Source organism: Rosa chinensis, chromosome 2, assembly GCF_002994745.2.
Source record: "Rosa chinensis cultivar Old Blush chromosome 2, RchiOBHm-V2, whole genome shotgun sequence".
Taxonomy (NCBI): domain Eukaryota; kingdom Viridiplantae; phylum Streptophyta; class Magnoliopsida; order Rosales; family Rosaceae; genus Rosa; species Rosa chinensis.
This window is the reverse complement of record NC_037089.1, coordinates 62,323,997-62,396,085: the sequence shown is the minus strand read 5'-3', so window position 1 is coordinate 62,396,085 and position 72,089 is coordinate 62,323,997. Positions and strand designations below refer to the sequence as shown.

At 37.6% G+C, this 72,089-nt stretch overlaps 3 protein-coding genes and 3 long non-coding RNA genes across 7 annotated transcripts in view; 4 read left to right on the top strand and 2 right to left on the bottom strand.

The window, feature by feature from the left end:
• Positions 1–7,800, bottom strand: part of LOC112186811 — a 9,116-nt gene extending 1,316 nt beyond the window's left edge. Inside the window, exons 1-8 of one of the 2 annotated variants that reach the window (XM_024325336.2) lie at positions 7,404–7,800; positions 6,619–6,674; positions 5,613–5,946; positions 3,082–3,214; positions 2,013–2,575; positions 1,259–1,601; positions 716–980; positions 429–521 (exon numbers count right to left, since the gene is read on the bottom strand). In XM_024325336.2, coding sequence (XP_024181104.1) covers positions 429–521; positions 716–980; positions 1,259–1,601; positions 2,013–2,575; positions 3,082–3,214; positions 5,613–5,946; positions 6,619–6,674; positions 7,404–7,584 — 1,968 coding nt within the window. In that variant the 5' untranslated portion in view covers positions 7,585–7,800. The remainder of the gene's footprint in view (positions 1–428; positions 522–715; positions 981–1,258; positions 1,602–2,012; positions 2,576–3,081; positions 3,215–5,612; positions 5,947–6,618; positions 6,675–7,403) is intronic. The other variant, XM_024325338.2, reaches the window with a different exon arrangement.
• Positions 7,801–11,087: 3,287 nt separating this feature from the next.
• Positions 11,088–14,747, bottom strand: LOC112188122 (protein Brevis radix-like 2). Its single transcript, XM_024327170.2, has 5 exons — positions 14,196–14,747; positions 13,724–14,100; positions 12,251–12,386; positions 11,596–11,981; positions 11,088–11,479 (listed from the first exon to the last, which is right to left on the bottom strand). The coding sequence occupies exons 1-5, from the start codon at positions 14,319–14,321 to the stop codon at positions 11,401–11,403; spliced, it is 1,104 nt and encodes a 367-aa protein (XP_024182938.1). The 5' UTR covers positions 14,322–14,747; the 3' UTR covers positions 11,088–11,400.
• A 16,652-nt stretch (positions 14,748–31,399) lies between these two features.
• On the top strand, positions 31,400–32,668 carry LOC121051134. Its single transcript, XR_005805236.1, has 3 exons — positions 31,400–31,812; positions 31,891–32,160; positions 32,634–32,668. It is a non-coding gene; the product is annotated as an uncharacterized LOC121051134 (long non-coding RNA).
• Positions 32,669–42,300: 9,632 nt separating this feature from the next.
• LOC112186180 lies at positions 42,301–44,583 on the top strand. Its single transcript, XR_005807250.1, has 6 exons — positions 42,301–42,549; positions 42,734–42,779; positions 43,325–43,506; positions 43,631–43,823; positions 44,119–44,204; positions 44,402–44,583. It is a non-coding gene; the product is annotated as an uncharacterized LOC112186180 (long non-coding RNA).
• A 615-nt stretch (positions 44,584–45,198) lies between these two features.
• On the top strand, positions 45,199–48,984 carry LOC112186182. The gene is made up of 3 exons (XR_002930672.2): positions 45,199–45,949; positions 46,065–46,119; positions 48,606–48,984. It is a non-coding gene; the product is annotated as an uncharacterized LOC112186182 (long non-coding RNA).
• A 1,324-nt stretch (positions 48,985–50,308) lies between these two features.
• LOC112184718 (disease resistance protein RPV1-like) lies at positions 50,309–55,366 on the top strand. The gene is made up of 6 exons (XM_024322954.2): positions 50,309–50,405; positions 50,505–51,062; positions 51,205–52,309; positions 52,504–52,800; positions 52,897–54,213; positions 54,326–55,366. The coding sequence occupies exons 2-6, from the start codon at positions 50,581–50,583 to the stop codon at positions 55,016–55,018; spliced, it is 3,894 nt and encodes a 1,297-aa protein (XP_024178722.1). The 5' UTR covers positions 50,309–50,405; positions 50,505–50,580; the 3' UTR covers positions 55,019–55,366.
• The last annotated feature ends 16,723 nt before the right edge of the window (positions 55,367–72,089 follow it).

The following is a 72,089-nucleotide window of genomic DNA, read 5'->3' as shown; positions in this document are numbered from 1 at the left end:
TATCAAAGCAAAAACTATTAACCTGAATGATGTATAAATCTTAATAAGCTAAATTTGTTTGTATCCCAAAACTACAGGATATGGACAAGGGAAACCTAACCTTCCCTTCAGAAATGATTTAAAACAACCAGTAATACAAGATTTTTATTACACGTGCCCTAAAATATATCAATAGATTGAGATGTAATCTCAAAGGATGTATAAAAAAGAACAGTAATGATTCAAACAATAGGTTCATTACGAAGTAGTGATTCAAACAACAGGGTTCGTTATGTAGGATGTGTATAAGTGAAATGTGTAAGACCTTCCCAAGGACTCAAATCACAAAGGTATCAGGCATCAGTGCTAACATATTCAGAGGCATTTCTAAAACCCGTAAGCAACACTGTTACATACAGATCATAATAATTTAACCACTCAAAACATACCTCCTGAGGAGATTGTAGACCCTGTCCGCAAACACTTTCATCCATACTGGGTCTGTAATAAGGTATATCATAACCAGTCTGAGGATCAAATGCCTGCTTGCAAACAGGAAAAGTGTCAGAAGAGACAATCACTAGGCCATATAATGATAGCACACAATAAGACAAGAAAAGATATCAAACGTCATTGCTGGGTAGTGAAATTGCAAAGGTTAAACTCATCATATAGGTACACACACCAACTTGGCAAATGGGACAATTGATTGAGGTGCAAAGGATCTGGAACTCACCGTAAAACCTTGTAACTCTGGTGGATCTTGGTTCTGCGAATCTGAAGGTGCAAAGGATGGACTGTTGTCTCGAACCAAACCAATATCTGCATAATTGTCCAAACTCTGAGGACTTGAGGTCTCTTTTTTCTCAGGCAAATGCTCAGGCACTGCAGACGGTGCCGAAAAATCAGATCCAGAATTTCTAACTTGGTCATCTAATAAATCTACTGGCTTCGTGCCGGAAGCCTCATCACTGCGCGACTCGGGAGCTGATGTTGACAAACTGCAAGAGAGATTCATACATAAGCCGAACCGAATTAGCCACATACAGCAATACAGCATTTTATGGATATTAACAAAAATTTCTTAAAACTACATATGTACACGTTTTATGCACTTGTTTTTTTTTTTTTTTTGGAAAGGTTTTATGCACTTGTTTCATTGTAGTAGAACAACCGAAAAGCCTGAATGTCCAAATGAATCTTCATATATCAGATTTACCAAACTCATCTCACCAAATTTGAACAATTACTTACTATAGTTAAAAAGAATAACACATACCTTGCTGGAGGTTCCCTGTTCAACTCCTCCGCAGCTCCAGCTTGAAATCCATTAACTGTGTTTCCTGTTGAATCAAACTCTGTTCCCAAGCTTCCAAAGGTTAGCCGAAAACGGTCACTCTCAGGGACTCTAATATTTTGCGCTATCACAACATTACAGTTCTCATATATATTTACTCGGGCAAGCTTATCTTGCAACTTAGCCGCTTCTGACTCTGAGACCTTTGAATCATCAGAAAGAGGAGAAGCAGATTTTGTTGGTGTTCCAATGACTCCAGGACTATTAGGGCTTGGCTTCTGACTTGATTTAGGTTTCCACTCCTTGTTAGGCTGGGAAGCTGCATCTGGAAACATGATTAATACTCTAGCAGACTTTTAGAAAAAAGAATGTCTCCGGAAGGGAATACCAACTTCTCAATCTAAACATAAAAATGTATTTTGGATAAGAAAAACAAAAGAGATAACAAAATAGAACGGATTCCTTTTTCAAAAAAATAAAACACTACTTCAATGGTAATACGATAATTTTTAGCAGGGAAATAATAAAATTCCGCACTGTTTCAGCTTTGCCAGAGGTAGATGATGATTTCCCACCTCCAAATTTTTTTTTTAAATCAGTTACATCGGGAAAGGCAGAAGCTTCTGCTTTGTTCCAACATACTTTGTTATTAAATTTCTCATGCAAGAACATATTCATTTTTATGAGGATCTCCATTAGCATTTAGATCATTCTTAAAGCAAGTGGAGTAGTATACCTTTCTGATGACCCACAGGTTGTTGATGCGCCCTGACACTGTGCTGATTACTTACGAAAGATCTGCTGACCGGCATCACAGATTCAGAAGTTTGGCTGAGTTGATCAGGTTTAGAGATACCAGTGAAAGATCTAAATGATTCTGCAGAGCCCTCTTTTCCCAAAAGTGTATTAGAGAAAGAACTACTTGGTACAGCTGACTTGGAGTTGTCAGAAGACTGTTTCCGAACTCCAACCACCCCAACTTCGCGCTTAATTGCACCAACAGAAGCAGATGGTCTAGAATCAGGAGACGGCACATGAACAGGATCTGTGGACGAGGAATACACCCCAATAACAGAAGTGCTTGATGCAGAATGTGGTTGGGAGTTGTTTGGTTTCCCTGCCTGTACCCGTGAAACTGAATTTGGAAGAGCAACTCGCTTCTCCACTAATGTCTCCTTTCTAATCATACCAGATGAATTAGCAACGTTCGTTCTAATTCGAGAATCAGTTTGCCCATTCAATGCTTGTGAGGAATGCTGTCTATTAGATGGCTTTTGACTGCTTGAATTTCCTGTTTGGCTGAAAGCAGAGTAAAACAAACAACATAAATGCTACATTGATCGAACAGTTTGCACATGGTGCATAATAAATATGCAGCAAAGATTATATTATATCAATATTATCTAATTAATTGATGAAACAAAACTCAGTTTCCTTACTTTGCCTATCCAATCCCATAGGTCACTTTATCCTCGAGTTTAAGAAAGAAAAAATAATCACAACCCATCACATCTGTTTATACCAAAATCCTAAAAGGCCGACCTTCAATGGGTCAAAAAACACCATTACTCAGAATGCTGCAAGTTAGCAAAACCTCCTCTCCTTGAAATTTCACCTTTTGTTTTGTATAACTATTATATGGCAAACAAATTCAATTAATGATTGCACTAACTTTTAATCCAGCAAATAAAGACAATTGTTCATAATCTAGGATATGTTCTGGCAAAGTAATAGGCATATAATGAAAACTAAATATAAGGACGCTCCTTAAAGGAACACAAGACTACAACAATAGGAAAACATACCCCTTCTCAGAAACATTTGAAATCACTTGCTCATTCGTAGATGTAGTACATTGAGGTGAAGCAGGCTTAATTTCTCCATCCATATTTTGGTTAGCTCTGTTGTCTCTCACAACACGAAACTCTCTGCTGATTCCTGTAAATAAGATTCAATAATCAGCTAGTAATTCAAAGAAACATGAAGTAAAACAGCCGAATGTCCACAACAACTTCAAACGTTTTTTGGAAACACCAAATGTAAAAGGAACTCTAAATGAAAATACCATAGTACAAATGGAAGTACAAAGTTACCAATAGATATGATCACACCCTGTTCAGAATTGTTTTTTAACAGGAAGCTTGTGCTTTCGACTTCAAGGAGGCCAAAAACATATGTGCATACTTTTTGCCAGGAACTTGTAAGCTTAGATGCTTTTAAAGTTATTCGAGAGTTTTTTTTTTTTCAGAAGCTATTGATGCTTTTGCTTTTATTGCACAATAATCCTCTCTACTATAGTAATCATCTATTGTTTTCTAATTCCCTCCCTCCATTTGGTAATTTTCAACTTTCACAACACTTCACAAGTTTATAGCAAACACTCTGACCAGTACATCTTTTCATTTTCAGTATATGGGATATTAACAAAACAGTAGTACAACCAATTTTTTTTTCATGGACTTTTTTACCAATCCTTTTAACCAAAAGAAGCCTTAGTTGAATCAGAAGAATTTAACAAACCCAGTCTAGGTCAACAGTGAAAAGATAAAGTGGCTTTAATCTTGGCCCCCAAACCAAAACTATCTTTATCTTCCCCCTGCCTTTCTCCACTACTACTGATCCCATCTGCGTCATTCCCCACAAACCAATTTGTATTTCAAGCCATCTTTTTTTTTTTCCTTAAAGACAAAACACTTCTGCTGGCAACCTTTTTTTGGGATGCAGCAATGGTTAGAAAGTTGGAGCACATATAATGCCTATCAGAACCAGTACTGTAGACTCCTCATACTAGTCACCCTTTAGTGTACATGGAGAAGGTGTGGTCCTTGCTCTCTTGCTGCCACGTGCTACTCTCTCCCCCATTTCCATTCTTTACATCATACACTACAACCCTCTGTGCTACCCAAATTCAGCTGGGTGGCTAATTAATCTCGCCACCAACAGAGGTGAAGTATTAACCAAGACGCACTCTTCTCTCCCACCTTATTGGTTGCAGGTGGATTGAAACCAGACCATGCAATCCAAGATCTAAATAAATTTGAAAAATATACTGTTCTACTACTAGTTTCCATATATCCTCAACGCATCACCTAATTTCTTTGCTTGGGCTACTGCAAATTGAAAAGGTATCCAATGATTGCCATCCAACTACCATAACTGAAACATTCCATTTATAACCGGACTCTATTTCGAGAGGAATAGTCAATGAGGGTTTCAAGAGAGCACCTACAGTAATTACACATTTTCAACAGATAAATTCTTCTTGTTTCAGAAGAGATGAAGAATAATCTTGTTCAGTACCCAAAAGAACATCCAAAATTTGTAAAATAAAATATGCCACCTCTTCCTCCCACCACCATGCAATCCCATCTGTCACTTTCTATAGATGTTTTCCTCTCTCGAGGTTTGGAAGATTCAATCAAGCTGCAGCCATAGTATAGGACATCTAATGAATGCTCTATTTTCAAGCTGTGACCACCTACTGTTGTTACATGAGACAGCACAATTGTTTTATATTTTCTAGTATTCTACTTTGTTTTCATCATGATATCACAGCATAAGTTTCTCTGACATTGTGGTATTTCATAGGAGCACCGACCAGAACTTCATAGATTAGTTTTGCGGCCTCTCAGTTTCTAACCATTACCTCCTACAGCACTATGATGTCATCTCTATGCCCATAACTATTTAACTTCACTACTTGGAGATAAGACTGTTTTGTTCCAAGTACTTTCCAACCCAGATTGTTGAATGATTTACTTGGAACCTTTCTAATCCTGCTATCCACCACCACATCATTCAAACATCTACCTTCATCGAAAAAATTCACAATCCACTCTCAATGATCTTAGCTGCTCCTTGTAATCCTTGACACTTGCAACATGAACCTATACATTCCATCTTCAATTTTTGTGGAAAACCCTTTATCCTTGTCTGTGGTTCTACCCTCCTTATACCAGGGTAATATAAGAAGCATAAAAATAGGTGAATAGACCCTGGAGTTTCCTAATTTAGATACAGATCAAGCTATGTTTTCATACAACAACCATGTACCATGCTGAATGCATTCATATTTCATTACCCACTTCTTCATAAGACACAAAAGTATGTTCTTATAAAATAAGCAAACCTAAACTTAAAGTTGCCTAGCAATCCACTAAAAACAAAACATCCATATAAAGTCAATTAGCAACTCAAGAAACAACTATAAGTTCGTGAAATTTTGAAACAAAAGATAGACAGTATATAGATATAGATATATGCATAAAATGAATGTATCAAAAGAAAAAAAAATTAAGAACAACTCTATAATGAAATCAGGGGAAAAATGAATTACCAGGTAAACCCCTGCGCACATAACCTCCTCTTCTAACATTACGATCAGAAAATGAATTATGTCTTGGTCCTTGACCTGCACTCTCAAAATGTCTTCTTGGCTCAACATTTCGATCAGAAAATGAATTAGATTTTAGTCCTTGACCTGCACTGTCAAAATGTCTTCTAGGCTCGACATTACGATCAGAAATTGTATTTGATCTAGGTCCTTGACCTGCACTCTCAAAATGTCTTTTAGGCTCCACAATACGATCTGAAATTGTATTTGATCTTGGTCCTTGACCAGCACTCTCAAAATGTCTTCTTGGCTCGGTAGGAACCTTTTGCCCGATACTCTAAAGGCATCAATACACTAAATCAGTTAAAAGGTTTACATTGATAAAAATATACTAATCTTAATTACAAATAGACACCTAACGAATCCTACATCACCATAAGTTTCTCCCAAATAATGAAACAAAAGGGATTTGTGAAGCATTTACAGTGTAGGCAACAGTTGAGTAAAGTGAAGTAATAGTTTCAGTTGGGAGAAGTAACAAATTGCTTGGAAAATTGAAATGATATAGATTACTCTGGAATCCATAAAATTGATTTCCAAATACTAATCCCACCCTGATATAATAATCAGTTGATTTCACTCACACAACCCCCCCCCCCCCCCCCAAAAAAAAGGACAAGTTTGAGTCATTATTTGAGCTAGATTAGACATTACTATGAGCTATGAGGGGTGATCATATACTACAAAACAGATCATTTTAGTAACATCATGTGGTATCAGTTTCCTGGGGATCAGTTTGGTGAGAAAACAGTCCAATTCAATGATATGAGACACAAAATAAGATAGAAAACTCGTCTTAAAGGTAGAATATAGTTAGGTGTCTAAAATGCATCACACGCCCTTATTTTGGAAAGAGTTAATATCTCCATAAACAAAAAGAATTATGTACAACATCTACTGTTCATTATCTGACATATGAACAGTAATGTAGAGCCAAACCAAAATATACCTTAGGTGACGCGTCCTTCTTTTTGTCTCTTTTTCTCTTCACCTCATGAAATGGGTCTGAGTAAAAACAAGTAAGAAGAATAATAGTAAGAAAACTGCACAGAAATATTGTTCATAAAATAAGCTTTACACAACCCGAACGTTTTACACAATCAATAATGAAGCTGTATGAACAGGTGTATGAATTAGAGCAACAATATCGTTTAGTACAAAGCATATACGCATGTATGAACATACAGCTTATAAAGAAACTTCTAACGAAAGGAGATAGACAAGGTGCAGAAGTACGGACACCAACTAAAAATTTCAGTTAAGCTATCTATAGAATCAAAAATTTCACCAAGCCATTTCCCACGCTAGATAACATTGGTCACACCATAGAAATTCACTAAAAATGCACTCATCATTTTTTTCCTGCACAATCAGAGTCAACATATATCGAAGGACACAAACGCCTAGGCAACCAAAACAATTAAAAACTCAAAATTGGTCACAATTTGAACTCCATGTCCACTAAATTCCACCAAAACAACCGACCAACCGAGTTCAAGACGGAACCTTTACACCGGAATACCCTCCTTAACACAACCAGTGACTTCCACATTCCACAAACCAACTCCGAAACTCAATAACCAACTCATAAAACCAAAACCTATCAGTCTATTCCAACATGAACCCACAATCAAGCACTTACAACAAACTCCGCAAGCAAAATGGTGCCCTCAGTAGGAACAATACCCACCTCAAGATGACCAAAACAAACAAAACCCATGAACAAAAGCTGACCTTGGTTGAGTAATTTCTGGGCAGTTTCATTAGGATCCATATCGGTCTCTTTGAGAGCCCAATAGATATCAATATCAGAGTGATTGCCCACTATTTCTTTGATGGATTGGATGGTTTTCCTCACTCCGGCGGAGATTATCTGAGTCCCACCACCACCTTCGATTCGCGACCCAGAGACCATCGCTAACTTATTCTGTCCCCGAAATTAAAAATTGAAAAAGAAGAAGAAGAAGGAAACCCCAATATTATGTAATAGATATATATTTTATATAGGTCGGAAGCAAAACCCTAATGTAGCAGAGGGCGGGTGAGAGCGAGGAGGGGCTAGGGTTTTGGGTGCATTTAGAATGAGAGAGGCGAAAGAGAGAGAGGGGTTTTGAAAACGTTTTACCACTCAAAGACTTTCGCTGCTCTTGAAATTTTAATTATTGGAGATTTTTTTTGTTTTTTTTGCCCCTCATCATTGGGGTAAATTACGGGACCGCACATTGTAGGGTTTTGGGATTTAAATGCTGATTACCAAATTTACCTCTTTCCAGTCTGTCGTTTTACGGTTGGATTTAGCTTCCAACGTGCTGAAGGCAAGAAGGGTATCATAGTCATTGCAACAGGAATTGATATTAACCTTTTTAGTGAATTATGACCATCGATTTATAATGAGTGTAATTATACATAATGCCATAACCGTCAAAAACGAGATAGAATTATTTATAAGTGATTTTTATATAAGTGAATATAATGAAGAAAAAAAACGTAATTTGTGAGTGACCATCGATTCATAATGAGTGAAATTACATATAATGACATAACCGTTATAAACGCAAATAAATAATAACTACATAATTGATTTCATATTCACTCATATAAAGAAAAAATAATAACTACATAATTGATTTCATATTCACTCATATAAAGAAAAAAATAAATACGTAATATTAAAACTCATAACTCAAAATGTGTCATTTATCCTCTCTTTTTTTTCTTTTTTTTTGTTGGAAGAAATGCGTCAAATGTAAATGTATAACGGACCTAACTCCAAAGCACGGCCCAAACTATCAAGACAACACACATCTCATATCAAAACCGAGCACCTACCCGGCCATGTCCCAAATCCAAATCCAATGCAAAACAATTCACGTACTTTCAGGTTTAGCGAACGACAACTATTGGCCAGACACCATTGTAGCACTCCAATTCACATTCAACCCTCGATGAACATCCGAATTAGTCAAGACTCAGAAGCCCGTCAACCCCAACAAGACTCACCGCACCGATTTCACTTCAATACAAGGCAAGCGCGTTTGGATCTACGATTGCCGCATGCAGTGACACCTCCAAATAAGAACAAGCAAGCCACGGCCAAGCACTGCAAAGGAGCACCAGTGACGATCCTACATGCCTTGGTTCTCAACCATTAACTAAACTAGAAGGGTTAGCCGCCTTCTACTCTACTTGAAACTCTAGTAAAGTTTTTTAAACTTGTAAATAATGAACGTTTACATCATTCTATTTTGTCAATGTTTGGCTATTATATTAATAGCAATTTATTTTCTACCTTCCTAAGAAAACATGCATTAAAATTCATATTCACTTTGTCAACTACATTAACAACACTAAATCGACTTCGAGTTTGCTCCAAAAAACTCGGACGGTGCCTAGGGGTTTTTTTTTTTTTTTTTTTTTCCAGATTTCCTTCTCATCCGGCTACACTTGTTGGTGGTGGTTCGCCATGCCGAATGGGCTGCTGCCAGGCGGGTCTTGAAAGCAATGGTCGGGTAGTCTTCTGAATGGGGGTGGCTCGAGCCTTGGGAAAGGGGCCCGGGCTGATCGGTTTTGTGCAGGTTTTGGTGGGTTGTCGGAGCTTCCAGAATCGCTTGGCGGCGGGGCTTTGTCAGAAGCTCTCCAAAACATGTGATGGTGGCGTGGCTATGGCGGTTTCTGGGTGATCGGAGTGGCAACGTAGCTTTGGTGGTTTGGGAGGATCGTTGAAGGGGTGGTGCCATGGTGGATCTAGAACGATCGTGGTAGCGGCGTGGCTAGGTGGTTTTGCATGATCTAGTGGGGGTCGCGGTCACTACTGGTCTGGCGATGATTGACGACGCTGGAGGAGGAAGTTTGGTGGTTGGCATGGGTCAACCTCTTTGTTGGACCTTAGGATGGATTCATTCTCTTAGGGCTACCCTCTTGGGCCTTATTTTGGGCTAGTTTTGACCTAGATCCTATTTACTTTGGTTAGTCTTCAATAATTCCCTACTTTCAGGGATAGTCTAGGCACCTTTGTGCATCTAGTTTTAGTATTTGGTCTTGGTCTTGTTGACTTAATTCTCAGTGTCTCTGGTTGTACACCAATTAAGGTCTCTAGGTGACTAGATTTGCTGGTTAAGAGTTAGGTTGGGAGGGCCGAACCCTTCTAGCGCCTCCATCGTAGTACCAAAGGGAGATCCCGTTATGTCTAGGTATTTGATTGTACAATAAGTAGCTCTATTTTTATATACCACTGTGGGTACTCCACTATCTTCTTGTCTGTCTAGATGGTAGCGGAAGAATATGTAACGGCCTATTCTAACTTGTAATGAATATATTTTAGCCCTTGAGCTGTTCAAAAAAAAAAAAAAACACTACATTAACAACACTCCATTGAAATATTGAACTCCTTTAGAGCAACTTTAATAGAGATTTCAAAATTCATGTGCCAAAGTAGAATTTATTATCCAAGTAGCAATTTGTCTTTAAGCAAATCTTAATTGACAACGTCAACAATGTGTTTGCAAACCCTTGGCGCATCAAACTTTTTGTTTAGGATATCAAATGTATGGCAAATCAGTTTTAAGATATGGAATTCAAACACATATGGCGATAAGCAAATTTTGTAGTTGATGCACTAGCAAATTTAGGACATTCAATTAGGATTGCAAGTTGGAATCATATTTGACCGAAAGAATTTTGATCTTCATGGTTTAGATTATATTAGGGGGTTTTCTTTGTAAACTTTCTTTTATTCAATCGAAGAAAAAAAAAATAGTATCAACTCCAACCCATATATCTTTTTGCAAGCTTCAATCCAAGAGCGAGAAGAGAAAAAGAAATACCAAGAAAGCATATGAGTTTCATCTGCCATATACACATCAGCAATAACAATTCACTAGAGTAAAATTTTCTATCAAAACTATTTTCATCTGCCATATACACATCAGCAATGATTCAACTAGAGTGAAATTTCCTATCAAAACAATTTAAAATAAAATACCTGACAAATAGCATATAGGTTGTAGTTGCTCTTGTGACCTCATTGTCATATTTTTAATTTCGAAAATCCAAAAAAATTAAATAGATGGTAGGAGCAAGAGGCCACGTGTCATTTTGGTGGGGGGGGGGGGATGAAAAAAAAAAGGAATAAATTCAACATGTCAATTGGACCAGGCCTATGAAAGACTAACTGAAGACCAATTATATTTCCAACCTTATACTAAATGTAGGCCCAGGTCAAATTCCCCAAAATCCAACAGGCCCAATGATAAAGGAAGAAACTTTTTGCCTCGGGTGGAGAATGAGCAAGCAAAAGCCGAATAAGGTCAAACAAAATGGGATAGCATGTTGGTCAGACTCATCAGAGCATAAAATTGGAGAATCGTTTACTGGCAGCAGGGACATTGCATTTCAAATGGAAAAACTGAGAGCAAGTCGCTCTATGAGTAATATGAAAAGTATATATCATTAAAATGAAATTTTTCATTCTGGTGAGAAAACATTTCTCATCAGATCCATTGTCCACACCCATTCACCAAATTCCCAAGAAACTAACATTTAGCGAAAAATTAAAAAAGAAACCCATAATTCACAAAGATATAGACCAAAGTAAATAACCGGGACATAATTGCTACATGAAAGCTTTTCTGATGAGATTTGAGCCTAAGAACATACAGCTGCTTTAAATGTCATTTTCAAGAGGAATGCAATTGCCATGCACCGCCATGTCAAAGATGTGCTAACTTCTAAGTCATAAGTACTGCTCCTGAATCCTGGCCCTATTCTCTTCCCACCACAATCTCGCATGCATTTCACCAAACTTTTCTCGGCTGCATGATAACAGAACGCAATTACTTAACATCCACAATAATAAAGTAAATTTTTTTATTTCCATCCTCTAACCTAAACACAATTACTTAACATCCACAATAATAAAGCTAAGTACCTGAACCGGACACGTCTGAGCTCCCGACCACCACCTGGCAATGCTCTGATAGTGATGTACACTCCTGGTTCATCCTGCTCAACCCATTCAGTCTCCATATCGCTGGCATTGCTAATTGAAACCTCTGAGCGATCTGCCTCTGAACTACTCCTTATAGAACCATCTATTGATGACGACTCAGTTTTGACTCCACTTATGCTGGAAAGTTTAGGAGTTGAAGCTAAACCACTGGTGTCACAGTAGTGACGGGATTGCATTGGATGGTGATCAAGTGAATCTGATGAAGAGTACCCCACGCCCATTGGCCGGTGGAAGTTGCGGGGCAGGCGTTCTTTGCCCATTGGGGGAGTCACGGGACTTTCCCTAGAAGATTCAACCTTTGAACTCTGAAAAAGAGGGGGAAAGAAGTATTTTAAACAATGCAAAATAATTCCAGTTGAGCCACTTATATATTTGTATAAACCCATCCATCCAATTGTTCAACAAAGCTTATGGTGTTAAGGCAAGAAAAAAAATTTATGAATAAAGTATCAGAGAGAAGAGGGAGGTAGGGGAGGTCGCCATCATAGAAACAAGAATGAATACTTGCGAAAAGAAACTAGTTTGACCAAAACCTAACCTTGCATCAAGAAGAAACTTTACACTATAAGCTCACCTCATCTTCATCTCTAGGTGGGGTTGGAAGTGGGACTTCTTGGTGATTGAACCTTTGCACATTGTATAATTCCATGACCTTGTCATAATTCTCTGCCCACCACCTCTGAGCTTGCCATTTGTTAAACAGTTCCCGGCTGGTCAAATTACAAACCAATGATTAGCAGGTTTATAAGAAATTACGAGAACATGTCTAACAAAAAGATAAACAACTAAACATAATTCCTGCGGATTCTAGTGCAGCATCTAGCAATTACTTATTCAGGCTTCGGAGTGAGATTACAGGACAAATCAAAATTAATTCAAGCAAACAGAACTGATGCCATTTCTGGCAAATAAGGACCAAGTTCTGCCAATTACGACTGGAACTAAGACTGCTAATACTTTTGACCCATAATTAGATGACCGACAAAAGAAGAAAAGTTAAAAGTTACAACTTACAAGTTACAACCAAAAACTACCAGAATTCTCACTCATGACAACCAGTTAAATAGCATGATCAAAACATAAAGTTTTAACAGTGGAATCTGTGCATGATACGAAGTTGCAATGCAATAGACATCTAGGTTGTTTTATATGTTCTTAAAAACTGCTCCCCACATTATGCTACCTTTAGAATGACTGGAAAAAACCAAAGCACCCACCACTGGCACTAAATATTATACAAACACCGTCCCCTGTAGCATGGATGCCAAAAATATCAGAGCTTAATGAATTCAACTATTAATTTATCAAATTCTTGGAGATGGGGGTCTTATTTTCTTCTATACTGTTTTTGAGTTCTAAACAGAGATGTATGGAAATGGAACAAAGCTAAGCCTCACCCAAATTTAAGGTCCAGAGAGAGGGAGTTACAAATTTAAGGGTCAAATAATAGTGTCTTTCTCCTTGACACCACATCCAAGACCTGACTAGACTTGGGAATGATCAAGAGAATGAACTAAGTGGCCTCGTATCTGTGTCGACGTACAGCTAAGTCATCAAACACTGGTAGATGAATGAAGCAGAGAGAGGAGATGATTATCTCCAGGTCAGTGTTCATAGGGTGGGCTAACGAAAAAGTTAGGTCTTACAAACATGGTAAATTGTAATGACCCCAAAATTAGATTAAAAAAAAAATCTTTCACTCATTGACAGCTTTAGCTTTTGAAAAGTATTAGCCCGAAATTAAAGTGAGAAGTAGCAATTTACATGACAACTACACTTAATTCCAACTACAAAGGACAATGTCACAAAAGTTCAACCCCAATCAACATCCCCACACTAAAAACAAGTAATCACACTCAAAAGGAATCAGAAGCTATACTTCCAGATCAAGAACAACAGCACAAGTCCAACACGCAAAGGACAAAACAACACAGGGAATCAGATATCACTACCACCACATCACAATTCCAAACCATGTCATCATCATCACGCAATTCACACTCCACCATCACATCCAACTCGAAAAACAAAGCGAAAAAAAGCCTACCTGAATCGAATGCGCTTCAGATCATTTCCTCCTTGGGGCAGAGAAACAAAAGTGATGAGCACACCCGGCTCCACTTGCGCTTCCCATTCCTTTGGCTCATCATCCTCCATCAACACCACAGACTCAGTCCTCCCACTCACCGACGCCGGCGTCCCTTCGCCGCTCGAAAGCGCCTTCAGCCTGCTCTCCATCTCCTTCCCCCACAGCCTCGGCGTCGAATTCGAGCTCCCGGTTCTCCGGTACGAGCAGTGGAACTTCGCCGACTCCGACGCCGTATCGGAATCCGCACAGTTCCGGTTCCGGTGATCCCCGCACGGCCTCGAACACGGCTTGCAGTTCTTGTAGGCTCCCGAGGCCTTCAATGCCATGTCCTTGATCTGAAAACGAACACAAACTCTCAATCAACTCCATCGTTTTGCTCAACAACACTGAGCACACACCACAAACTATAGAGAATCAATTCGGATTTTACCTGAGCGGTGAGAGCCTTGAGAGCTTGCTTCGTCCTCGGAGTGGCGACAACGCCGTCGTCGTCATCCTGGTGCGGTAGAGATCCATTGTTGAGCTGCTTGGAGGAGCAGGAAATACACGTCAGCATCTCGGAATCGGAATTGAATCTAGGATTTAGCCAGAGTCACAGCCGGAGCTAATAAGCTGAAGATCTCATTCTCGGTGAAGAATTTGATCTCAAACAAACCAACCTCCACATAGTGAGTGAAAGAGAGAGAGTGGCCTCGGTATTGTATAGTAGTGGGCTATGGAGACTGGTGCGTTACACTCATAGTCTTCTCACAGTGACAGATAAGCGGAGAGAGCCGGGGGGAGGGGTGGGTTCAGGTGACCGTTAAAGAATGAAAGACGACAAGGGGTGGCGATTTGTGAGGGCCTCTGTTTTGGTTTTGGATCGGAATGACTTGGAAAACTTATACCACCTCGAGATAAAATAGAAAGGAATTGACTCTTTGAGTATCTGTCACTCTCTCTCTCTTTTTGTTGCTTCCTGGGGACATTGAGATTTGGGCAAAAGGGATGGTGGGAGGAGGTTAGCAATAAATGACGGATATTAATACTTGCTTATTATTTGTAATTATTCGCAGTATTTGCCCGTTAATTTTTGGTGGTTGTCGAATTTTCAGACCTTGAGCCTCAAAATGTCCATTTTGGTCCTTCAACTTTGTGGCGTTTGTGTGTCTCTCTATGCTTGAAAAGTTGAAATGAATGTTATCGAAAAATGATATTAATGGTTACCGATGATTGTTCAGTGATAATAAATTCTAACTTTTTATATGTATAACCGTAAAATAAATTTGATAAATTATGGAAAATATTTTATTAGTTGATAAATTACGACATAAAAGCTGTTACAAAGTTAAGCAACGACAAATATTTACTTTTGATAAAATCTTTTGAACAGATCTTTCAGTTGCGATTTTATGTTGATGACGACAACTATTTATTTTTATCAAGATTAAATCATTATTGAATTAGATCGTTTGTTGAGTTGGATTGTACGTACGATTCTTTGTCTTCTTTCTGTCTACTTTTCTTTGTAACTCTCTTTTGGCTTAGGAAACTCATTAGAGCAACTAAATATCCTCTTGAGATCCTTGAACTATGTGGTGTTTCACGGTGTTTGTGTGGATGTATATAAACATCATCCTAAGATGATCAAAATAAGTAGCTTGCACAAAGATAACATGATTTCTTATGCCTGAAATGAATATTATTAAAGAATGATATTAACATTGAATGTTCAACGATAACAAATCTTAATTTTTTAACTGCATAATTGTAAAATGAGTTTGATAAATCCGAGGAGATATTTTATTAGTCGATAAATTATGTCAGTTACAATATAAAATTTGCCACAACATTTAGTAACGATAAGTTCTTATTTTTTTGATAAAATATTTAAATGGATGATCACGATTTTAACTGAAGTTTGAGGAAACTCATTAGAGCAACTAAATACCCTTTTGCGATGCTAACTGAAGTTTTTGTTGGTCACCAAAATGCAATGCATTATAAGTCCAACAACTAAACTGCAAAACTCACACAAATTTCAGTGACCAAAACGCAATATATAAAAGTTTAATAAATAAAACGGAAACGAAACCAGAATTTGGGGGAGGGTTTTGAGTGCAATTAAGCCGATTTATTAGGTCATTAATGAGTATGTTTGGGCGTGGTACCCTTTGTGCGTGTGGGTGGGGCCCATAAAGAGGGTGGCTGTGCGCGCGGGCGGTGTGTGTGTGTGTCAATTTGTCGTTTTGGTCTCTGCGTCATGCGTGCACTGCGCCACCCTACTATTCCTCAATCCTAATTGCTTTGCCTTTTTTTTACTATACGGGGGTGAAAAGAGAGAGAGTTAAAAAACATATAAAAAGGTTGAAACAAGACGCTAGTGCTTTTTACTGCTCGACTGCCCTGACCAATCATCCATCATCTGCCACTGTAACTCTTCTGCTTCCGGTCTTTTGTCTCCGCTACAAGCTCTAGTTGCCGACAAGTTTTACTTTTCATGTCTGGGAAAGAAACAGTCTCCGGGTGAATTGCATTTTTATATGTTTTCAGAAAATAAGAAATTTGGATTGAGGAGTAAATTTGTATCGAGAAAATTATATACATTTTTGGTCTTTTTCCTTTTTAGTGTGAAAGATTATAGTTCTCTTGAGATTTTCATTCTTGTGTTGTGTAATACTGAGAATGTATTCTAAAAATTTGTAATCAATGCATATAACAGACAAGGAAAAATAAATCCCTACATTTATGAGAGGATTCACTTTAATATGTTGGAAACAAAAAAATCTTATTACTTATGCTTAACAAAGATAGGAAAGAAAAATCTCTTGGGGTTAGTTGGAGAGGGGGAAATAGGAATTGAGTCATGATTTGGCTAAATCAGGAATTCGATTCCCTTCAATGTAAATATAAAAATTAAAAACATATAGGAAAGAAAATTGAATTTCTTTTTCTTGATTCCTAAATTTAAAGGCGGAGACGAAAATGAATTTGAATTTGTGTTGGTGAGTATTTAATGTTCATCATGTATGTAGAAGAGAATATCCATTGCAATAATGTAGCAAACATTGAATCACAGCTCCAAATTCTAAATGTGGACTATGTCAAGTGTGGTAACACTTTCTTGATTTAGAATAGACATTGTCAAAAATAGAAGGAAATAGTAGGAAAAAAGGTTGCCTTTATGACATTTTAGAGGGAAAATGCTTCTGCTTTCACCTATGAATATCAATCATGGAAAATGATATTTCGTATAATATAGTCATGTGCATAAAACCCATATCTCTATCGGGTCATATTTTGGAAATTCCTTATATAAAAGTGAATGATTGAATATGTTTAGCATATCTTTTTGTCAAAATATTACATGACAGTTGTGGTATAAGCCACAACTTGATGTTACACTGTCACATCAAACATCACATAATTTTAGATATATATTCAAATGTGAAAATAAATGGGATTTCTAACTTCTCTTTCTCACGATAGTCTAAATGAGTAAATAATAATTTCAAAATTATACAAAAATAGAAAAATGTGACATGGTGCCATTCATGAATACTTGAGTTGAAGATGGAAGTAATGAATTCCACGAGAACAAAATGATGGCATTCATTCTCAATTTCCTTGACCAAAAATTTGAAAATCATGACCTTTATCCATGCCACATGGAAGATGAACCAAATGGTGGGAAGTTATAATAGTGTAGGAGCCCCCATCACATACCCTAATCATTTATATTGTCGGTCATTGTTGTATTGACTATAGCCTTACCAATTTTTGGTCGATCAATTTGATCATACAGTGTAGTGGTTCTTAACAACTATATTTAAAGCTTGTGATATTAGAAAGATGCTACGCTGTGATTGGAACTTGGAATTATTATTTTTTGGGCATGATCATGGAACACGTACAATATCAGGCAAACATGTTTCGTAGTGTAGACACTTTGTGGAACTAGGATGGTGCAGCTCGCTCGACGCAATTTTGTTGCGTCAAAACATTCATGCGCTTGTGTACATGATCAGTGGCATTGTTTAATTGTGATTGACTTGTGAGTTCGGCTCCATAAAAAAGTTGAGATCATGAGAAACACGATGAGTGAAGCCAATTGAATTAGTGGCATGTCGAGTCATCATTGGGGTAGGAGTGAAATATTTTGATCATTTTTAAATTTTTAAAGAAAAAAAAATAGTGGCATGTCGAATTTAATTCAAATGATTGATAAATGAATAACATTAGATAAAATCTGTAGAAGACATTGACAAAGAAAATAATTAAATGGAAAATCTTTCAAGTTTTCAAATAAGAGCCCCAAAACAATATTTTCTACTTCATGACGTTATTCAACCAACTTTTTTTTTTTTTTTAAATATGTCAAATTTATTATAAATTCAGCGAGCGTATACATAACATTCCTTTTGGTTCAAGACGCCTCTCTGTGCCTTGGTTTGGTTTGGTTTCGACAATTTCTTTGAGGCTACTTGTTTGGCAATGCTTTCGTGTAGGTGGTGGCAACTTGCCTTGATGGTGTGTGGTCTCTCTTTATAGACTTAGATCGAGAGTCGATCTCTCAGCTCCTAAACCACCACTAGTATTGTTGGCAAGCCTTTTTCATTGTTGGTTTTGCATGTCAAAATGGATCCCACTAAGAAAAAGAAGTATCGGTTATCACTGCATTCCAACCTTCTTAAAATCCACAACCGCATCCTTAATTAATACCAAGATAAGTGACAACTGACAAGCAAACCGCTATCTCTTTAAGCATTTTAAATAATTGAAAATCATAAAGAAATTCTAGAAATCCAAACTCTAATTTTCTCTCAACTCTAGTTAGATTTTGTTGTCTCTTTTGTTTTAGATTTGCTCCAAAAGATTGTCTTTTTATTATAAGAAACGATCAATCCTCACAAAAGCCACACATCTTAGATTTGGAAAAGAAAGAAAGAAAGAAAAAAAACTAAAAAGAAAAAGAGAAAAAAAAGAAGAGAATCTGGCACCAAGAAAAATGCATGGAGATCACGCGTGGATCTCAAACAGTGGGCCCCACAATTTCGTCAGAGATTTTGAAGCAAAACACACACACAGAGAGAGCCAGCGCCCATCTTCCGAGGCAAAGGCCCCCCCTTCCCCCCTGCCTCTCTGATCGGCTGATCCGCCTTCTCTACTCCCACACGCTTTTTGACAGACGCTTCAGCGTACGTGCACGCACCCTGTCAATATTACCCCAGGGTGTGTCATGTGTGTAGCAATTTGGCCAGCAAACTTTGTTTTTTTGTTTCTTTCTTTTTTTTTTGGTCATTTTGTCCCTTTTTTTTTTTTGCGATTACAAATAATTTTCTACTTGAAGTCATGATCAAATCCATGTCGCGTTTGCTGGATGTATGTTGCTGATGATTATAAAATTTATGCTGAAATTAGGGGTTAACTTAGACCCGGTTGTTTGCGAAGTTCAGCACTTTCATTTAGAATTTTATAGTCAAATTTAACTCAATCGATCACAAGTTAGATTTTTAAATAAATAGATCGACTTCACTTATTGGTTTATGGTTCAAGTTTGATTTTGGACTTTAACAAAAGTTAAAATACCATACCGAATAAGTTAATTAGAACTTATGAATAAAGTTAGGCATTACTCTAAGACATAAAATTTGGATCTAAAATACCCTAAAAAGTAATTTTTATGCTTTCATTGGTCTCAAGTTGTTTGAAGCGATACATTGATTTTGCTTGTGTACAATATTTTCTTAAGGCTTGAATCATTTTGTGGGTTGAGTTGATTGAGAATACGACATAAAGTCTCATATACTCTAAAAAGTAATTTTAAACCTTGATTGATCTCAAATTGTTTGAACTGATACATAGATTCTGCTTGGGTACATTGTTTTCTTAAGGCTTAAGATTTTTTTTTTTTTTTTGAGAATGAAAGAAACATTTTATTTCATAAAGTACGATTACAAATGGGAACACCCGGTGGTGGACATAAATTCCCCACTCTCCTCCCTAAGAACAACCTCAGTTACGGGTCCGTCATCCACAATGACATCCATGAGCCAAAAGAGCCCAACCCCTAACCATCCTAATCGCCCATCAACTCGGGCTACAACATAAAACCACTTCCGAGAGTCACGATTAAACCTTGAAGCCAACATTACAAACAACCACTTCCCCTTCATCAACACCGTGTCCCAAAACAACCAGACCACGTGCAAGAGCAAGTGACATCCACATTGACAACAAAATAACATCGAGAGTAAAACATATAGTCCCCGGAAATAACGCCATATCCACAGCACTTCAGCCCTGTTAACCCAAGAAACAAAGCACATCCTCACAGCCAACCTCAAGAAGAAAGTGACTCCCTTCAACACCATGACCCAAAACCGCCAGATCATGTGCAGGAGCTTCTCCCCATTACTTTGACCACAAAAAAATGAATTGAACTCCTGAGAAAAACAAGACACCCCTACCATACCAAGACTCCAGAACCCTAGCTCGAAAGAGTAGGGACTTATTAAACTATGCCAAAAACCTAAATCAAAACAACTCACCACAAAAACAACGGAAAGAAAACAACGAGAAACTAAATAATTAAACATTAGAGACCACCAGCAAATCCCCAAAGCAAAAGCCCGGCCCAACCACCACTCCCCCCATGGACCCAGCAGCCGCCTTACACCACCACACAGCCGCGCTGCATCCAAACCTTGCTGCACCGCCGCGCCACAACGCAGATCCACCCCACGCCCAGCAGATGTATGAAATCGAAGGCCCAGCCGCTGCCCAGATCCCAGATGCAGCGATGACGCCATCACCCGTCGCCGGCAAACCCCACCCCAGCGCTGCTCCACTCTTACCCTCATTCCTGATCCCAGAAGAACAGATCGAGATCGATCCGTCCGCTTCGAGATCCCGCCACCATCCTCCAACCCTGGACCAAACTGCTGCCACAGAAACATGCTACTAGCCCGAATCACCATCCCCTCCCGGGCCGGAACGCAGCGGCAGCAACGCCGGAGACGTTCGGCCGGGAGAGATCGCTCGACTCTACCGTGTTTTTTCTCCGCGCGTAGGGTTTAGAGAGTAAGGCTTAAGATTTGGGTTGAGTTGATTTGAGAAATACATAAAAGTATTCTTATGTCTAGTTGGCTTGTTTTGTTGTTAGTTATCATATATAGTGAGAGCTGTGGGGGGTGGATCAAAACCCTAACCCCGAACTCAACTCGAATTGGAGCTTGATTGAGTTTGTAGTTCTAGAATGGCGGCAGATTCCTTAATTTTTGACAAGGTGCTCTAGAGTGGGCCAAAAATATATATAAATCATGCACATAGCTTCATAGATTAGCTTTAGATCGATAATTACTCATTAATTTATTCTAAACCAGCAGACATTTGTAGAGTAGATCAAGTAAAGAACCCTATGACAATTGAGTGCCTATAAAGCTCCCTTATTGTGTTATGCTTTTCTTTAAGGTGACAACAACCAATTGTGTTTCTTTCCTATGTGGAAAGTCCCACATTGTTTCTTCACAAAAGATGTTAAGACTCAAAGCAAGCTAGTACTATAATATGGGGAGAGTAAAGCAGTTTCTTTTCCAACTAAGCCTAAATATAGACTATTTTGCTGTACCTTTCTGTCTCCTTGCAAACCAAGCATGGGATTGTTTGTGCTCGTGGGAGATTAACTGCTTTTGCTTCCTTCTGCTTTCTGTAAGTAACATTTCATTTGCATATTTATAAGTCAAAAACATATTGTATTAGGATTATATGCTTTGCTTGCGTCTAATTAGATGGAACAAAGCCCAGTACTTGTAGTAGTACTAGCACCAACTCTAGATTCCTAAAAAGCACAGGAACTAGCGCACTTTCTGCTTTTGCATCCACAAACCTTTGTTATTGTTTTAGCTTAAAGCAGGGGCAAAGCAGAGGCTTTGTATTTGGGTTAATAATGCAGAAGATATAGTACTTTAAAAAGTGCTTTGTGTGTTTCATTTATGGTTTGGGCCAAACATACTTGTTAAGCTACATATAAGTAGACCTGTAAATGGATCGGATTTTGATCTGGACCCGCTCCAGATTCGTAGCTATTAAACGGGTTTGGATCGAACATTTTGATCCGTTGATCCGTTAATGATCCAAATCCGTTAACCCGTTTAATAAACGGATCGGATTTGGATTTAGGTCGATCCGATCCGTTAATGATCCGACCTGTTTTATTAATAAAAAAATATTATTTTTTATTAATATGTTATTATTTTTTAAAAATATAAAATATTAAAGATTTCTAATAATACTTTTTTGCAGAAATCTAAGAGGCAGTCTTCGTAATTTTATTTTTGATAATGTAATTTTATTTTCGGTGATACTCTTCATGTAGATCATGTTATTTTAATATTTTATTAATATCTTATGAGATATTATGATATAAATTTAATATTACTATTTAAAATTTAAAAATATTTGAAATTATAAACGGATCGGATTAACAGATCGGGTGTCCGTTAATCCGACGGATACGGATTTGGATCAAGGTATCAATGATCCGCCGGGTTAACGGAGCGGGTTTGGATCGAATTTTTTTTTTAGTAAACGGATTTGGATTTAGGTCGATCCGATCCAAACCCAGTCCATTTACAGGCCTACATATAAGCATGTTGTTACGACAAATTTGTGGTTATGGCTTATGGAGGAGTTTAATTAATTGCTAAGATCACAGTGAGAATAGAGAAGCTCTTTCAACAGTAATTTGTGTTTCCTTTTTCTGTTTGATTTCGGTTTACTTGTTCTTGTTAACTTAGGAAATCGCTTAACTAGGGGTTTGAATAAAGGCCTTCTGTAGTTGTATTTTGGATATATTAATCAGTCTTCTAATCCAATTTGAAATTAATCTCATTCTGGTTTGTTCTTCCATATATACCAGGTGTGGTTTTGACTACTATGGTCTACTACCTTACTAATTATCTCTGATCATGAGTAATTTCAATTACATCCCTGAAGAAATTGTGACCGATATCCTACAGAGACTATCCTCAAAATCCCTTATTCGGTTTAGGTGTGTATGCAAGTCATGGCGAGATTTGATTCGGAGCTCAAGTTTTGCTTGGTCACATCTTAATAGGAATGTAGCGAGACGCTCCAATAGATATCTGTATGCTTACCACCAGTCCTCAATAGATGAACCAGAACATTGGCAGTACTCACTTTTCTCTACTGAAGCATTTGAGCCGTGCTTGAATTTAAGACATCCCTTACGGACCAGAGAAAAATTGAGAATATATGGTTCAAGCAATGGCCTTGTGTGTATCTCTGATGAAAAACTTCATCCAAATAGTCGTATATGCATATGGAATCCATCTATTCGGAAGTCTAGGACTCTTCCGAATATTGAGACGCATTTGTCTGATATAAGTACTACCCATCTCTCATTTGGATTCCATCCAGAGCTTGATGATTACATAGTTGTGAGGATTGTCCATCCTTATATGGGGAGTCCTGGAGTTGAGGTTTATACCCTTGGTACAAACTCTTGGAAGAGCATTCGGGTAACCCCTAGCCTCCTTGGTTAAACTTCAATCGCATTTACTCCACAGCTGCATTTTTAAAGGGAACAGCATATTGGACTGCTAAGACAGGTTCAGAATATAAGATTGTAGCATTTGATGCGGGAAGTGAAGAATTTCAAGAACTGATTGTGCCAAAGAAAAATTCCTTCACGGCGCTGCTAGTGTGCGAGGAATCACTTTGCCTCTTTCAATACGAGTGGGAATGGCTGGAATGGTCAGGAGAATGGACCATTGACTCATGGATAATGAAAGAGCAGTCTTTGAACAAGGTGGATTCTAGTTCACTCGAGAAAAGCGGATGCTATTTTCCACTCAGCTCTAGCATAGATAATGAACTAGTGAACTACTCATTGCATATATGGATATAGATATTAGAGATGAACATCGAGTGGTGGTTGCCGAAATGGCTTTATATAACATTGAATCCAAGCAATTAAACAGAACTGGAATTAGGTTGAAGCGGCTACGTGACAGGGGCTTTGATGGCGGTGCTTACATTGAAAGTCTGGTTTTGCTCAGTGATTAAGCAGAGGTCGAGAAACAATTTCAAAGATTATGCATAAGTGCATAAACTGATCGATTACAGTTTGCTCCTTAAAGTAACTTAGAATGGGTAGTTTAATTGAATGGATTCATGACCAGTAGGATTTAGAAAAGTGATGTTGGTCAATTTGAATATTATTCATGTTATGGGAAATCTTGTTCTATATTTTTCTCTTTCACACTTCGGTTTCGACTGTGTTGCCCTTAATATTGTTGCATGTACACTTGGTACTTTAGAGAAGGGGGTATTTTCTGTCTTTTGCCAGCTCTCGGATTTGAGATTTCTTCGATTCCAGTTCGGCAACTTTGGAGCTATTCCAGGTGAAATCTCTATCATTCACTTCCGATCTCTTTGTATTCTGCAGTTTAGGGTTAGGGTTGTGTTTATGAATACGATTTTGATATTCCTGAGTTTAAGCATCTAATTTTTCCGATCCTCCCTCTATCTCTAACCTCTAACGAATCCAATTTAAAATTCATCTCATTCTGGTTCACACTCGCATATAGGGGTGAGTTCGGTTTGATTCGGTTCGGTTTTGAGCCCAAACCGAGAATCGAACCGAACTTGGACTTCGGTTTGGTTTGGTTCGGTTTTGCGTTTTTGAGAAGTTGAAACCGAAAATCGAACCGAACAGTTCGGCAGAGTTTGATTTTTTTTTTTTTAAGTAAAACAGATTTTTATCATTTCTACTTCTATCTCTTTGGTATTTTAACTCGGGATGTTTTTTTTTTTGTTTCTTCAAACCTATAATAGTAATTCATAACAATGAGTTTACAAGATCAATAATGCATGCTTTATACTTCAATATACAATAATCTATATTTCATAGTCCATATCCATATTTCATAATTCAAACTTCAAAGCTTTAAAATAAAGAATTTAATCCAAAATTTATAGTCCATCAACAATATAGTGATATAGTACGTCCATCAACTTATGAAAATAGTCAAAAACTATAAAGTCCAAAGTTCATAAAGTCCATCAACTTATGAAAATAGTCAAAAACTATAAAGTCCAAAGTTCATAAAGCCCATCAACATATGAAATGGTCAAAAAATATAGAGTTCAAAGTTTATAAAGTCCATCAACTCATCAACACTAACCTCACAAAATAAAATTGTTTAGGTTCACTAAAAGAGAATGAACAAACATCAACATATATATGAAGGAGGGCATGAACTCAAGCTCGGAAATATGAAGTCTTCAACTTTGGAGGTAACATACGACTCTAACTACTCCCTATTGAAGCTTCACATGGTATCTTAAGCAATTCTACATTGGCATAAGAGAATAATAAAAAGAAAAATATTAGAAAAGAATCACATATAATCATATATAACATAAAAACTATCACTTCATTAACCCAAAAAACATTACATAGGAAAACAGAAACAATTACATTTTTTCGCTTCTTTACACAACTCCATCTCCTCAATGGTAGGCACATGATGTAAATACACATTTTCACTCCTAAGCCAATTTTGGCTATATATCAAGGCCTCCACTATTCTAGGACTTAGGAAGCTACGACATGGATCAATAACCCTCCCACTCGTGCTAAAAGAAGACTCCGAAGCTATGGTTGACACTGAAATAGCTAGAATCTCCTTTGCAACGCCGGCCAATGTGGGATATTTACACACTCCATTCACCCTCCACCAATTCAACAAGTCAAAGTCTTCACCATCACCTTTAATAGGATCTCCAAGATATCTATCCACATCATTGTTGATGATCTCGGCTTTCTTTGCTCTTCTCCTTTGCTCCTTCTCTTTCAACCTCCTTTCTAACTCCGTACAACCTTTACTTGAAGAAGACACCCTTTCACTTGATGCTTGAGTACTACAAACCTCACTAACACCACTTCCCCTTCCCTTTTCTTCATTCACCTTGTAAAGGTCATACAAGAGATCTTCACACTCTTTGTGTTAGCTTCCATCTTTTCATCCATCTCCTCATCAAGAATCTCAAAATAATCAACAATTTTTTGAAGCTTATGACGTGGGTCAAGAACAATACCAATGAACAAATAAGGATTCAACTTTTCAAAGCTACCTCAATACTTGTTAAACTTGTCTTGCATGGGTGATGAAATCTCCAACAAGCACAGGTTAGATCGTTCTTGCAAGACACCATAAATATTAAATAAATCACCAAAGGTGTTATGAATAGTAGGAGAAGTAGAACAACACACCTTTAAAAGTGACTTCATAAAACGGTTTCAAGAAATCTGCAAACTGCTCCCTATACTCCCAATTAACACTTGCCGGTGGCCCCCGGTGGCCCCCAGTGGCCCTTCTTTTGGCTTTTTATTTGTGTCACCTTGGAGCAAGGTTCTAAAAATTGCTAGGCGCTAGTTGGGCGGTGGCCAGAGGACTAGCGTCCAGGCGCCTAGGCGGTTTTACTTTTTTTAATTTATTTTTATAACATATGAAATATAAATAAGAGTTTATATAGACTTAAAAAATATATAAAGGCTTGTTATAATTTTTAAATAAGAATATAAGAGCAAGCCTAAGCCCATGAATCCATCATCCAAAATAAATCAAGCCGTCCCTTGTTCTACTTTCTCTCTCTCTAAACCTCTATATTCAGAAACTCAGCCGCTCTCTCTCTCGCTTTCTCTCTGCAACTCCCTAACTCTCTCTCATCTCTCTTGAGCAGTCTGCTTCGGATTTAGAAGAAAAAAGATCAATGTCTCGTACTATTCACAAGTTTACCGGAGGCAAGCCTCCAAGGAAGCAATTATTTGACGCTGGAGGTAGATTGGTTGAATACGGAGCTCTTGATTTTGGGATCAAAACGACGGAGTCAAAGTGGTCAGATGCAGAAGAGGAGGAGGAGAGGGAAATTGAGTAGAGTTCAGATTGGGTAAAGAAGTAGAGGTCCGACGTTTGGGGAGAGCAGGGATTGCGGGTTATTTTTTCAGTTTGGGGATCGAATGGGTTTAGGTTTGGCTGATGTCCGGCAAAAAAAAAAAAAAAAAAAAAAAGGAGGCGGACGCCTAAGCGCCTAAAACCCATCCACCTAAGGCCTCCGATTATACATTAATCTCCTCGGTCTGCTACCGTCCAGCGCCTAGGCAGATTGGGTGGCCGTTTTTTAGAACACTGCCTTGCAGCCATGCCCAAAAATTATCGGCATCATCTTTTGTCATTCTATCAAAGGCTTTTTGGAGTTTCAAAGCCCATTCCAACATCAAGAATGCGGAATTCCACTTAGTATGGACATCCAAAATTACAAGCCCTTTGCACTCTAGTTTCACCATTTCAATACACTCTTTTAAAAAAATCATGTCTTTGAGGGAATGACCTAACATATCTCACTACATTTTGAATGACCTTAATGGTCATCCTCATTACACCCAACCCGTCATTTACAATCAAGTTTAAAATATGGGCTACACACCTCACATGCAAATTCTTCCCTTTATGCAAAAGTGCATTAGGGACCCGCCAATCACCTATCCTTTTCTTCAACTCCCTCAATGCAACATCATTTGACGAAACATTATCAACGTTAATGGTGAGAATCTTCTATATACCCCACTCCAACAAACAATCCTCCAAAAACTTAGCTATAGACTCTCCCCTATGATTTGGACTGGCACAAAAATTAAGAATTCTCTTATGCAAAACCTAATTGTCATCAACAAAATGTGCAGTGAGAACCATGTAATTAATGTTTTGAATAGAAGTCTATGTATCGGTTGTAAGACACAACCTATATCTACTCAATTGATCCATCAATTTTTTCCTTTCCCCCCAATAAAGCTTAAGCACATCATTTGCTATTGTCTTACGAGAATGAATTCTCCAATAAGGAAGTGTAGTACCCCGAAAATTGGTTATTTTTTTCCGAAATCTAATTTATGGTTATTGGACGGTTTCGTGGCTCGTAGACGGAGCGGAAGTGTTTCGGACGAATTGGGGGGGGGGGGGGGGGTGCAAAGGTTGACTATTTATACTTTGGGTTTCTCCGAAAACTTCTTTCACAAAAGTCGTAGAGCGAGTCGATACGAGTTCGTAGACATGCGGAACGAGGAAATCTGAGTTCGTATGAAGAAGTTATGGTCGTCGAAAAAAGTTTCCGTTTTGGTATATATGAGATTTTTCCGGAAAAATATCAGAAAAATCAGATTTTCCTTTTTGGAAACCTTTTCTCTCTCTTCTCTCCCGAGTCCGATTTTCCTCTCCACTTTGCCGGCGTCGTTCTTCCTCTTCCGGCCACCATAGGACACGATTCCAAGTGGGCTTTCTTCACCTCAACCTCCCTTACACGTCTGTGGTAATCATCGAGCGTGGGACGAGCTGTGGTGGGCGATGCAAGGCCGAGAAGAAGCTGCGTCGGGGATGAAATGGCCTTCTTCGGAACTGGAGATTTCGGTCACCTTTGCCGGTGATTCTTAAGGGCTTTTGGAGCTCAGAGGATGTAGATGCTTTCCACAAGGTGGCTTGCATAGATTCAAAGTGTGGAGGTTGAATTTTGGATTTGAAATTCTAGGGTTTCAATTGGCCCATTTGTTCTAAGGTAAAATTTGATCGATTGGTATAAAATCTGACTTTAGTGTAGTTATGAAAGTTGTAATTGGAGTTGAGATGAGGAATTTTGGTGTTGGAAGTTTTGCCAAATTCCGACTTTGGGCCGGTGACGGTGCCACCACTGTGGTGGTGTTTTCTGGCTGTTTCTGTTTCTAAGTTCGATCTACTCGTCGATACGAGCATTTCAATATATAATACGTAATTTTTGGAGATCGTATGAGCATGTTAGAGTTTTTGTGATTTCGATAGTTCGATAATTCGATTCTTGAGGATCCGACTATCCAATCGACTTGTGGTTTTGTCACATCGATCGTAGAAGCATTCCAGAGACTTTGGGTGGTCTCGGATGAGAATTCGCCTCGATTGGTGTACTTTCAGGGTTGTGTTCGATTGGGGATTCGAACTCTAATCACTTGATGATTCGTGTACTGATTTGAGACCATTGGTGATTAGGTGCTTCTCAAGGTGATTTGGATGAGTTGTAGGTGTGAGTGTTAGTTCGGTTTTGTATAGAAGATGCATGCAGTAGGATTTCAAGATGAGTAATCTCATAATGTTCATTTACAAACATGTTTACCTTATCGTTTTGTTAGTTATTTAGTTAACTACAAACTATAGTTGGTATTAGTAGCATTCCTGAGTGAATGTCTACGTATATATATATTTACGTGAAATATATATGTGTAGGTGGATTTGTGTGATAAAACAATAATTGTGGGTGAGTTCATTTTATTGTTTTGGGGTTTGACTTTTCTTGAAACAATATTTTGTGGTTGATTTCTATTGTTTTGAAAAGTGTTGTGTATTGTGGAACATTTTAGTTCACGGGTGGTTTAATTAAGTGTGGGTCTTGTATCAGGAGTAATTGATAGGGACCAATTACGGGGAATCTTTTATTTTAGATTCAAGTAACATTTTGGGTTCAGTGCGACTCCTTTAATGTTTTGGTATTTATACCGTGGATCCAAAGACTTACGATTTGAGGATCGTGGATCACGAAATGTGATCGTGGGTGGGAAAATCGGGTCTTCACACCTTTGGTCGGGTTAGTGGATATGATTAGTTAGAGCTCTAGTCTGTCCGCCGTGATTTTGTGTGGGTTTATCCCGTGATTTAGGTGATTTTGTGTGGGTTTATCCCGTGATTTGTTTCTTGATTGAAACGTGTGGGTTTATCCCATGATTTACGTGATTTGTGTGAGTTGTTTCCTTGATTGAAACATGTGGGTTTATCCTGTGATTTACATGATATGTGTGAGTTGTTTCCTTGATTGAAATGTGTGGGTTTATCCCGTGATTTGCGTGAGTTGTTTCCTTGATTGAAACGTGTGGGTTTATCCCGTGATTTTGTATGAGTTGTTTTGAGTTACTCATACGAGCTTTCATAAGCCTACCGGGTTTGTTGTATGGCAACCTGGTGCACTATTCAATGGTGTAGGAATTAATCCTGCCGGTTAGGATAATCGTGGCTGAAATTGAGGTAGCGTGTTAGCAGCTCTACGGTAGGAAACCAATTTTGTGACTTCACCGTTATTAAGACTTCCGCTTGTAGTAAGCTTTGAGGAGCATTTACTTATTATTTCGTTGTGGAAATTTAATTTGTAAACTCGTGTAATATATAACTCTACGTAGCGAGTATATATTGATTTTGTGGGTTCAGGGCATCAATATGTACTTAGGTTAAAAAGGAAAAGTTTTACAGGTATTTTGTATTGATGGCTGAATCATCACGCATGTATAATTATGAGATTATATATATATATCGATTTTTATTTATGTTAAAAATCGGGCGCGTGACAGGAAGAACTCTACCCTTAAAACGCCTAAACCCCTCTCCCTCCACATGAGAAAATGGTAATTCATGTAAAATAATGTACTCCACACATAACAAGGATAGCTCATCTTGAGTGCATTCTACAGCACACAACTCACTAGTTAGTTTTTTAAAAGAGAAAATCTTTTTCCTTTTTGCTTTCATCATCTCAATATTCGGGGAATACTTTGGACACTTTTCTACATGATTTATAAGGGAGGTTGTACCATTCTTCCAAGGATCAACATAGAATTGTTTTCCGCAATAATTGCATGCACCCTTAATTCTACCCTCCACCACCTTCCTATTATAGTGATTCCAAATATCTTACCTTTCTTTCCATTTCAATCCCTCAAGGATGCTTGACTTCCTATTTCTTCTTCTAGAGTTATAGCATTACTTCTTTCATCAACCGGTATTGGTGTTGCGATTCACCAATACTAGTGTTGATCTGCAGTTTATAGAATTTGATTGTTAGACTATATCAAGATTGCAAAGCAGAAAACAGAAACAGATTACATAAAGCATTACATATTGCAGTAACAGTTTATAGAAAGCTGTACATATTGCAGAAATAGTTTACAGAAAGCTGCACATATTGCAAAAACAGAAACCAAAACAGATTGCAAAACCAGAAACAAATTGTGTTTACATAATGCAGACACTGTTTACATAATGCAGAAACTGTTTACATAATGGAGAAACTATTTACATAATGCAGAAACTGTTTACAATGCAGCAAAACATGCACCAAACCAGCAACATGTGCAAAATGTGCAGCAAATGCATTGCTTGAGCAATAAACAGATAAATGGAACACACTTACTTAGTTACTTACAACAACGTTTAACAATAAAAAAAAAAAGGAGTCACTTCAAGTTCAAACTTCAAAGTGCAGCGGTTATACACACTTATTTAGTTACTTATAGCAAGTCAATAACATTTAACAATGTAATACCCCGAAAAATCCAAATTAAATTCCGTAGATTTTTATATTTTATTTCTCGGTATTAGGAGCGAGTACGAAGCTTGGAGAAGTTGTGGAATTAGTTCGAACGATTTTATTTTCGAAATCGAACGTTATTTAGGGGGTCTCAAAAAGTGACTTTTTATGCGTACCGAATTTGGGAAAATTTCCTTCATGAAAGTTGTAGAGCTCGTCGATACGATCGCGTGCATATGTGGAACGCAATATTCGGAGTTCGTATGAATAAGTTATGAATATTTGAAAATTGGGATTTTTCTATAAATAGGGGAAAATTTTCTGATTTTTCATTAAGGACGAAGAAGATCAAATTTTGCTGAATAGTCCCCCTCCGGTTCTCTCTCTCTCTCGCTCGAAACCCTCCCCATGCCTGCAGACCCGTCGACCCGACCCGGCCCCAGCGTCGCAGTCGCTGCTTCTCCGGCCACGACCCGGACCTCACCGGACTCGCCGTACTCCGTAGAGCCTCCCTCTGGTGTCATCTTGCTCCGCCGCTGCTCCGAAAGCTGGATCGAAGGAGCCACAGTTCCGTCGGTGACCCGACCGGAAAACCCATTTTCCGGCATCCCCTCGGCCGATCCTTCCCATTTTCGTGATCTCCTCCTCCCCCTGATCATCCCCATGTAAGTCTTTCATCACGATTTTGTGTGTAGAACGCTAGATCAAGGTTTGACTTTTTCGACGTCCCTGATTTGATCTAGGATCTGATCGTGCGTCCGAGATTTAATCCAACTTCAAAGCTTGATCTAGGACGATCTAGGCCGAACCGGACTTAGCTCCAGGTATGAAAGTTGATCTCCCTTTCATTTTGAAGAAGTTTGTAGTTGACGACTTTTGCATCGGAGGTGGTTGACCGCCGCGTTGACCACCCACTGACCACCGCTTGTGGCGGCGCGTCGGACCATATTTTGAGTTTATATTATCTGGACGATGATCTACGCATCCATACGAGCGTTTTGATATATTACAAGGTTATTTTAGAAAAAGTGGATAAATAGTGGATTTACGTTTTAACGTTTTTACGTTTTATCTTCGGTTTACGATCTGTGAAGATCAGACCATCGGTTTTACTTCAAATTTTAATATGTTGATCGTATGACTGTCCCGGTGACTTTGTGAGGTCACGGGCGAAGATCCGACCGTTGGATCTTCGTATAATTGTGAAATAGTGATTCGGAAGGCGATTCGTGAGAATCCGACCGTCGGATTTTCATGAAATTTTGTGGAGATGTTTATAAGGACGATTCAGGAAGATCCGACCGTTGGATCTTCGTGATAATTTTGGAGGATGATCCTATGGGCGATCCGTGAGGATCCGACTGTTGGATCGTCTTTATTTTAGAATCCGACCGTTGGATCGTCTTTATTTTAGAATCTGACCGTTGGATCGTCGTTTAAGTTTATTTCGTGTTTCATTTACTAAGCAGAGACCATACTTGATTAGGTACTTGACGGTTTGAGTTGACGAGCGTTTGGAATATCGTTATAATTGACTTTTTAGAAGACGCAGCTGGATTAGAGGTGAGTAAACCTCACGTGGTTCATATTACGAACCGAATAAATTTAATTACTTTATTTTTGTCGTAACTGTGTGAAAATATTTATGGAATAAATATTTGTTTTAAATCATATGGACTTGATCAACTACGGTCCATAGGTAAGTAAAATGATTTTTATTATACAAATGAATTTCACGGTTTTTATGCTTGAACTATAGTTGGTATTAGTGGTCATTCCTGAGCGGATGATTACGTATATATATTTACGTGAAATATATATGTTAATTGGCGTGTGATTGGTATGATGAAATGATTGAGAATTGATTTGGATATTATTCAAGCTATTAATCTCCCATTTAATTGTTGAATAATGAAATGTTGATCATGTGATGTGAAAGCTATTTTATATGGCCAATTGTGAATATGTGGAAATTATTTTAAGAAGTAAAGATTTGTCTTGAAATAATATGTCTCTTTATATGGGTGTTCATATACATTTTTACGATCTAAAATTTATGAAGATTGTATGTGGAGAAATTGATTATGACTGAAAAATATAATTATGAAGCCGGGTGATTACAACAACCCCGTGCTTAAGTGAATTACTGGTAAAACTGTTTTGGTGTTATGAGGAGTTAAGCTGTGGGCTTTAGTCCCTTCAGATAGTGCACTATTATACTCTTAGGAAGGGTGGTACTTTGAGTATACATACTTTGGAGGGTGTCCTTGGTATGCTGCGGCTTACCCATGCTTTGGTATTATGGACCCTAGCATGTGGATTCCCGTGCTTTGGTATTATGGACCCTAGCACGCGGATTTATGATTTGATACCAGTCAACCTGGTTTTCCCGTGTTATACTCTTAGGATGGGTGGTACTTTGAGTATACATACCTTGGAGGGTGTCCTTGGTATGCTGCGGTTTTCCCGTGTTTTGGTATTATGGACCCTAACACGTGGATTTATGATTTGTTACCAGTTAATCCGAAAATTCACTAAAAAGAGAAATGTACTTATGTGAAATTGATCAAATATCTATTCATGATATATGTTGAATATGTGAAGGTGTTATGTGAAATTGATCAAATATCTATCCATGATATATTTGAAATATGTGAAGGTGTTATGTGAAATTGATCAAATATCTATTCATGATATATTTTGAATATGTGAAGGTGTTAGTGAAAAGAAAATCAAGCATGTGTTACTTTAATGTTATTTCACATATTAATGATGCAATATTTGTTGATTGAGTTTTAAAAGAGAGTATCGAAAAATACCTACTTTTATGTTTATGTGATTTTTGGAGTTACCTTGTGAGTGTGTTGATTGTTTACTTGAGTTATAATAATTGTAATTAAATAAATCAACAGTTCTTTCTTGTTTACTCACGAGCTTTGCAAAAAGCTTACCGGGTTTGGTGTTGTTGCAATCCCGGTACACTATTCAAATTGTGTAGCGGGTAATCTCACAGGTCAGGAGAATCAGGGCAGTGATCGTGCGGTTTAGAGTATTAGTATTGGATTTATAGCATTTGTTTTGTGAGGAGAATTATACCCATTTGAGTTTTACAATTTGATTTGGTGAGAGTGTGCTGTAATAAGTAGCTTGAGGATTTGGTTTATGTAATATCAAGAGGTGTAAATAGTGATTGTTCCTGAGAGAAAAATTCAGAACGTTATTTGTATTGTTATTAGTCATGTTCCGGATTTGAATCCTTATTTCAAAATTCGGGGTGTGACAAACAATCCAATTAACAATCCCAAAAAAAAAAAAAAAGGGAGTCACTTCAAGTTCAAACTTCAATTTGCAGCCCCTAAACCCTATTATACGAACAAGGCAACAAATTATGTAGCACATATATACTAGATTACTAGCAACCCTTTAGGACAGAAGCACATACCTGAGATGATGAAGTCGATTTCGGATGAGCACCCGAACTAGTAGCAGTTGATTTAGATTGCCTCTTCATTTTCTAGATATGCAAATTACTCGTATTCAAATCAGTAAACAGAAATGTGACTATAGAGGTCAGGAACAAATAAAGTGACTTGTTATTCCAAAAGCTAACCAAATCTAGAACTACTTGGTCATAACAAATAACATTAACTTTAAATAGACCCATATATTTTGAAGATGGACAAGTTCTACGTTTGTTAGTGTCAAGAAACTCGCTTGACTTCAAGACTTCTATTTGATATTTTTTATAACTGATTGTTCTCATTTTTGTATAAAGATATCAAACGCTTACTATATTTGGTTACTGAATTTTGAAATGGTAACCTCCTAAACTCATTATAGCTCTTATGCTCGGTTAGACAGGGGATTTAACTTTAGGTCACCCTAAAAGTCTATTTCATTATCATAATCTTCGTCTAACAATAGTCTCAGCCAGCAAACTGTTATAGCAGGGATACCCCAATTAAGTAAAGTTTGGATTCATCTAATCTAGTAGCTTTTGAATAGCAATACCCCAGCCTAGGTTCCGAAACTTCAATCATAACCTGATAGCGCTAAAATGCAAGCGCGCAATTTAACCCTGCAAAATGTAGTTGTCAGTATAGCATAAGTAGGGATCGTTCTAGCCGGGGATTGATGGTACACTTGTAATTGCAAAAATAAATTAATAAAAGTAAAAACTATTATTTACAAAAAGAACATATACAAATAACGAAATAGAGGGGGGGGGGTTTAAGAATTAGAGTTTTGAAAATTAAACTAAACAAAATAAAGAAAATGTAAAAACATATGTACAAGAATGAAATGTAAGAAACAAAAATCAAAACCAATTCCATATGGTTAAACTCAATTCAAATCCTATAATTGATCATCTAAGTCATGAGAAAGAAATTGATCATGTGAAACATTCGACGCAAATGATTTCCCATATTTTACTTTCCTTTACTAATTAACCTAAGTGAAAGCACCTAAATCAATCCTATTAAACATGCAATCAATCCTAGATCAATTTTTTATAACTGATTGGTCTCATTTTTGTATAAAGATATCAAACGCTTACTATATTTGGTTACTGAATTTTGAAATGGTAACCTCCTAAACTCATTATAGCTCTTATGCTCGGTTAGACAGGGGATTTAACTTTAGGTCACCCTAAAAGTCTATTTCATTATCATAATCTTCGTCTAACAATAGTCTCAGAAAGTTAGCTAATCAAAACATGTTCAACGCAAGAAGCATAGAGAAATGTTATCAACTTAAGTGCACAACTTAGTATGAATAAGTTCACCTATTTGCAATCCTCTTCAATTGAATTCGACTTTGTCCAAAGCCTTTACTACTTGTGATTTAGGTTCACAAAATTATTAGGTGAATCGTTTACCTAAATCTAGCACCAATTACATGCAAATCCTATAAGTGCCGACCCAAATAAGATAAACATATAAAATTTTTCTATCAAGCAAATTCAATCGAACAAACTCATATAAGCAACTTAGAATCACAATTATAGAATTCTAAAACTTTATTTAAACATAGAAATTGGGCTTAAACTTTGCCCTAAACGTTATTGTTAACTAGAAACAAATTCCTACGAAATCAAACAAGGAAATCAAAAGATTACAAGGAAAAAGAATGAATTACACCGTGAGGGGAGATGGAGATGGAGAGCTTGAACGTTGGAATCTTGAATCTTGGAAGCAAGTCTTCAAGGTGGATGATGGAGGCTAGGCTCTTCACAGCTCCTTCTTCTTCCTTTCCTTGCTTGAAGACGCAGAACTTGCAACTAGAGAATGGAGAGAGAGGGAGGGCTTATGACGTTATGGAGAATTTTCTGAATGAGAATGTGTGGTCAAAACATCTAGCATAGGGGGACGGCCAAGCTTCATGATTCTTCTTTTAATTTCCCAAGGAATTAATCTGATAATGCCACACAGCTTCGACCAATCACGTAGCGCCATGTCAGCTCTGTTGTGTCATCCAACCAATCAAAAAGCTCCAAAATAAATCCCTAATATATTGTTGCTGAATTTTCAAGGATTATTTCTGATTTTATTCATAAATTTCGACCAAATGTCTAGGCATGAAGCTAGACAATGTATCTGGACGCATTTTGGACATTTTCTCCCTTAAATCTCTCCATGGCTTTATCCTTAATGTCATCCCCTTGATTTTCTCTTGATTTTCACGTTAATACTGCAGATTTTAATTCCTTAATTTCGGCCAACATATCTTGAGGGAATTGAGGAACGAATCTGGACTTGTTTTGAGCCTTATCTTGTTGCACACACTTCACCCTTCCTTGAAATTCTCTTTTGATATTCTCCAACGTAATCTTTTTGATCATCCTTTGATTTTCACGTTGTCTTTGTGATCTTCTCTTGATAATTCACGGCAATTAAGGATTTATTCTCCAAAAATCCCTCTTTGACATCCACAAAACCCTAAATCCAATGGGCTTCCTCCATTGCCGAAAATCCAAATTAATCCATAAGATTCTTGGGCCTCCATGTGTCATCTTCAAGCCATAAGGTCTCCTAGTGCCTCCAGGACTCTTCTCCCAACGTCCTCTAGCTTCTCTTTCTCTTTTTGAGCTCATTTCAGCTTGTTTGCTCCATTGGATCTGAAAATAGAAACCATTACTAAAAATAGAAACTTCCTAAAAATATGAACTTTCCTAAACAAGAAGGATTCATTTAAGGAAATAACTAAATAAATATGAGGAAATAACAATTAAAACGTCGCATTAAAATGCTCCTATCAAATTCCCCCACACTTAGCTTTTGCTAGTCCCTTAGCAAAATCACAACAAAGACACAAATTTAACGAAAACAAAAAGAAAGACTCTACACATACAATGACTCTATTGCCCTTCAACATTTTGTATCAGACATCTCTTACTTTCACAACATCAAGATTAGCACTCAACCAAGAATCAATATTTAGGCATTCGAGAGTTAATTAAAACACATAATCCACATATACACAAGTAGGACTTGGTTGTAACAATGGTGAAGGGATGGAGCTCAGCATGTTTTATACAAGTATGATTCATAAGCTCACAAGGTATATCCACTCTTTCCTCTCTCAGATTTATGACAATGCTTAAAAGCTTATAATCACTCAATTATATGTGAGAGAAAATATTTTGAGGCAATCAAATAGCTCACATGAAAGATATCAATTACTTTCACAAATGGACCCAAGTCATAGGTTCAACTCTTATAACACATCAATGTCAAGATATATATATTGCCTTTCTGTTACATAAGTTACAGAGTTTAAATGTCATTCCTATTTTGACGTTTTGATTCTTCCTAATCAATGTCATAATATTCCTTTGGGTTACATAAGTTACATAGCTTAATTGCTATTTTTAACTTGTCATCGCATTGATTATTCCTTATATATATATATATATATATATATATATATATATAATCCCTAGCTTTGCAGATAAAAACAACAACAAAAATTCAATCTCCTTAATTACATTTCCGAGCTCAAAGTATTCATGTATTTCCTTTAATTTATCTATTCCATTAAAAGAAAGTTTCAAGCTGTTCGATACGATCCGAGTATTGTGAGTGTACACCTACAAAGATCGAGGTTGTTGTACCCTGGAGGGTAGGGCGTCACAAACTTGCTACACCGAGACATTGTCTCCGAGGGGCAAAATCTACTCTTAAGGGCAGTGTTTACACGCCTCATTGGTAGTTTAATGTATCTAACAAATTGTACAAGACCAATTATATCTTATGCAGTTGGAAGATTGAGTAGATACACTCAAAGTCCAAACAAGGACCACTGGAATGCTATCTCAAGAGTACTAAAATATTTGAAAGGTACTCTTAATTATGAATTAAGATATGGTGGATTTCCTGCTGTATTAGAGGGGTACTGTGATGCCGTTTGGATCTCAGATTCAGATGAAACAAAATCCACTAGTGGGTATATATTTACTCTTAGTGGAGGTGCAGTGTCTTGGAAATCCTCCAAACAAACAGTCATAACTCGGTCCACTATGGAATCTGAGTTTGTTGCCTTAGAGAAGGCGAGTTCAGAGGCTGAGTGGCTTAGAAACCTCTTGGCAGATATCCCATTATGGAAGAGACCAACTCCATCTGTGTCCATGCATTGTGATAGCCAAGCGGCTATAGCTAGAGCTAAAAATAAAACATATAATGGGAAAAATAGGTATATACGCCTAAGACATAATATTGTGAACCAATTGCTTGAGAATGGAGTCATATCCATTGACTATGTAAAATCAGAGTTGAATTTAGCGGATCCTCTAACAAAACCACTAGTCCGAAAACTAGTGAGTGATGCATCGAGGGGGATGGGGCTTATGTCTATAGACAAAGGTCAAGAGTGATGGTAACCCAACCTATGTGATTGGAGATCCCATGAAGTAGGTTCATATGGGTAAGAACAAGTCACTTGTGATCAGTGGTGCACTATCAAATAAAACTATTGATAGTCCTTCCCTATGGTGTAAATAGATAGTGCTTGAACTGCAATTTGTAAGGTTGAACAAATGTTCTTAATGAGTTCCATAACCCAAACATTTGGGTGGTGTGTTTATTTGCAGTACACACTTGATGGATTCACCTATATGGATGTAGAAGTGGGGCCGCTTCCTATGAGAGAAAGGCATACTCTCTAGAGCATTCATGAATATCCAGGTAGGGCTCATGACCTATTCACGCCAACCCGCTTCGAACAACTTGATCCGAGAGTTAATGTGGATGGTTAGTTGAGTGATTCACAATTAGAAATTTTGGTTCATAGAAAATTTTATTTTCACCAAGGTTTCGTGGGTTATGACTAATTTGTCCTATGGCTGGTTTATAGTTCAAAAGACACCAGTTTCTGATGCATTGATTCTCACTTTCTTTTGGTATCCCTTATCTTACAAATTTACACTTTCCTTGAAATTTTGGTATCCGAGAGTTAATGTGGATGGTTAGTTGACTGATTCACAATTAGAAATTTTGGTTCATAGAAAATTTTATTTTCACTAAGGTTTCGTGGGTCATGACTAATTTGTCCTATGGCTGGTTCATAGTCCAAAAGACACCAGTTCTGATGCATTGTTTCTCACTTTCTTTTGGTATCCCTTATCTTACAAATTTACACTTTCCTTGAAATTTTGGTATTTTGAAATAGTGGGGGATTGTTGGAATTTACTTAGAATATTTCAAAATACCAGCTATATTTGAAACCTCCATTGGACCTTTAATTGCAGATGGCAATAGTCATTCACTATGTTTGATTGTGATTGACACAAAGATTTCATCAGTTTACTCATATATCATTCATTTGTTCAAAGTATGCAATTATGGTGGTTATTTATTTGCTTTCTTCCGTTTTAGTTTACTCACCGATGTTAAGATATATATTGCCTTTCTGTTACATAAGTTACAGAGTCTAAATGTCATTCCTATCTTGACGTTTTGATTCTTCATAATCAATGTCATAATATTCCTTTCGGTTACATAAGTTACATAGCTTAATTGCTATTTTTAAATTGTCATTGCATTGATCATTCCTGCCATATATATAATCTCTAGCTTTCCAGATCAAAACTCATAACAAAACTCAATCCTGTGTTTCCTTTCCGAGCTCAAATTTCTCATGTGTTTTCTTTAACCAAAAGAAAGTGTTCAAGTTGTTCGATACGATCCAAGTATTGTGAGTGTACACCTACAAGGATCGAGGTTGTTGTACCTTGGAGGGTAGGTCGTCAACACTTGCTATACCGAGATATAATCTCTGAAGGACGGACATCTACTCTTAAAGACAGTGTACCACTTGCCTCAACCTACAAGTTCTTACTGAAAGCATCATCCATCTCCAGAAATTCCAACAAGAATAATTTCTCCTCAACCGAATGAGAGGGTTTTAGAGGGTAAGTCTTTCTAGTGCATGCAAGTCATCACTATGCCCAAAAAGCTATCAGACAACAGAGTTCAGACGACAGAATGGTCAATTTCTGTCGTCTGAGTGTTTCAGACTAAACTCAGACGACACATAAATTAAATGTGTTGTCTGAATACAATGAGAAACCATGCTTGTTTCATTTTGAAGATATGGTCAGACTCAGACGACACTTAAATGTCGTCTGAAAAGATGAAATTTTTCTTAGCAGAAAGTTTAGATTTCCCTCCAACAAGATTAAGTCTTTTCCCTCCCAAATACCCAAACCCTATCGGTGACTAGTCAATGGAAAACTATTCAGACAACAGAGCCAAGAAATTCTGTTGTTTGAATAAGGTGAGTTTGATTTTTTTTATTTTAAGTCTCTTTTGACATAGCACAAAACCTAGCTTCGTGTTTTTCATTCCCACAAACATTATCTCTGTCTAAAACTCTCTTAGCAACCAGAAACTCGAAGCTCACAGCATCTGGAGGAAAACTTAGCCATCTATACCTCTCAAAAATTGGCCATCTCTCAAATCTAAGAATCCTTACCCAAAACGCGAAGAGAGGTGAGAGAACCCTATTTTCTGGGTTGCAAGTCAAAACGCGAAACACTCTGTCACTCTCTCTTCTGGGTTTTGTCGCTCCGTCGCTCTCTCTCTCTTTTCTACACTCTCCGTCGGCCAGTCGCTCTCTCACTATTCGACAGGCTCTTTCTAGATCAGTCAATTGACTCAATTCTCAGTCTCTCTCCAGCCAGCTCTTTAGCTCTCTAGCTCGGAGGTAAACTCGATTCTCAGTCTTTCTGGGTTTTACTCTCAATCGAATTTATGGGTTTTAGTCTCACAATCTCACAATTTCTGGGTTCACACTTTTCAGGGCTTTCTAGGTTTGATTTTGGGCTGGATTTCTGGGTTTGATTTTGGGTTGGGTTTCTGGGTTCAAGGCTTCAAGGCTTCAAGCTCGGTGATTCTTCAACCTCGAAGCTTGGTGATTCTTCATTCTTCAAGCTTGATTTCTGGGTTTAAGTGGTGATTCTTCAAGCTCGATTTCTGGGTTTTGGATTCGGTGTTTCTGCAAGCTCGGTGAGTCTTGTTAAGTTGTTGGGCATTGAGTGATTTCACTGATTTGAGTCATAATTGAAGTGATTCTGGCCTTCTGCAAGCTCGGTGAATGTTATAAACTTAATTGAATTGTAGTTGTGTATCTCATAGTCAAGCTTTGGATTTTGGACTGTGGTGTTCTGATTCATGATTGTTGGAGCTGTTTTGGACTTTGCTTACTGCATTGTTTTGAGATGATGATATTTGTCCTCTGTATCTATTTTGGATGGGAATTGAATTAGTTGATTAATTGAATTGCATCTGTTTTGGCCTCTGTGAATGGGAATTGTATCAATTGATTCATCTATTTTGCATGATTAGTGATTGATTACTGCCTATGCTCAGTTTTTAATTATGATCTATTATGGACTTTTTGAGTTTTTGGTAATTCATTTAAGTTTTGAATTAGGCTCAGTTTTGGTAAACTGAATTGCATATATAGAAATGGTCAAATGGCTGATTTAGATATATGTTATAGCATTCCAGTTTGGTACGGCAATCACAAATGAGACCTAAATTATTTGTATATGCTCTGGATGTCTGTTACTTTTTGTGATACAAGCTTTCTGTTAAGGGTTTAGTCTTTTTCTATAGTTGTAGCCTACTTTGACAGTCGAAGTTTTGGTCATTTTCAAACGTGATAGTTGGGTCTCAAAAACATTGTGTTCTAAGTGCTTTTATTTGGGATAGAAAGGTCATTGGGATGTCAAGCAAGGAATAAACTAATTTTTTTTCTTGGTTAAATCGATCAAGGGTTGGCATTTGAGCTTTGTAGTTTTTTTATTTGGACATGAAAATATGATCTATGCTTTTTTGCTTGACAGTGTTTTGATTTGGGAGGCAAGGGGACGAATCTGGGTAGTTGGTACGTCAGATAATGTGTGTGTATTTTTCTGAAAAGCATGATTTTCTAAATTGTTGATATGCCTGTAGGTGAACTTATAGGGGGCAAATTTGTTCATAATTTTATCTGCTTGCTACTATGATTTGTCATTAAATTCGGAACAAGAGATTGCCAACTTGACTTAGCCCACTGATTTTTATTTGAATGTTAATAATCTAGGTGGAGAGAGATTCCTCCTGAGATCGAAAGATGGGCAGCTTGGAAGGTTAGCACTGTTTCTTTCAGCAAGATTTTTTTTTTTTTTCTTTTCTGGTGATGATTTTGATTTCTGTACGCATTTGATTAGTTTGTTGTTGATTGTCTAGAATGACCCTATGAGCATTTTTATTTAGTTCATAAGCTTTTGTTGTGAAAAGATTTGAACTTTGTTAGACAAAAAGAAAGACTATGGGATAGTTTCAGAACAATTGAGTTTGCTTTGTTTGGACAATAGGACCTTTGTTTTTTTTTTTGCCCTTCCCGCTTTAATAGTTTGGGTGATGAAAGATTTGGACATTGTCTGTGTGGGGGTGTATCTAAGTTTGTTTTTACTCTATTTACTTCTTATGAAGTTTGTTTCCAATACTCACAATAGTCAAAAAATGTTTACCAAGACTATTTGCTTTTGATTTTTGTACGCAGATGATTGTAAATTGATTTTATTTTCCTCGACAAAACAATGTATTATTAGCATTTTTTTTTTGTTCTTGAATTTTGTCAAGTTAGGATTAACATATAGTATGCTGACCTTTTTGTTTTGGTTTTGAATAGGGAGTAGTTTAGAGAAAAGTATAGGAACATTGCAACAACATTGGTCGCTGCTGTAAGTGAATCTCATTTCCCATATCTACATGCTCAATTCTTCTTGCTATGATCTTTTTTATCAAACTTTGAATGATTTTAATTGGTATATACTTTCTTTTACGGTATTGACTGGGTTGGTAAAGCTGGTGGTGAGAAATGGAAATCGTCGTCTCTGATGCGAGTTTTTAGGCTTTTCTTTTTGTTAATAATTTGTTAATCGCTGGAATATTCTGGAATAGTTTTTTGATTGTTGCCTTTTGGGTTAAAATACAGGAAAAGCACCCTTCCAGGCCAAGGTAGAGAAGAGGAAGGTTGAATACAACAAGAATATGGATGTTTACAACTGGTAAAGTACAGGAACATGTTATGGCAGAGAACATGTTTACAGCAACATGTAAACAACAACGCATTGTTTCCCTCTCAGGTCATAATAATTCAACCAGGACTGGCTTGACAGTATGAAAAGGTATGTTACATGGATAGAGTTAATTCCCCTCCTGATTCCATTCAACACATTCATTACTCGACATTGACATCTTAATGCATGGTTCGTTAGAATTATTTCCTTTATTTCTATTACGTAGTTTGATTGTATAAATATTATAATCTACAGATGGAGAAGTATAAAGCAAACCAAAATTTATATCATTCAGGTCAGAAAATATCAGAAGAGACAAAGAAAATCTTGCTATAATGACCAATTCTGTTTTAGTTTAGTTACTCTTGATTTTTTTATTCCTTCCTTGGATCTTGATCTGCAGGTGTGGTCCTTGGAATGTCATAGCTCCAAACTATGAAGAATTGTCAAGCTTGGAACATCATAGCATCATAGCTTCAAAATCTGCAGGTGTGCTATTTGTCTACTACATTCTACTAAACAATCTGATATTCTTGAATTAGTTAATTTAATTTATTCCTTTTTTCACACTTTATATACTCATTCACTATGCAATGAACCATCTATTGCATATCAAAATTCATTATCATATCTGCTATTTATAATCATATTATTCTCATTTTACATGAACCTAATTGGACAAACAGTTGGAATGCGTTCAAGCCACATCTAGCCATCAAGTTGAAGTTGCTTTTCTGAAGGAACAATTACTTTTTCATCAGCTACATGTATTCAAGCCAACATCCATCAAAAACTTCCCACACACCAAGTTTGATTTAAACTTATTGATTCTGGTCGACAAAATTTGGTTGAAGTCCCAAATTTCTCCACTGCGTGAGCATCAGTTGTTTCAATCATATGTAATAAATTCTTTTTCCCATTGCATACTTCTAATTCTTTATTCATTGATAACTCTGAATCCCGCAGCAAAGCGCGGACAAAATTTCTAGTTTATACTAAATGGGTTGATGGTGAGGATAAGATTTCCCTTGCCTAATATGTTTGGATTTTTAATGCTTATTATAACTATACTAGCTGCAGTCCATTCCTTTGCTGCGATCAAAATAACTTGTTTGTGATCAAAATTCAAAAGCTTACAGAAAGATTCCATTAAAGTATGTTGGTTCAGTTCTAAGGGATTTAAATTGATGAGAAAATTTCATCTTCTAAAGGAGAGGATCACGGAATGGAAAAAGAAGTATTTTGGGGTGGAAATGGAAAAGGAAGTGGAGGAGAAAATCAAGGAGATGAATTTGTGTCTTCATGAGGATTGGGTTTTATTTTTGCTCTTCGTCTTCAATTTGTGTCTCAATCTATATGGGTTGGGTTTTATCAAATTCGATTTTGTTCTTTACATATGACTAATTTGGGGTTTTGGTGATGCAGGGGTTTACGATTTTCATATTGGGTTTGTCTTGAAGAAGGAGAAGGTACCTTTATATATTCAGCACAAGTAACAAGCAACAAGAAATCTCATCACTTTTGTTCTTGCTTTTTTCCATTTTTTGCTGATACTCAGTAATCCAGGGTTTTTCCACCTATACTGATTTGAAGTGCAATTTTGTTTTCATTCAAGACCTTGGTTCACAAAAAAAAAAAAACCTTTACTTTTCTAAGATCTTTGTTATTTGTGACTATATAGATTAGATTGCAGCAGAAAATAATTAGAATGCCACAAAAAGAGCTAATCAATTGATACTCCTCGAGCATAGCTTAAAGTATTGGGTGCATTTTAGTTTAGTTTTGTGTATGATCAGCATGATGCCACTGCAAGTAAGGGTATGATCATATTTGAATTGTGTGTTTGCTTTTGTAAAAATTTTGGTACTACTAGATTTGTTATTCTCTATTGCACATAACTTTTAATACCATTCTATAGTTGTCACTATACTGTAAAAGTATGATAGCTGAATTGGTTTCAAAGTATTATTTCTTTTATAACATATTAAGCACCTGTTTCCTCTTCCTCTTTTTTTTTTGTTTTTTTTTTTTGCTTTCTCTAATAACTACTTACTTGCATTATTATTCATTATTGACAGGTGATACCCACAATGGCAATCGTTTGAATACGAGATATCCAGCCTTTACAGACTGACCTACAAATCAAAGGGCGAGTCTGCAAGGTGTGGAGAGTGAAGAAATACAGACCCGTTCCTAGAAACAATGGTCTTCAGTTTGTTTTAGTTAATGAGAAGGTAATAGCTACCATTCCCTTCACAATCTAATTATAGCAGCAACTCATTATCATACCTCAACAATTATCATCATTCAGCTAACAGATACTTTTTATGTCCCATTTCTCTTACACAGAACGAGGGAATCCAAGGATCTTTTCTAGAAGCATACTACACCACAATAAGGACTGGTATAATAATCTGAAGTTTACCTTATCTATTCGAAATGAGATGGTACTTACTGTTTCAATCGGTTTCTAATATAACTTTTACTTGCCCAAGTTATTTCAGGTAATTGATAATAACTTTTACTTGGTGAAATTAAAAGCATGCCTCCAGAGTTTTTGTTGTATCTTTAGGATTATTTGTGATAAATAAAGACAACAATGTATAAAGTGCTTAAAGCTGTTGACTATGAGTATGCATATAAACTTTGTTAATTTTCGCTTCTTTTACTTGCTACCTATTTACCAATTTCTTTCTCTCTCGTTCTGTTGGTATCATATGCCAAAGCTATTCATGTGTTATTTGATGTGCAGATGTTTGAGTTCTATACTTCTGTATATATGTTTTTTTTTGGGTCCAGGGCATAAATGAAATAAATCTAAGAGAAGATTTGCATTTGTTGCTTTAAAGCGGTTTCCCTTAACATGATCTCTCCTTGAAAAGAGAAGAACATAGTGAAACTAATCCATATTAATAGTCTGTGAACTCTATGTAGCATGTTTCAATGAAATGATCATTTTGATTAAACATTAAAACTAATATACATTAATAGTCTCTTTGAATCTGCACTACTGGTTACTAATATATATAAATATCAACTCCTTCCAATTCTGATTAATGTTGTGAAACATATCCATTCACATTAATTTGTATTTTTTTTTTGGACTAATTTCACTTTGCCTCCTCCAACTTTGGGTCGAAAATCATGTTAGTCCCTGATCTTTTTTTTTAATCAAGTATACCCCTGCACTTCCGAAATTCATCTTCCGTGCCCAATCCGTCTAAATGTGTCGTCAAATGGTGATGTGGCACAGACTGGCTGACACATTTTTTGAGTCCGGACCCACATAAATGGTTAAATTCCCTAAATAACCTTTGGTCTTAATTCACCCAAAAAAAAAAATCACAATCTTCATCTTCTTTCCAACCCGATCACCTAAACCCATCTCCATCTTAACACATTCTTTCTAACTTCTTCAAATAATCTTCCTTCAGCTGATGTTCCATTACATTTGACTTGCACATTAGCAGTCTCATATTTCTCCTTTGCTTCCTTCTCTGCTTTCAATTTTGCTTCTTCCTCAGCCTTCACCTTTGCCTCCTCCTTCGCAGCCTCGAGTGCTTCAATCAAGTTCTTCAATCACTAAATACCCAGATCGAATCTCCAAGACCTTCCCCGTGAAACTGAAGCAAAAACCCAAGCCTCGCACCCCAGAGCATACTCCCAAAGCTCTCGCTTCAAGAAGGCAGTGGCGGCGGCGGCGACCCCGCTCGCCGTGTTCTCGGCGATTCGATCAATTCGGCGATGCTTGCTGTTATGGAGGAGCTCCGATTGCGGTTTCGAAAGGGCTTGGCTGTTGTGGCTTGCTGTCTCTGCACCGGCGGAGGTTGTGGTGCCTGCCAATTGTAGCCGTCGCTGCCTCGCAAGATGAATCGGTAAAGCTCCAATTTTTGGTTTTGATTGGGATATTTGCTTTATCTGGATTGTGAAAATCCATTAACTAGCAATATCTGGGCTTAATGAGATGGAGCTTATGGATGAGATTCAGAAGAAGGATGGCGTCGAGGATGGTGGTGGTGGTGGAGAAGTCAGATTCTGTTGTGGTGGTGGAAGTAGCTATTTCCAACATCTTACCAAAGAAGTGATGAAACAAGAAACGGAAGTAGCTACCAGATTGGTTGCTCGTAAGGAGGAATGCGAGAGGTATGGTACTATGGTTAGTTTAATCTCACATTTCTTGTCAAAGTTTTTATCTTTCCTTATTATTCATACATGGGTTTATCTGAAATTCTTTTTTGTTTGAGTTCTCAGTAAAGTTTATAGATTTCCATATGCTTCTGGTATTTCTGTGTTAGAATGTTGAAGGATGTTAAGGAGAAGTTGGAAAAGGATGAAACAAGTGAAATGGCAGAGACTTCATTTTGGGATGACTGGTAGTTCTTTACTCTATGTCAATTTTCTTCTTTCTGGTAACCATCTCAAAAACAAAAAGAAGATCAGAAGGGATTAGAACACAATAACGAATTGGTTGAGAAATATTTGAGAGAAGTTAGATGTGGGTGTCCAAATCAATTCTGGTTTTGACTCGTTGGAGACCAGGGAGCGTGATGGTGGTGGAGGTGAGTCGCGGTGGTGCTTAGAGAAGTGTGGTGGAGGAGCAGCTCGAGCTCTCATACAGAAACCCAGAAGCAAAAATGGATTGATTTCATCAGGAAGGGTGGCAATGCCCATTTTGCCCTTCTTGTGGATTGAAAGACTGAAAAGTGGGTCTGCCTGTCGGTGCCACATCACCATTTGACGGCTCATTTAGACGGATTGGATACAGAAGATGAATTTTGGAAGTACAGGGGTATACTTGATTAAAAAAAAAGATCAGGGACTAACATGATTTTTGACCCAAAGTTGGAGGAGGCAAAGTGAAATTAGTCCTTTTTTTTTTAATACTTGCAGTGGGAAAGGAAAGCAAATCACTTCTACACACAAAAAGACATTGATCAGGTCCGGGCCGAGTGGGCAAAGTATGTCAGCCAATTTCAACAAAGCTAGTGTATTGAGAAGATTCTAATTTTGGACATGCATCATCTATAACCCATATTAACTAGTTATGCAGTTGGTCTGAGTATCTATTTTTGGCCTGCAAGTACAGTTTATGATCAGTAGTATGAGATATCAATGTTTTTTGGGTTACATTTGTTTATCATGCCAACTGCTATGGGTTATTGAAGTGATGTTTATTAAGTTTAGCTCCATGATGGATGTATGTATAGCTGCAGGAACAGATTGATCAAATATTAGTATTTTTGTGAATGGATTTCATATTTGATGAATGCATTGTGTTGTTCCCAAATTTACATTATTATGGCACAACAGGGATACGAGTATGACATATGGAATAGAAAGCAACAACAAAATAATGTTGTTGGACGCGTCAAAGAACAACAGAAACAAGAAAAAATGTGTTCATATTTGGACACTCAAACAACAGATAATTGTCGTCTTCATGTCAAAACAAAGACAGAGTCGAAAATGAAACAACATTTAACTGTCGCTCAAATTAGCTTCAAGCAACAAATAATTGTCTTGTCTGTGCTCTTCAATCTTCAGTTAACTGTTGTAGAGTATAAACCACAACAATAGATAAATGTAACCTTAACAACTTTTAAACCACACTTAATTGTAATTCCAAGTTATATGCCACAACATATAACTATTACTATAAGTTAATAAAAACCACAGACAACTGTTATTTATATTCCCTTTAAACGTCATTTACCTGTCATCTGTGACTAAAATCAAACGGTAAATAAATGTAGTATTAACTAAGTTCAATGTACACTTATCTGTGACTATAATGCATATAAAACAACATATAAATGTTATCGTAGGCGACTAAAGACGATAGATAATTGTATTCTAAACTGAATAAGAATGACAGTTAACTGTTATTGAACTGGAATAAAACAACACTTAACTGTTATTATAAGTCAATTCAGACCACAGAAATTATAAGGAACTGTTATTTGTTTTTAGTTCACACGACATTTATCTGTCGTTTGAATTTACTAGCCTCATGTCTCGATTTCATCAGACAACAGAAGACCTAACAAATTTCTGTCGTCTGATAAATAAGACGACAGAGGAAATCTGTCGTCTGATGCCCCAAGAGACGGCACCGTACTAGACAACAGAAATTTTTTTAATTAGACGACAGATCTCCTCTGTCGTCTGATTGCTTTTCTGGCATAGTGCATGGAGAGATTTGATTGGCAGCTCGAGTTTTTTTAAAACACATCGTGATGGGAATGTAACTACACGTTCTAATAGTTATAATAATAGCCTACCACCAATCGTCCAAAGAAGAACCAGAACTTGGCCAGTACTCTCTTTTATCTTATGAAACATTTGAGCTGTGCATGAAAGTTGACTTAACTAGCTATTAACTAATTAATAAATATCAACCAGTTCGCATTTGTTCCAGTGAATTGTTTTGTATGATACCGATCACTTAATTTTGTATTGCATTATTGAACATATATTAGTTGTTTGTGTATGTTTCCTCTCAATCTCCTTCGTTTGAATTGTTCAAAGACATTTTAAATAAGTGCCTGGAACTAATTCCCATAAATTTCCTAGCAATTTCTGCTGCTGTTAGCCTGCCACCAACTATTCTTGTCCCAAAAATTTCTGAAGATCAGCATTATCTCTCTGTTTTCTTTCCTCTCCCACAGTTTGATGCATTTTGTTTCAGAAGTAAGTTTCTATAAACTTTTATTTATCAAGTATATATGTGTATATGCTTCTAAGTTCTAACCACTCAACCTTGTATGGGATTTCTTTTTCCTATTTCAGAATCTAGGATTGTCAAGCTTTGGTCCCAAGGCAGGGTTTCCATGCTCTGAGTTTTGGACTGGCACATTTCTGTAATATGGCCTCCTCTTCTGCTTCTTCTTCCTCTGACATCCCCCCAAAAGAGAAGTATGATGTCTTTCTCAGCTTCAGAGGCACCGATACCCGCAAGACTTTTACCAGCCATCTCTACAAGGCTTTGGATGAGAAGAAGATTGATACCTACATAGATTACAATCTTGAGCGGGGAGATGAAATCGCACCTGCCCTTTTAAAAGCAATCGAGGGATCAATGATTTCCGTGATCGTTTTCTCGGAAAACTATGCTTCTTCTCGATGGTGCTTGGACGAACTTGTGCATATACTGGAATGCAGGGAAAAGTATGGACAACATGTGATACCCATCTTTTACAAAACAGTTGTATCAGATATACGACACCAGAGCGGAAGTTATGAACTTGAAGAACGTTTCAAGGATAGAACAGAGTCTGAGCGTCTTAAATGGAAGGTTGCTTTGACAAAAGCAGCTAATCTTTCTGGGTTTGAATCAACTTCAACCAGGTAACTCTTGCCTCTGCAACTTGTATACTAATTTCTACTTGTCCTGATTAATCAATTATAATTTTGATCAATTGAAAAAAGAGACTAATTAATCCCTTGTATAAGCAACTATTAATTATTTGTCTTTGGTCATATGTGCTAGGGATGATTCCGATTTGATTCAGCAAGTTGTCCAGTTTATTTTGACGAATTTGAGTTATGAGTCCTCAAGTTATGAATTAGATGGCTTCGTTGGAGTTGGAAGTCGAGTTCAGCAAATTGAATCATTACTATGTATCGTTCCTGGAGATGATCGTGTTCGCTCCGTGGTTATTTGGGGTATGGGAGGTATCGGCAAGACCACCCTTGCTGATGCTGTTTTTCACCGTCTCTCTTCACAATTCGATGCTTGCTGCTTTCTTGCAGATGTTAGAGAAGGTTCTGGGACCCATAAAGGACTAAAAGACTTGCGAAACAAGCTTCTTCGTGAATTATTAGGGGACACAACTCTTGATATCCAGAACAAAACTATAGACCGTTCTACGGCAGTGAAACTTAGCCGTAGAAAAGTCTTCATTGTTCTTGATGATGTTGACAGGTCAAGCCAATTAGAGATGTTAGCTGGACGTGATGTTACGTTTGGCCCAGGAAGTAGAATCATAATAACAACTAGAGATATGCAGCGAGTTAGAGAGATAGAAGTACTGAGGAAAGGAGGTAACCATGATGTTAAGATCTATGAGGTTGAGAAATTAAATGATGATGAAGCTCGTCAGCTCTTCAATTTGAATGCCTCCACTGGTATCTATTCTGAAGTAGATTCTACGAATTTGTTAACAATCATGGTAGCTTATGCTGCAGGCATCCCCTTGGCCCTTAAAATTTGGAGTTCCTTATCCCATAAACTTTCATGGGACAAGATGACAAAGTTTCTCAACGAAGACATGGGGAGCATTTATAGAGTGAGTTATGATGTCTTGAGAAAAAATGAGAAGGAAATATTTCTTGACATTGCTTGTTTCCACAAAGGGAAGAAAATAAATGATGTAAGAGGACATTTAAATTGCCGTAGTTTATCTGTGAATAGCGGAATTGATGATCTTATTGGTAGGTCTCTCATAGAACTAAGAGATAATTATCTATGGATGCATGATGTGATACAAGAAATGGGCCGGGAAATTGTCAACGAAAAATGTCCTGAAGAGCCTGGAAACCGCACTAGGTTGTACACTTCTAAGGACATCTGTCATGTATTGCAAAATGATACGGTAAGAACTTAAATGCATCAACTTTGTTTTGAAATTTGTATGATCTTTAATGTTTGATATGTAAAATGAAATTTGCCCTTCAATCAATAACACGTATGTACAGCTTTCGGGTACAAGGCTAGTTATTGCAATATTCTTTTGAAAATTCTCTGTGTTATATGCTCTTTTGAAAATTCTCTGTATTATATGCTCAGGGAACTGCAACAATTGAAACCATGTCCAGGCACCGCTATGACATTATGTTTGCTAGGATAAACTTGACCCCTCAAGTCTTTGGAAGGATGTATAATCTAACATTCCTAAACCTTGATGGGTTTGGCTTCGAATTGGAACTTCCTGAAGGCGGTCTCGCGTCTCTTCCTAATGTCCTTAGATATCTGTCCTGGCCGTATTATCCTTTGGGAACTTTGCCATCAAAGTTTTCTCCAAGCTGTCTTGTTGAGCTTCATATGCCCCGTAGCCAGCTCCAGACACTTTGGAATAAAGACCAGGTATGGTTAAATTAGTTCTTTCATGTTGTAAATGTTGGAGTAATTAAGTCATATATTCAGGCCAAGTTATTCTCTCCATTTCCTTTTGTTTTACAGAACCCTGGGCACCTAAAAAAGATCGATCTTAGCTACTCAACGAAGCTGGTTGATGTTCCATACCTCACAGCGTGTCTTGAGAGTATAAATCTTCAAGGATGTGAAAGTTTGGTTCAAGTTCCAAATCTCTCAGAGAGTCTAAATATTGTGAGTATAAACCTTCAAGAGTGCAAGAAGTTGGTTGAAGTTCCTTCGTATTTTGAAAATCTTTACAAGCTTACTGTTCTGAATCTGTGGGGGTGCCGGCTTCTAAAATGTATTCCAGAGATGCCAAGCAACATGGAATTCTTACTTATAGGTGGTCAGATATCAATGCTAGATTACAAGGGAACGATGGAATTGTCTGGATTGCCTTCATCAATCTGGTCTCTTAAGAAACTTGTCAAATTGGATCTTAAAGGGTGTTACCACATTGAGAATCTTCCAAGCAGCATTTGGATGTTGAATTCCCTCACATCTCTTGATTTGTCTTATACGAGTTTAAATTATCTGCCCTCATCAATTGAGTGTCTTTCTAGGATTGTTTCAATTGAAATGCGAAATTGCTATAGGCTTGTGAGTCTTTCAGACAGCATCGGTAAGTTGAAATCTCTCAAGATACTTGATCTCTCTGGTTGTTCTTCATTCAAATTCTTCCCAGAACTCTTAGAGCCTATGGAATGCCTGAAGACTCTCCGTTTAAGTCAAACGAAGATTGAAGAGGTACACGACTCCATTGAAAACCTAGTTGGGCTTGAAGAATTAGACTTATCCGAGTGCAGAAGCCTTGAGTCTGTCTCAAACAGTATCTACAAATTAAGATTTCTGAAGGATTTCAGAGTTGCTGATTGTTGTGAACTAAAGAAACTGCCTATCTCATCATCGGACATTTCGTGGTCTTTGCAATCCAAGTTAGACCTCAGTGGCTGCACCAGTTTGGAAGAAATCCCTGATGGACTCATGATGTGCTTAACCTCACTAAAAGAACTAGATTTTAGTGAAACCAAGATTAAGAGCATACCTTCAAGCATCAAAGAACTTTCTGGATTAACATCCCTATACATATGGAATTGCAAGAACCTAGAATCTCTACCAGAGCTCCCATATAATCTTGAAATTTTGGATGCTGATGCTTGTAGGAATCTTGAGATGGTGTCATTCTCAAGGACTGCAGTTCCACAAGGTCTGGATCAAATATGTGATGAAGATATTTTAACACGTCGAGAGAAATATTCATTTCGTAGTTGCAAAAAATTGAGTGAGACCGCAAAAAGCAACATGATGGATGATTTACGGCGTAGAATTATGCGAATGGCAACTGCATTTTCCAAATATCCTGTAAGTCTCTCCATCTATCAAATAAATCCTTGTATGAGATTGATTGAGTATGATTCGTCTGTTGTTTGCTATACAAAATCATGATGTGTAAGTCTATCTGTACGTGGTACAGGATAATAGCCCTTGGCCTGAGGATTACTCCGTTGTTATTGTCTATCCTGGGAATGAGATTCCAGAGCGGTTCAGGTATCAAACAGAGGGATCTTCAATAAATATCAAGCTTCCTGTGCATCCTTCTCATACAAATACAGACTTGTGGCAACTCGTTCTGTGCGCTGTTCTTTCAGTCGACGAAGACGAAGATGAAGATGGGGACCAATATGACGAAGATGAAGGTGAGGACGAATATGACGATGACAAATCGTGTAGATACATTCCCGAGATTTATGGCTTGAAATGTAAATTCAATTTCATGACCAACAATGTTGACAGCTCTGAATTAGATTTTACTCTTCCTTCGCCCGGTACTATGAACTCTAAAATATACACGAAAGGGATCGACAAGTCTCAGGTATTTGTATGGTATTTCGCACACTGGTCCACGCATGTTCGCTGTGCCAGCGAGGCCTCGTTCAATTTTTATCTAGATCCAGATTATGGGTTCTATAATGGCATTAAGGTGAAAAGGTGTGGGGTCTGCTTGCTGTCATCCGAAGGCCAAGATGTGAAATTTGTAGGGGTCAATCAAGATGTTGGAGAACCAAAACTAGAGCAGGTTATTTCAACAAGAAAGAGCCGCGACCAGTATGAAGATAGTGGAAGCGCTACAGTTGCTTTCTTGGATTTGTTTCATGAAATGTTTTGATGAGGCGGTCAAATGGAGACAGGACCAGATGACAATATTATGAACTGTTATTAATCAAGACAGCAAGGTAATAAAACTTCTAAACCTAGACGTTAGTTGTTTTAAAGAGGCATGCTTTTAATCCCTATGGTGTTAGAACAAAAGTTCTTAAGGGGTTGTTGTTGCTCTCCAAATGAGTGCTAGGGAGTTTTGGGGCATGTGGTTGGAGACATTGTAAGTATATTGAGTTATTACCACTCAACATATAACTTTCCCACAGCTACTAGGAAGCACAAGTTGCAGAAAACCAGGATAATGACTCATCCAAGTTTCCCGGTGACTCAAGAAGTCAAAGAAGCATGCAAGATCTGAAGAAGAAAATCTGGCAAAATCGCTGTCACTGATCTTGTATTCATTCCATCATTATCTTTGATATGCATATCGACTAAATGATTTATTTTTGTTATGTTCATTAAATGGTTTAATGATGCATATCGAATAAACGATTAGTTTTGCTGAAAGGTAGGAAGTATTGAGTTTTGATTGTTTATCAAATCAGTTTTAAAAGCCTTCCTTGTTTTTATCTTGATTGATTTGAAAAGGAGATTTGATTTGAGGGGGAGTATTGCTCCTCTATAAAAATTAGCCTTTGAAAACTGATTTCACTGCAGAGTTTTTTTTTGTATCAAAGTTGCTCTTCTTTGTGCTGCACATGTTTACTCAAATCTTTTACTGAAAAACTCTCGTTGCTTGTTTCATGTATTCTCTTGCATACTCTATTACTTTCATAATTCATTCTCAAGATTAGTGAGATGATCAAGTGCAAGGAAGATTGAAGACTGACTTGTTTACATGTTGTGTTGTTTGAGTCAGAAGTTAGAACAGTTGTAAAACAAGTTAGCACTTGGCTAATTGAAAGTGATTGTTTTGAACAACACTACTTGTAAACTGTAAACTTGATTGTTTCATATTGAACTGATTTTTCGTGTTGGCTACGTCAAAAATCACGCAGTGAAGTTTCCTCAGTGGAGAGGTTTACACTGCGTTATCAATTCTTGTGTACTTCTTGATAACGTCATTTCCTGTCAAGCAGTTCTATCAATCATATTGCAATCTTGTTCTGTTTGGTATTTTCAGACATTATGTCATTATGTCTTCGATGCAGCAAGCTATGGTCAGTACATGATGTGTGTTTCCGCTCTGGCGAGGGAAACTGTGTCAATAGCTCATACCTTGGCAAGGTATCATCTTAATTAGGAAAAGTGGTTGGTCTCATAGGATGGGAGCTGGTTAATAAATTGTGTTAGAAAAGGATTCTATGTAATGATATGTTCTTTTAATCTTTTATTTTATTTATTTATTATTATTATTTTTATCAAATAAACAACTGATATATAAGTATACAACAACTAGTCTATTATGAGTCGAACTCACAACTTCCCACTGACAAAGAGGAGACTTATGCCACTAGATCAAATGATACTGGGCATCAAGGAATGGAATGTTTGTTTGTTTGTTTTTAATTTCATGTATTTTTTTCTTCTTTTTTCATAAAGTTGAGGCCAAGGTGTGTGGGTACTCTTTCCTTCATTCAGAGTTTTTTCCTATTCCGATGTTATCTCTCATTTATATGCATATATGTTATGTATCTTATGGTGGTTCAATGGCTGAACTATATGTTTGTTGAATAATTAATGATGTGTTTTTCGTTAGTTGCAAGGATAGGGGACTTGCTTATTGATAACACAGCCACTGCCCATCTGGGATTTTTTTTATGGTTCTGCTTAAGGTTATTAATTAGATGTTAATGCCTATTTTTGTTTTCCATTTTTGATACAAAAGAGCTAGCCAGTTGGCCCTAGGAAATTTGCATTATATATATATAGACCCGATTACAGACGGACGTCTACACTATCGCTAAAGTGCGGACGTCGAGGCAGCAGCCCCGCTCAGGCCTCGACAGCGGCACGAATCGGGCCTGACAGAGGTCGGAGGCATCCCAGACCACTTCTGGCTAGCAATCGAGGTCGGAGAAGATCGAGGTTGTAGGTTTCTGGGCAGGGACCTCACCTACAACTATAAGGGTCTGGGCAGCGCTGCAACCTCATCGCCGAAGACTCCACCCGACTGCAGACTGGTCCGTTCGACCCCTGGCCTTGGTTTGGCAAGAGGCGCCTCGCCGTCGCGACCTGAGCGGGGCTGTTGCGTTGACGTCCACACTTTAGCGATAGTGCAGATGTCCTCTCTTGATTGGCTCCGTGTGTGTGTGTGTGTGTGTCTATATATATATATATATATATATATATATATATAAATGGACATCCTTCTTAGCTAAGGACATCCTTACCTATGCTTATGGAACGGATTTCTAGTGTTTGGCCACTTTTCGATCACATATTCACATCTTAACCGTTTAGTTTTTAGGTCATAATGTATAAATCACTTTTGTAAAATTTCAGCCAAATTGGTTAAGGCATCCAAAACTGTAATTTACACGAACGAACAGAATCTGTCGAACTGGAACAGTTCGTGTCCATTGTTGTAAATTGCAGTTTTCAAATGCCTTAACGATCTGGTTATGATTGGGAAAACATTGGTACATGTTTTCCCAATCATGATACACCTCTGATCAATCTGCTCTCATTTGGATTCCACCCAGAGTTTGATGACTACAAGATTGTAAGGATGCTATATTTCGGTAAAAAAGTAATTGATGGAAAGTCCTTTTGAAGTTGAGGTTAGTAACAACTATTGGAAGAGGATTGGAGTAACTCCTCCTTGGTTAAATTCCATTTGAAACATTAATTTCTGCTGGAAATACATTTATCAGCACGAGCCCTAACCCTAGCCCTAAAAGAAAAACCCTAAAATCTCTACTCACCTGCAAAACTGCCTCAAGCACTGCAGCCCACTGCCGCTAGCACTGCAACTCCCTACCGCAAGCACTACAACCCCCTTCTGCAAGCTCTAGCCTCCCCTGCAGTGCACCTGCTGCCCCCGCAGCCCTGCGCCCAGCCCACGCTGCCCCTGTAGCCAACGCACACTGCTAGCATCTGCCAGCCCGCCTGCACGCGCCCCGAGCCTTCTATCTCACGTCTGCTACGCGCCCTTGCGCTTCTGCTACACACTTCGAAAGCCCGTGCGCCTGCATCCCCGCAACCTCTTAGCTCCGCAGCAGCGCTCCAGCAACGCACCAGCAGCCCCGCAACATTGCTGCCTTTCATACACGCTACCACTGCAGTCCCTGCTGCCCCACGTATCCGACACTGTTGCAAGCTCTGCCCCATCACGACTACATCAACACGTGTGTGACTCAAGCCCTACATCATCAAGTAAGTTTTTTAAAGATTAAAGTTCCTGCTTTCTTGTCTTTTAAATTCCTTTATTTTTTGCAGGATTTGAAATATACATGAGTTCGATTATTTAATAAGCGGAATTGTGGGGATTCACGCTAAACGAACTAAGAGCATTCGTAATCAATGAACTAAGAGTGTTCATAATCTTCGGACTAAGAGTGTCCGCAAGCATCAATTTTTGACCATATCAAACATCAATGTTTCGGTCTAATCCAAATATTTTTGGAAATCCATTTCTTGGTAGAATAGCTCATAAATCTTATTATTATTAGTTTTCGTGGAAGTTTTGCTCCGAAACTAATTCATTCTTGTTTCACCCTTTTTCAGGATGTCAAACTCGAACATACTTGATTTTGTTCCATTGGATTATGCAGGCAAAAGATACCTAATGTGGGCTCAGGATGTTGAGCTCCACCTTATTGCTCGTGACTTATTGCTTACAATCCAAGAGCTTTATCATAAAGGAACTGCTCCAGACCCTCAAACTGAGATCGACAATTCTAGCGTACTTGCCCTAATGATGCGTCACATGGATAGGGACCTCAGGTTTGAGTTCATGAATGAGGATAGCACTATAAAGCTATGGCAAGCGCTTCGTGAATGTTATGGCAATGTTCATGACTCCATCCCTCTGAATTTAGAAGCAGAATGGAATGATCTTCGCTTCTCTGACTTTGATACAGTCATACAATTTTATTCGGAAGCTCTCCGCATCACAGGAATGATGCGCTTCTATGGCAAGACGATCACAGAAGAACATTTGATTGAGAAAACCCTCAATACCTTCCCTGTCTATGCTATGAGGTCTTGTGATTTATTTCGACTCATATAAATGCAAGACGGATCACAAGCTTTCAGCAGCTTATTGAAGCTATGGAAATTGCTGAAAGGCAAGGCAAGGAGCTTTTGAGAAGAGAAATTGATAGGCTTCGAGATAGCTATCCAGAGCATCGTCCCATGGCTAGAGAAAGTCGGCATAGACATCATGATTCATATGATCGAAATGCTCATGAAGGTAGTCGGCAAAGGCGACAATCACGCCACCGTGGGAGCCTTGATTTTGAGGGACGAAGGGTTGGAAACCATAGAGCCAACGTTGGCCATAGTCATAATTTTCCAACGCCTCCGGTCCTAAGGACCATGCATATTGCGCCAATATGCCTCAATCAAGGGATAATCCTCTTCATGGTGTCTATTTCTGATATGGAACGTCTGATCAATGGACCTGAATTTGCAATGTACCTAAAAAGGTAGCTGCATCATGGTGATCAAGACATCGAGTTCAAAAAGACTTTAAATCTGGCGATGAAGACAAAATGCCGCAGATTTTTATTTCGAATAGTCTTTTATTTTTTCAAGAATTATGTAATGGCAATTATGCCTTAATCAATAAATGACAATTTTATATTAACTCTTTCTCAAGTGGCGCATCCAATGAAGTATGATGTCTAGAAAAGTGATTGAGAGCCTCACTCCACCAACATCTCTCTCTACTTTCCTGGTCATATTTGATTGGAGTTACCAAACGGATTGAGTGACTACGATCTGTCTAAGTTTGATTTTTATGTTGAATTAGACTTTGGTTAAGAAACTTTGATGTAATCATTGACTATTAATAAAGTATCGATTCTTTTACTTAATGTCCCGGACATACCTTAATTCAAACTTTATTATTTGAAAGATATAAAAGCCAATGGTTTTCATGTGGAAACACATTGTTAGAATGGACAAGAGTTCCTTTGCGTCACCTCTAATGACTACGGACATAAACGAGTATTAGAGAAACTTATGTGTCGCTCTAGTGGGTTGTATGCAACCACTATTAGAGTTATTGAATCCAATCATGTCATGAGAGATGACTTATGAGATTCTGATACATATAGGCTTTAGCACGACCTTTTGGGACACCCAGGTCATGATATGATGATCCGTGATACTAAAGACTTCACACGGACATCTCTTCTTCAGAACGAAGAGAAGTAAGAATCAAAAGTTGATTCAAAGAGAGCATTGCACCGCCGCCGCGCCTTGGAGCGCCGCAGCCATGCACCACCGGCAGGCCAACACCGGCGCCGTGATCCCCCTGCTGCAAAATCATGGCTTTTACGCCATGTATGGAGACTTGGCTCCTCTCTCTACTTCACAAAGTAAATTGTGACATTGTGGCTCAACCAAAACCTTCATTGGTTGATTATAAGGCCAATCTTTCGTTCTGTAAAGCCTCTTTTTTTTAAGGATCACGACCATCCTATGCAAAGAACACTAAAGAAATAATTTCGTTCTTACAAAGAATCCAAGAGATTTTGTGGATCGACTCAACCAACTTGCGGATTGCTTAGATGTTTTATGCTGTTGGTTGATATGCAGACACGCTGGTCACATGTCACGTTATCATCCACTCGTAATGCTGCTTAAGATGAACTCCTAGCCCAAATCATATGGCTACGGGCTCACTACCCGGATCATCCCGTTCAGTCAATTCGACTTGAAAATGCTAAAGAGTTTACATCGAAATTTTTCAATGACTATTGCATATCATTGAGTATTGATATCAAGTATCATATTCTCATGTACACACCCAATTGGTCTCGCGGAAAAGCCACCATTAAACGACTACAATGGTAGCCCGGACATTGATAATGCGTACTAATATTTCCGCTTGAGTTATGCAATATCGCATGCAGCTATGCTAATTCGTCTACGACTCATAGCAGCCACTTAACTTTTATTTGTGTTACAGCTAGTGACTAGGTTCGAGTCTAATATCTCATACTTATGCATATTTTAGTATACGATTTATGTGCCAATTGCGTTGCCACAGCGCATCAACATGAGTCATTGCAACGAATGCATATATATATATATATATATATTTGTGTTGGACATGAGTCTCCAACTATAAGTCCGCTATGTAGAACCCTTGACAGGAGATCTTTTTTTTTTTGCAGGATTTGCGGATTGTCACTTTGATGAGACAATCTTCCCATCATTAGGGGGAGATTAGAACGTCAACGTTCAACAAGAACGATAGAAATTGTCGTGGTCTGTCCCCACTATGTCTCATCTTGATTTCCTAAAAGTGACGAGATCACATATACCTGCTTCAAACATGTCTGCAAGGATTGATGTCTCCACAGGAGGACATGGTGCCACCTATAGGAGATGGGTACGGCACTACTACCATGGATGGTGGTATGGTGACGCCACAAGGTGGCATAATGGCGTTATAGGCCATGGGTTCCTCTAGAGAGCGTAGGATACCCATAGGTTCGATGGATACTCGCCCTAGGAAGAGAGCGAGTTTGGCATAACTTGATTTATTGATCATTGATACTCAAAATCCATCTCATGAGAATATTCTGGATTGTGGTTATGTCCAAGAGACATTATTGGGGGACGCCTCAATGTTAGAACCAATTCATGAGAATATAGAGATCTCTACGAATTACACTAGTGTACATGAAGACGTGGAATTATTGAGACCAATGACATCGAACCTTACTCCGTTAAAGAATGCCAACGTAGAGAAAATTGGCCTAAATGGAAAGATGTGATCCAGGTTGAATTAGATTCACTAACGAAGAGGAAGAATTTCAGGCCTGAGATGCCAACACCTCCTAACATAAAACCTGTTGACATTAATAGGTTTTCGTTACATAGCATGATGAGAAAAAGAGATAATAATCTTGCCTTATGGAGCAAGGCTTCTCACAAAACGCCCTGGAATCGACCATGAGAAGACATATTCTCTCGTAATGGATGTCATTGCACTCCACTACCTTGTCAGTTTGGTAGTTTCCAAATAACTGAACATGCAGCTTATGAATGTGGTCACTTGATAGGAGCATTTTAATGTGATATTTTAATAGTTAATTCCTCACATTTTGCTTAGTTAATTCCTTAACGAATCGATTTTTAACTCAATTTCTATTTTCTTAGGTACATTGGAGTAAATGATGGTGAAATGAGCATTATGTCCACACTTACCTACAAATGGTGGAGATAAAATTGAAGTAAATGAGTAGGAAATCCATCATCATCATCACCCAAAAATATTCCATGTTTTAGGGTGTAATCATAATGTTTTCTCCATCATTTCTCACACTAATCCACCATCATCATCACCCAAAAACATTCCATGTTTTAGGGTGTAATCATCATGTTTTCTCCATCATTTCTCACACTAATCCACCATCATCATCACCCAAAAACATTCCATGTTTTAGGGTGTAATCATCATGTTTTCTCCATCATTACTCACACTAATTTACTCCATCTTTTCCAATTTCACTCTTCTTTCTCTTCCCTATATAAACACCTTCTCCTCTCACTCTAAAACATATTCCTTCATCCATCTCATCTTCTTTGTCTCTCCATTTCCTTTCCATTTTTCTCTCCATTCTCTAGTTGCAAAGTTCTGCGTTTTCAAGCAAGGAGAGGAAGAAGAAGAAGGAGCCGTGAAGATCATATCCTCCATCATCCACCTTGAAGGCTTGCTTCCAAGATTCAAGATCCAACCATCTAGCTCTCCATCTCCATCTCCCCTCACGGTGTAATTCATTATTTTTCCTTGTAATGATCTTTTGTTTTCCTTGTTTGAATTCATATGAACTTGTTTCTAGTTAACAATAATGTTTAGGGCAAAGTTTAAGCCCAATTTCTATGTTTAAATAAAGTTTTCGAATTCTATAATTGTGATTCTAAGTTGCTTATGTGAGTTTGTTCGATTAAATTTGTTTTACAGAAAACTTTTATATGTTTATCTTATTTGGGTCGACACTTATAGGATTTGCATGTAATTGGTGCTAGGTTTAAGAACATGAAATCGACTTTTCGTTTTGTGTAACTTGAATCAAAAGTAGTAAAGGTTCTGGACAAGAATCGAATTTAATTGAAGAGGATTGCAATTAGGTGGACTTTTCCATAACTAAGTTGTACACTTGAGTTGATAGCCTTTCTCTATGTCTAATGCGTTGAACATGTCATGATTGACTAACTTTCTAGGGCTTGATTGCATGTTTGATAGGATTAATCTAGGTGCTTTCGCTTAGGTTAATTAGCATTGAAAAGTAAAATATGGGAAATCATTTGCTTTCGAATGTTTCACATAATCAACTCCTCTCTCATGACTTGGAAAAACAATTATAGGGTTTGAATCGAATTTGATTACATGGAATTGATTTTGATCTTTGTTCCTTGCGTTCCACCCTTGTATATATGTTTTTACGTTTTCTTTATTTTTATTTTTAATTTTAAGAATCCTAAACCCCCCCCCCCCCTAATTTTTGTTCACTTGTATATATTTATTCTTTATTTTATTTTTGTAAATAATACTTTATTATTTTAATTCTTTATTTGTTTATACAATTGTATATATTTATATTCTTTATTTTATTTTTGTAAATAATACTTTTCTTTATTTGTTTCACAATGACAGGTGTACCCTCAATCCCCGGAATAGAACGATCCCTATTTGCTTATACTACTAACGATATTTCAGGGTTAAATTATGCGCTTGCTTTAAGCGCATCAATTTTTGGCGCCGTTGCCGGGGATTGAAAAATCACTTGTTAAATTGTGTCATTTATTGTATATATTTGTTGTATATAAATTGTTTAAAACTTAGTTTAAATATTATTTATATTATTGAACACGAATTTTAATTGTAGGTTGTAAATTGAGAGGAATAGGTGAAGTCTCTTTTGTTAATATTGGCCTAAACCCCTTATTGGTACCTAGCTCAGGTCCCTTAAGGTTGAGGGCGGCCTTTATTAACACTTGTTGAACTGTCTTCACACTTATGAACTTTTTCATCTTAGTAAGTATAGCCTATGTGGAATGGTGTCTAGGAAGGGGACAACGTTCATGACGGGTTTTTGAATCCAGAAGTGCTTGCAAATGGGCCTAAACCACTATGTGGGAGTAGCTCATGCCAAAATGGATTTTTCCTCTCGTGTTCGTCCTCCCCCACCTGGCCATTTCAGTAAGGTTGCCCAAACGATTTGAAAGGGAGTTTGTGTCTAGGCGACTATACTTGGGCCGCACGTCCACTTGATTTACCCCTTGGAATTTGATTCGATATCAATAATGTTTATAATAAAAGAAATACTTGTGAATACTCTATACGTGTAAATTATTTTGTTGTTTCACACTTTAAACTTGTAAAAATACTTTTCACGTTTTATACTCACTTGTGTACTTAACTTGTGTCTTATGTACAATATACTTGTTAATTATACTTGTAGTTTGTAATTAATAGTTATACTTGTTTTTATTTTGTATTTCTTTGTTAATTATAGTTACTAACTTTATTTAATGTAGGTACCGTCTGGCTGCAAGACGTAAAATACAAGCGCTACTTGGGAGGCAACCCAATTCAGAATATAATCAGATTTGCTTTCTCTTTCCCTATTTCTTTTTATTTTTCAATTTTTCTCTATTGTTTTTATTTTAGGATTTGTTTTCGTAAATGTCTTCTATCTATGCTTACTTATTTCATTGCATGCTTTTAATTGATTACATTGAAGATAATGCAATATTTAAGTGTGGGGGAAGAGATTTATATTTTTGTCTTTCATTTTGAGTCCTATATATATTTATATTTGTCTTTTATTTTTTGAGTCCTTTATATATATAAAAAAAAAATTAAAAAAAAAAAAAAACTGCATTCATTCAGTCTTATTAAATTCAGCTATTTACAAAAAAAAAAAAAAAAAAAACAAAAAAAAATAATAATAATAATAATACTCTAAACTAAGCCATGTCTGCATCTTTGTAGGAGTTGAGGCTGAGCTCAAGGGAAATGCGAGAGTCACCGCCATAGCCGCTACCTCCCTCGGAAGTAGTCTTCATGTTGCCAAAGATGTCCTCACCATGCATGGGGAATAGTGGAAGGGTTTCAATCTCCTGGTGATCTCCTCCTCGTTGTTCCATGAAAGATTGTCCTCCTGTTGTGCCAAAGGAGGTAGTACTGGTATTAGTGTTGAAGGGTGAGGAGGAATATGGGTCAACACCATAGCCGACACGTGACCCAAAGTTTAGATCAATAGATCTACCATCATCAGTAGAACTAGTGGATCCAAAATTGAGATCGAGAGATCCACCAACCGGAACGTTCCGAAATTCCTTCAACTTCTGCCTCTCACGAGCCTTGAGGTTCTGGAACCAAAAGAAGACGTTCTTGTCCTCGATCTGCCCATACTGTTTCAGATGAAGGCAGATCTCTTGAATCTGCTCTGGAGTTGGGTACTTAAAACCCTTATCATAGTAAAGGCCCTTGAGGATTCTTAGTTGAGGCGGTGTGGGAGCCCACCGGTTACTACTCCCGGCTGCTTGGATGCTTCCTCCCTCCTCGGTAGGCCTCATCAAAAAGCCCGCGGATCAAGTGGGCCGATGGAGGCCCGCCGGCCCGGAGGGCTTTTAGCCCGGCCCGGCCCGTCAAAAAACCCGCAAAAGCCCGCCTTGGTGGGCCGAGGGCCGGCCCGCCTAAAGCCCGCAAAAACCCGGCCCGGCCCGTAGGCCCGGCCCGCCAAAGGCCCGCTAGGCCCGGCCCGTAAAAGCCCGCTAGGCCCGGCCCGTAAAAGCCCGTAAAATATTATATATATATATATATATATATATATATATATTTGTAGTTATGTGTGTGTGTGTTTATAAATATATACACACACACACACACATAGATATATATATTTGTGTGTGTTTATATATATATATGTGTGTGTGTGTGTGTGTGTTTATATATATGTATATATATTTATATATGTGTGTGTGTTTATATATATGTATATATATATATTTATATATGTGTGTGTGTTTATATATATAATATATATATATAGAGATATATATATATATATATATGTGTGTGTGTGTGTGTGTGTGTGTGTGTGTTTATATAGAGGATATATATATAGAGATATATATATATATATGTGTGTGTGTGTGTGTGTGTGTGTTTGTTTATATATAATATATATATATATAGAGATATATATATATATATATATATGTGTGTGTGTGTGTGTGTGTGTGTGTGTGTGTGGAAGTTCTTATACTTCTATTATTCTATATAGAATATGTGCATATATATATATTCTACATATCGGTAATCGGTTGACCAATTAGATCGGGTTCAAAACTATGGTGAAATTGACTAAATTTTTAACCACACGCATAATTTATTGTAATAAACTCATCCAACGGTCGGTTTTTCCATTTTCTTTGAATTGATAGGGGTTGCTCTTTGGAGTGTATGATATATAAATATAGGTTTCTAAGAGTAACTAAGTTTGACCTAGTTGATCGAATTCGAAACAATAACGAAATTGGCTAGATTTTCTACAATCACCATAAAACATTACAATCTCTCCATCCAGCGGTTGGTTTCTCCGAATTCATTTTCTACTTCATGGTTGCTTTAGAATGAACCTAAACAATTTAAATGCAATGTATAAGTCATACAACTAAAGGAATAAAATTGGTATACACCAATGTGTTTGTAATTAAAAATAATTTTTTTTATCTTATGTCCACGCACATCCATCGATGGAATATATACAAACGTGATGTGAAAAAATAAGCACGTTTCGCGGTTGCAACGTCATCGGTCAACCAATAAAACATATAAGTGATTACGGTTGACCAATCCGATCGGATTCGAAAATATGGTGAAATTGGCTAAATTTTTTACCACACTCATAATTTATTGTAATAAACTCATCCAACGGTCGGTTTTTCCATTTTCTTTGAATTGATAGGGGTTGCTCTTTGGAGTGTATGATATATAAATATAGGTTTATAAGAGTAACTACGTTTGACCTAGTTGATCGAATTCGAAACAATAACGAAATTGGCTAGATTTTCTACAATCACCATAAAACATTACAATCTCTCCATCGAGCGGTTGATTTCTCCGAATTCATTTTCTACTTCATGGTTGCTTTAGAATGAACCTAAACAATTTAAATGCAATGTATAAGTCATACAACTAAAGGAATAAAATTGGTATACACCAATGTGTTTGTAATTAAAATTAATTTTTTTTATCTTATGTCCATGCACATCCATCGATGGAAAATATACAAACGTGATGTGAAAAAATAAGCACGTTTCGCGGTTGCAACGCCATCGGTCAACCAATAAACATATAAGTGACTACGGTTGACCAATCCGATCGGATTCGAAAATATGGTGAAATTGGCTAAATTTTTTACCACACTCATAATTTATTGTAATAAACTCATCCAACGGTCGGTTTTTCCATTTTCTTTGAATTGATAGGGGTTGCTCTTTGGAGTGTATGATATATAAATATAGGTTTATAAGAGTAACTACGTTTGACCTAGTTGATCGAATTCGAAACAATAACGAAATTGGCTAGATTTTCTACAATCACCATAAAACATTACAATCTCTCCATCCAGCGGTTGGTTTCTCCGAATTCATTTTCTACTTCATGGTTGCTTTAGAATGAACCTAAACAATTTAAATGCAATGTACAAGTCATACAACTAAAAGAATAAAATTGGTATACACCAATGTGTTTGTAATTAAAATTAATTTTTTTTATCTTATGTCCACGCACATCCATCGATGGAATATATACAAACGTGATGTGAAAAAATAAGCACGTTTCGCGGTTGCCACGCCATCGGTCAAACAATAAAACATATAAGTGACTACGGTTGACCAATCCGATCGGATTCTAAAATATGGTGAAATTGGCTAAATTTTTTACCATACTCATAATTTATTGTAATAAACTCATCCAACGGTCGGTTTTTCCATTTTCTTTGAATTGATAGGGGTTGCCCTTTGGAGTGTATGATATATAAATATAGGTTTATAAAAAATTAGTGTCTTTAAAAATTTATTTATCAATAAATTAGTATCTATATATAAATATAGATTTTTTTGGGTACAATATAGTTATATAGATCTATTATCTTTGGTTGTATTTGATCATTATCCATTGAATTTCCAAAGCTTGATTAAAAAAAAAAAACTTGTGTCTTTAAATATTTATTTATAAATAAAGCCCGCAAGGCCCGGCCCAAAAAAGCCCGCAAGGCCAAGCCCGGCCCGGCCCGAAAAAGCCCGCAAGGCCCGCTTTATATGGACGGGCTTGGATCCTTTGATTTTTAATAAAGCCCGGCCCGGCCCGGCCCGCAATTATTTAAAAATATGACAAGGCCCGGCCCGGCCCGGCCCGAGCCCGCTATGAAAGGCCCGGCCCGTTGACGACCCCTACTCCTCGGTTGGTTGCTGGGCTTGTAATTCCAATTGTTGCTGGGTTTGTAACTCCATTAGTTGCAGAGTTCGTGGTTCCATGTTGATGAAGAAAGGATTTGAGTTTCGAAAGAAAGGCTGAAGGGTTAAGAGAGAAAGGCTGGAACTCGGAAGAATTTTCTTTTGGAGTGAACAGTCGCTCAGAATGCACCTATTTATAGAACGAGTGAGCAGATCTCCACCGTTGGATCGACGATCTCTGAGATTAAATCTACGCGTTGGATTAAAGTCACCCGAAAACACGGAAAAGCTGTTGGCTCGTGAAGGACACGTGGGGGAACCAAACTGATCTCGAGGAGCTGTGACAGATAAGCTACAGCCGAAAGCAGGTATGATTGCCGTAAATTAAGGAAAAGAAAGGACGCGTGGGGGAACCAAACGGTTCTCGAGGAGTTGTGACAGATAAGCTACAGCCGAAAGCAGACCTAATTGCCGTAAATCACGGAAAAGAAAGGAATATTTACGCGTGGGGGAATCAAACGAATCTCGAGGAGCCGTGACAGACAAGTTATAGCCGAAAGCATGCCATAAATCCAGGAAAAGAAAGGAATATTTACACGTGGGGGAGCTTCTTGGGCCGTGAACTGTCATAACTCTTCTCCTTCCCGGAGAAGCTTTGTTAAAACCGTGTGCCTGTTGAGATTTCTACCTTATTTTGTGCTTTACATATACATCCTTTTTTGTCTCCTCCAGATTTTACTAAGGTTTGTCTAAGCGTGCAGTTTCAAATTCCTTCTACTTCCTCATGGCTCGAACCAAGGTTACCCCTCGCAGGGGCGTCAATCAACGCCGTGTTCTCTCTTTGGAAGAAGAAGGTCGTCAAGCGGCCACTAGAGCTGGGCTTACTCGTCCATGGGACCATCGTCCTATCCGTGAGCGTACCCGCAGTCCCCCTCCTCTGCCTCGTCGCTCTCCCAGACTGCATCCCGGAGAGTCTTCTTCCTCACCAGCTGCTCGTGCTCCTCGGCCTATGGCCACCCTGGAAAGCTTGTCGGATTCGATTGATGATTTGCGTTCCTCTCTCCGCGATGGTATTATGGTGACAGATTGGAGAGTCAATTGCATGATCGATTACATCTCTGAGATGAACTGCTCTTTGATCCGCTGTCACACTGCAATAAACAAGCTTGCTCAGGAAGTCAATAACTTGCAGAGTTATCCTCCTGGGTTTCCTCGCAAGGACGCTACTGCATCACAACATGAGGACCCACCTCCGAAGGCTGAAACCAGCAAGAGGGCTGCCACTCGCCCGCACACCGCTCCTCCAAAGGAGTAAATGGAGGTACAAGTCTAGGCTGAAAGACTTTAAACATTAAGCGCTGCATGGGAGGCAACCCATTTCAACCGTATCTGTGGAGGAGCCATCAAACGCAGATTTGCTTTCTTGAACTCTTCCTTCTATTTTATTTTCATGAATTTTAAGTTGTTTTAGGTTTCGTTGTGTTCATTTTCTCTTCTATGCTTGATTTATGCTTTGCATGATTTATATTTGTTTATACATTGAGGACAATGCATGAATTAAGTATGGGGGACGGATTATTGCTTTGTTGTGTTTTTAGTAGTTAGTATATAAAGAAAAAAAAAAAGAAAAAAAAATGTGTTTAACAAAAGAAAATGTTGTGATACACTAAGGTATATTGGATTAAACATAGTCTTGAAAAAGGGTAGCTGTTTCAGTCCCATTGCATATCGAGACTCCCTGTTCCCGTACCTAAGTGTTGAAATTAATTAAATTGTAAAAAAAAAAAAAATGTTGGTTTTAGAGTGTTTTTGTGTGTTTGAGTCTTAGGATGCTCCTAACGTCTAGGATCAACATGTCTCCGAATTCATGGCTGAAGGTTTTCACAATCAAAATAGAACTTAATTGAATTCTGTGGTTAATCGATATTGTGATGCTTGTATGAAGATTTGAGATAGGATTGTAACTTGGTTCATTAAGCATGCTAGGATTAAGTCTGATTCATTTGACCCGAAGTGAGCTATTGAGCTAAAATACTTTCTTTTCGAGTGCTTAATTGATAATTCCAGAATTTCGTGGCTGTATTTGCAAAACCTCATCATTCTTTGAAAATCAAATGATCATGTGCCATAGATTTTAATGGACTAGAGAATACTAGAACTCGGCTGTTGTGACTGTCAAAACTTGTATGCCATAATATGCACTGATCCTGGATAGGATAGAAGGCATTAGGGTAACCACCATAGCCAAACAAGCATGTGTCCCCAATTGTGCCCGTCGTAGGACTCCTTAGAATGAACCCCTTTGAGCCTACGTTGAAAACCTTTGTTTCATCACCCTCACTACCCTACCATGAGCTTAGTACAGGATATCTCTACCCTTATCTTAAGGACTTAGTAGAGCATGACATAGTATGTAGGGGTGACGATGAAAGACAAGTGTGGGGTGGGGAAAATCCAAGAAGAAAAAAGAAAAAAGAAAAAATTTTGCCTTGAAAAAAAAAAAAAAAAAAAAAAAAAAAGCGGCAAAAGAGAAGAAAAATTGAAAAGAAAACTCTTGGGAAAATGTTGAAGTGTGGTTTTGGACTTGCAAATTTGTAGAAGGCTCAAAATTGAAAATTATGCCTTTGTCCATTCCCATGTTGGTTAGAGTGAAGGTTTGGCCCAAAACAATGATATTTGGTCTACAAAAATGATGACATAAGGTGATCCTTATATGCTCTGCTAGGTCCTTAGGATTTTTTGTATCCTTAATCTTCATTTCGAAAACCCTAGCTTAGCCCCATTACAACCTGTTTTAAGTGCTGACTTGATCCTTGAGATGGGCAGTCTTTGGTTAGTGGAGTCAGTTACGCAGTCGAGCTTATGGTTTAGGTCCATTTGTGCACTTAGTCATTTCATGAGGTCTTTAAAAATTCTTCACAAAATGTGTTTATTGATGAAATATGCAAGCTGTTTGTTGCCTTACAATTTGTTCTCTTGCATATACTTGAGTGTGAAGCTTTTAAGCATAGCCATTTCTGAGAGAAAAATCGAGAGTATGCCATGTGAGTTTGGATTGGACTTGTTCGAAACATGCTATCATTCACTGTATAACTTAAGTTCTCCATATCTTGCTTAGTCATATGAATGTCACAGGTTTATTAACCATGGAATTATCTTTGTGATTTTGATTAAGTGTTTAACGTGAAAGCCATGAGTTTGGAGTCTCTGAGACAACAGTTAGGAGCAATAGAGTCATTTACTTGCTTTTTGTCAAGTCTTTGTTCTGTTTTGGATTTTTTTTGTTTTGTTTTGCTAAGGGACTAGCAAAAGCTAAGTGTGGGGGAATTTGATAGGAGCATTTTAATGTGATATTTTAATAGTTAATTCCTCACATTTTGCTTAGTTAATTCCTTAACGAATCGATTTTTAACTCAATTTCTATTTTCTTAGGTACATTGGAGTAAATGATGGTGAAATGAGCATTATGTCCACACTTACCTACA

Coding starts and splice junctions, on each gene's coding strand:
- LOC112184718 (XM_024322954.2), top strand. CDS start 50,581: ATGGCCTCCTCTTCTGCTTCTTCTTCCTCTGACATCCCCCCAAAAGAG. Junction 51,063..51,204: donor TTTGAATCAACTTCAACCAG/GTAACTCTTGCC, acceptor CATATGTGCTAG/GGATGATTCCGATTTGATTC. Junction 52,801..52,896: donor CACTTTGGAATAAAGACCAG/GTATGGTTAAAT, acceptor TTTGTTTTACAG/AACCCTGGGCACCTAAAAAA.
- LOC112188122 (XM_024327170.2), bottom strand. CDS start 14,321: ATGCTGACGTGTATTTCCTGCTCCTCCAAGCAGCTCAACAATGGATCT. Junction 12,387..13,723: donor CTGAAGCGCATTCGATTCAG/GTAGGCTTTTTT, acceptor TAATTTGACCAG/CCGGGAACTGTTTAACAAAT. Junction 11,480..11,595: donor CTCAGACGTGTCCGGTTCAG/GTACTTAGCTTT, acceptor GTTATCATGCAG/CCGAGAAAAGTTTGGTGAAA.